The sequence below is a fragment of the Schistocerca nitens genome, unplaced genomic scaffold (assembly GCF_023898315.1).
Source record: "Schistocerca nitens isolate TAMUIC-IGC-003100 unplaced genomic scaffold, iqSchNite1.1 HiC_scaffold_519, whole genome shotgun sequence".
Lineage (NCBI taxonomy): Eukaryota > Metazoa > Arthropoda > Insecta > Orthoptera > Acrididae > Schistocerca > Schistocerca nitens.
The window spans coordinates 21,052-89,483 of NW_026046052.1; the positions used below are offsets into that span (position 1 = coordinate 21,052).

General features: G+C 59.0%; 4 protein-coding genes across 4 annotated transcripts; all 4 read right to left on the bottom strand.

Moving 5' to 3' along the window:
* Positions 1 to 6,378: 6,378 nt before the first annotated feature.
* LOC126232478 (uncharacterized) lies at positions 6,379 to 7,158 on the bottom strand. The gene has a single exon (XM_049942730.1). It carries the CDS (start codon positions 7,156 to 7,158, stop codon positions 6,379 to 6,381), a length of 780 nt encoding a protein of 259 aa, XP_049798687.1.
* Positions 7,159 to 23,377: 16,219 nt separating this feature from the next.
* LOC126232479 (uncharacterized) lies at positions 23,378 to 24,157 on the bottom strand. The gene has a single exon (XM_049942731.1). It carries the CDS (start codon positions 24,155 to 24,157, stop codon positions 23,378 to 23,380), a length of 780 nt encoding a protein of 259 aa, XP_049798688.1.
* A 12,303-nt stretch (positions 24,158 to 36,460) lies between these two features.
* LOC126232481 (uncharacterized) lies at positions 36,461 to 37,240 on the bottom strand. Its single transcript, XM_049942732.1, has one exon. The coding sequence runs from the start codon at positions 37,238 to 37,240 to the stop codon at positions 36,461 to 36,463; it is 780 nt and encodes a 259-aa protein (XP_049798689.1).
* Positions 37,241 to 52,216: 14,976 nt separating this feature from the next.
* LOC126232482 (uncharacterized) lies at positions 52,217 to 52,996 on the bottom strand. Its single transcript, XM_049942733.1, has one exon. The coding sequence runs from the start codon at positions 52,994 to 52,996 to the stop codon at positions 52,217 to 52,219; it is 780 nt and encodes a 259-aa protein (XP_049798690.1).
* Between the last annotated feature and the right edge of the window lie 15,436 nt (positions 52,997 to 68,432).

Here is a 68,432-nt window from a genome sequence, read left to right on the forward strand (position 1 = left end):
GCCAGCGAGCTTCCTGTATTGAGAACAGGATACAAGAGGCTCATTCTGGCGCTAGCTTTAAGTCTTAGGTCCTCAATGTGTGGTTTCCATGTGAGGCGTTTGTCAAGTGTCACTCCTAGGTATTTTGCCGTTTGCCTCCACGGTAGCTCCTGGCCATTTAGCCTGAGGTGTAGTGGTGGTCTTCTTTGTGGTCCGCGCTTGCCTAGTCGGCGCGTTATGAGCATCGCCTGTGTTTTCTCGCTATTGATGGTGATGCGCCACTTCTTTGCCCATTGTTCCGTGTCGTTTAGGACTGTCTGTAGTCGTCTGGTGACCAGATCCCTGTTGGCGTTGCGTGTGAAGAACGCTGTATCGTCCGCGTACTGCGCTGTGTGCACCAGGGGTGCGGTGGGCGTGTCTGCAGTGTATAGACTATACAGCACGGGCCCTAGCACCGAACCCTGGGGCACTCCAGCGCGCACGCGTCTTCTTGTCGAGAGTGAAGAGTCAACCCTAACGGAGAAAGTTCTGTTCGAGAGATAGCTTTTCAGTAGTTTGACTATCGTCCCGGGGAAGCCCTGTGTGTATAGTTTGTATAGTAACCCAGTGTGCCATACGGTGTCGAAGGCTTTGGCTACGTCAAGTAGCACTATCCCACAGTAGCCTCTTCGATTGAAAGCTTCGGTTGCTGCTTCGACCACTCTCATGATTTGTTGCGGGGCTGAATGTTTCTGCCTGAAACCGAACTGGAAATTTGGTAGAATTTGCTCTCTTGAAATATGTTGCTCGATGGGTATGAGCAGGAGGCGCTCGTAAATTTTACTGAGAGTGGGTAGGAGGCTAATCGGCCTGTGGTGCTGTGGGAATACTGGGTCTTTACCTGGTTTTGCTATCGCGACCACTTCCGCGTGTTTCCAGCAAGCTGGAAACTCGCGGGCACGAGATATCTCGTTGAAGACGTCCGCGATGTGTGTAATTGCCAGTGGCGGGAGATGTTTTATTAGTTGGTTCGTGAGCCGGTCGTGGCCTGGGGCCTTTTTGCTGGGGAGAGACTTGATTACTTTTGCCACGTCCTCTGGGGCGAAAAGTGGTGGGTCTTCATTTTCGTCGTCTTCAGCTGCAAGGAAGACTGCAAGCTGTCGACGGACTGTGTTTTCATGGTCTCTATCCTGTGCTTCCGCTGGTTTGAACTGCTGTTCAAATGCGTCGGCGAGCGCGTTGGCCTTGTCAGCTGCGCTGTAGACCATGCCACGCTCGCCGTGCAGCGGCGGCATTCTAGCGCGTCTTTTCGTAAATTGTTTCGTCGCTTGCCATAGGCTGTTGTCGTCTACTTTGAGGGCTGAGAGGCGTGCAGACCATTGCTGGTTGCGGTGCTCAGTGAGTGCGACTTTCAGCTCTCTCTGTAGTCTGTTGAGCAGCCTCCTAGTGTTTGGGTTTCTTGTTATTTTCCACTCCTTTGCGATCCTGTTTTTGTGCCGAATTTGCGCAAGCAGGTGCTCCGGGAGTCGTATTTGGGGAGGCGGGCCTTCCCGCTGTCGGGGTGTGGCCTCCTCAGCAGCCTGCAGGATCGTGTTTGTGAGGTCTTGTAGCGCCTGTTCTGCCGTATTTGCAGTTGGAGGCGGGGCGCGAGCAATTTCTGATGCAACGTTATCTTGAAATTGCTCCCAGTTTGTGCGTTTGTATGTCGCCTGGTGTTGTGGAAGAGCTACCCATTCTCCCACATCGACCTCTAGTAGAACTGGGTTGTGATCGGAGGACATTCTATTGACTGTTCTCGCAGTCACGAATCCCGTTATCCTTCTTGTGAGTGCTATGTCGAGGACGTCCGGCCTATTTCCGTTCTTTGGGAAGTGGGTCGGCTCCTCTGGGCCCCATACGTCGAATTGTAGGTTGCGCGCGAGTCGTTGCAGTTGACGACCTGCTCTGTTAGTGTTTCGCGAGTGCCAGTCTGCGTGCTTGGCGTTGAGGTCTCCTCCTATTAGGAGCTTGCCTCTAATTTGCCCTAATGCGGTTATGTCTTCCTCTACTATTACGCGGCGGGGTGGGGGTCCCTTTATGGGCTCGGGTGCGGCGGCCGGTTGCGCGCGCGCCCCATTGGTCGGCGGCCGCAACAGGGCGAGCTGGTAAAGGTGCGGTGTTGCGGTAGCGGCGGGTGCCACTGTGTGGGGAGACGCTGACTAGAGCGGAGCGCTTGCTGCCTGTTGTTGTACGTTCGAGATGCCGCCCAAGACTAGCGGGAAGGCCGCCAAGAAGGCCGGCAAGGCGCAGAACAACATTTCGAAGGGCGACAAGAAGAAGAAGCGCAAGAGGAAGGAGAGCTATGCCATCTACATCTACAAGGTGCTGAAGCAGGTGCACCCCGACACGGGCATCTCGTCGAAGGCGATGAGCATCATGAACAGCTTCGTGAACGACATTTTCGAGCGCATTGCGGCCGAGGCGTCTCGCCTGGCGCACTACAACAAGCGCTCGACCATCACGTCCCGCGAGATCCAGACGGCTGTGCGGCTCTTGCTGCCTGGCGAGCTGGCCAAGCACGCCGTGAGCGAGGGCACGAAGGCGGTGACCAAGTACACGAGCTCCAAGTAAGGAGGAGGTTGTTACTTCGGCTCTTGGAAGGAAGGAAGGAAGGAAGGAAGGAAGGAAGGAAGGAAGCTCCCTCCGTTGCGAGAGCGGCAAAACGGCCCTTTTCAGGGCCACCAAATTGCCTTTGCGGGAAGAGCGGAATTGTTTGTGTGTGTGTGAGTGAGTGAGTGAGTGAGTGAGTGAGAGGGGCGGCATAGCTACCCGGTTTGGTTGGTTGCGAGGCAGCTGGTGGTGCTGCTGTGCCGTGGTGGTGTGGTCTCGAATGTGGTTGTGGTTGTGGTTACTGGGGTACGGCCGCGAGGGTTTGGTTGCCGCCGGTGTGACGTGGAATGCGTGCACGAGTCTTGGCGTGGTTGTTTGTCGACACACAGATAGATCGATAGGAGGTGTTGGTGCTGTCTGTGGCGCTGATTCATGTCTTTGTCTCCGTCTGCCCGGTTAGTCACGTGACTGCAATTGAAAGTCCTCGCGATTGATTGATTGTTGGATGTCACCGTTACGGCCGTCTGTTGTCACATCATACATGATGGCGAGGGTGAAATGTTGTGTTGCCGTCGACTATTCCCTTTGCTGTACGGCGCGTTGGTGTGTGTGTGTTGGTGACGTTTTAAATGGACGTGTCGTACTATCATCCATTACGAAGTCGCCAAGAAATGTACGGGCGGGTGGGGTAGGCGACACGCACGGTGGTGTACCTATTTGGCCCTTGATTTGATGATAGCCGTTTCTGCAGTTTGACTGATGATTGATTGGACTGTTGTGCGCACGCACGTCATTCACGGTGCACGTGTGTTCGGTTGAGTACAGTAAGCGTGAGGCTAGACGACGACGGTCGTTGTTTGTTGTTATGGGCGTACACGCGTTTCGTTGGTCTGTGTCCCCCGGTGTGAAATGGCAGGTGTGTCGGTGATGTGATCCGATCCGGCGGCTCTGAGTAACTGTCAATATCGGCGCGGTACACCGGCGTCATGGCAACGTGTCGGTGTTCACACCAGTCGCACTGTGGCACCGTCGGCGCCGCGAACGGTGACGAAAGGCTGACCTTTGATCGGTCGAGTGTCGTGTCTGGGCAGAACGTGTGGAATGAGCAAAACTGTTGGGGACGGAAACAATGGTGGAGGAGGGGAACGGAAAGTAATAAAACAAACAAAATGGAGAAGCAATCACCGGAAAACGAAGCAGGGAAAAACGGAGAGGCGCTGTCTATAGCAACGGAACGTTCCCGTGCATTGCAGCCGCACTGAAAGGCGTTTACGGCGCGGCTGCAGGTGTCGGCCGTGGTGACGGCTGAATTGCATTGCCTTCCCGGATGAAACGTTCGCCGACATGGCTCGGAGGAGGAATCTATGAGAATGCGTTGCCCTTGCCTGCCGTTTCGTGTGCCCTCCTGTTGTGTACGCTGTTGTTGTCCGGTGTAGCGAAGGGTGTGTATGTAGGGGTGTGTGTGTGTTTAGTGGGGAATTGGAAGGTCGATAGCTGCCGTCACGGTCAAGATAACGCAGTCAAAGGTGTCGCGAAAAAGTGTGTTAGCCGTGGTTGGTTGGTTCGTGTGTTTTAAAGAGAATGGACGAGAGAGAGAAAGTAGGTGGAGAGTGCGTTGCGTGTTGCCTAACTGCGTCCGCGAATATGGCAGTAGTTGGTGGTGGGCGTGCCCTTGCATGTGGCCCGGAAGGCGTGTCCGTTTCGCGGTAGTGGCACCGCTGCTGGCATATTCGGGAGATGGGAGGGGCGCGAAAGGAGAAAGGAGACGCGGAGGCTTTTAAAGACGGGGAGGGCGCGTGTGGGTGGCTCGCGCTGCGCTCGGCGGTTGTGTTTGTGCAACAAATGTGTTGCCGGGAGGGGACCGTTGTTGTGGTGCGGTTGTAGCCTCAGACGCGGCCGGCAGTGAACGTGAGACGACGGATGCGGGCCGGGGCGGCGCATGTCGCCGGTGCCATGCCTTTTAAGAGCCGCGTGGTCGGGGGTGTGCGCACCGTGTGTCGTGTTGCGAGACAGCATCATTTGTGCTGCGTGGCGTGGCGTGGCGTGGGGGCGAGGAGAGCGAGCCGCGCGGTGTGCTTGTGCGCCGGAGAATGGCACACTGCGCCTGCCCGTTGAGGAGGCCGATGGCCGTGGTGTGGTGGAAATGGAGCGCGTCGGACGTGCACCAATGAGAAAGAGAAACAAAGCGGCGACAACGAACGAAAGGGGGAGGGAGGCCATTGTGTCACATGCGGCGGTGGGAGGAAAAAAAAAAAAACAAACAAACAAACAAACAAGAAACGAAGACGTAAGAAAGAGGAGAAACAACAAAGAGAATGAGTCGTGCGTTCGCGAGGGGGGGTGCGCGTGTAACTCCGGTACGCGCAGTGCCGGAGCCCAACGGCTGTGTCGTCGACGCCAGTGCTTGTCGGCCGAATGGGTGCGGGAATAGAGGCAGCGTCGGCACGGAGAAGCAAGCAAGAAGGAAGGACGCACGCGCGCTGCGGCGTTTGGCGCGGTTTGCGGCTGGCGCCTTTGGTGGCAACGGCCGGGACAAGCAGCGGTGTATGGTGGTGTGCGGGGCGGACAGGGGCGGCGGCGGTGGTGGACTGGGAGGAGGCGAGGCGGCGCCGACGGTGGCGTGTGGTACGGCGAAAACGGGACGGACGGACGGCGGATGTTGGAGAGGCGCCGCGCACGCAGACACATGGAAGGAAGGAAGGAACGAACGCAAGGGAACAAATGGAGGGGGCGAATGTGGAGATGCGGGCAGGCGGTGGTGTTTGTGGGCATGTGGTGGGGAGAAGGGCGGGGGCGGGAGGACAGAGGCGAGGCGACTGCGTGCTTGCTCGCTCGCTCGCGTGTCTTTTGTTTTTGTGTTTGTTTTTCCATCGTTTGGTCGCCTTGGAGCCTGTCGGTCCCGTCCGTGTGTGGCCACGCTTCGGGTGCGTGTATGTTTGTACGTTTCGTTTGTTCGTCTTCTGCAGCAGAGGCGGTGCGCGGCAGTGGGAACGCCTGCCTGGCGGCTGGGACGGCCAGCAAATGCGGTTGGATGGGCGGCCACAGCACCGCACCTGTGCCCAAGGAGGCGACGCTGGCGGCGGGGCCCCCTCGGATGCGGCCGGCTGGGGGCTGTGTGCGCTGCCGCTGCCGCTGCCGCCGCCGCCGCCGCCGCCGCCGCCGCCGCCGCCGCCGCCGCCGCCGCCGGTGCTGGTGCTGGTGCTGGTGCAGCAGCAACAACGACGAACAACGAGTAAGCAAGAAGAGGACGAAGCGGATGGCTGGTGGGTGAGTGCATTTATTTAGGCGGTCGACAAGGCAGTGCGTGATGTGGCGTTGTGACGGGGGTTTGCTCACGTGGCCTCGTTTGTGTTGATGCGCAGGAAGATGAGATGCGGGCAGACGCAGACGCGTACAGAGAGACGAGCCCGGTCTGCAGCAGGATGTGTGGCGCGGCGCGCCGAGTGCAGAGCAGCGCGCGCCGCCTGGGCCGGGCTGGGCCCGCCCGGCGGCGGGCCGCGCTGTTGTCGCGGACGTGAGCGCCCCCTGGCGGGTGGTCGGAGGCGGCGCGGTGGACGTGTGTCCGGTTGGCCAGTGCACATTGCGAGTGGCTGGCTGGCGGTCGGCGGCGAGACGGGAGAGGAGGTATGTGTCGCGGGCGCCTTTGCTGCGCTGCGTCGTTGCGTGCCTGGGCGTGCGCCTGTCGACTGTGTGTGACTGTGTTGGGCGTTGTGCCACGTACGTGTGTGCTCGGCCGAAGGCGTCGGAAGAAAAAGAGAGAGAGAGACGGGCGGGAAAGTGGGTCGGTGTGCGTGCGTCGCCCGTGATGCGATGATGTCGCGTCATGTCATGTCATGTCTTTGCGAAACGGCTGCCGAGAGGTGTGTGGTGGCGAGCGGGAATGTGCGTTTGGTGGTTGCCGGCCGGCCGGCAGTTGTTGGTGGTTCCTCCTGTGTGGTTGTTTGTGCTGCTTTGATGGCAACGTGGAAGGACGCCGGTTTTTCCGTGCCTTGCGTGTGGTTGTGTCGACGGTGACTGGTTGGGGGTGTGCGCCGATGCACGTGCCATGTTGTTATGTTTGGGTCGTGAGTGTGTTTTTGGCTGTGTTGTTGTGTACGGGAAGGGGGAGAGAGGAGGAGGCGGCGGCGGCGGCGGCGGCGGCGGGGGTGATAGTGCGTGCAGTAGTGCCGTTGCGACGGGCGTCGGGTGGAGCCGTGCGTAGTGGCGGAAAGGTGTAGGTTGCGGGAAGCGAGCCCGTCGCGTGTCGTCGTCGACGACGGGGTCGCGTGCGCTGTGAATCGAGAGTGGCGGGAAAGGGGCAGCGTGCCGCTGTGTCGTGGTCGTTAGCAGAGGCCTGTGTGCCTGTCCGTTTGTTTTCTGTCGGACGCTTGGTGCGAGGTGTTTGTTTTGTTTTGTTGCCGCCGCCGCGGTTGTTTTTGTTTGTCGGCTGTGCTGTGTCGGTGGGTCGGCGAGCTGTTTTGCGGTGCGTGAATGTGTTGGTGCAAAAGTGGCGGCGGCGTCATGGCTGCGACCGCGACGAGCCGCGGGCGCGCCATTGATGATGTTGAACACAGAGCGGCTGTGTGCAATGGGAGGCCTTGTGTACGGGTAGCGGTGTTGTCGTACGTGCATCCGGCCCGGTGCGGAAAGCGCCGTTGCGGTTGCGGGTTGCCTCTGGTCGCGACGTGTGGTGCTCGGCTTTGTGGGTTTTTTTGGTGCCCCTTTGGCCGGTGGGTGGTGTTTGTTGTTTTGTGTGTGTGTGTGTGTGTGTGTGTGTGGTCGGTCTCTTTGGCGCTCGGTATATATCTGCCTCCTGCTCGGTCTTGTTGTCGACGTCGTCTGTAGTTTTTTGCGGCTTGCCGACGACCGACCGACCGAACTACTACCTACCTGTGACAGCTACGTGTGGCGCCCGAAGGTGAACGTAACGTGACCTCGGCGCCCTTAGCCTAACCTAAGATGTCCGGCCGTAAGGTAGGTGCGGCCACCTGACGCCTCACGTCCGAACGCTTAACCTAACTTTGACGCCTAACCTAACTTTAACCCTTAACCTAACCCACGTCCACCTAACGTAACCTAACCTAACCCAAGCGACGCCAACCCTAACCTAAGGTGTTGTACACTGCGAATGTCGAAGGCATGTTATAGTCTTAGGTGGAGAGCACTACACGCAACAAGCGGCTACACGGGTAGCAGGGGTTGTGTGGCGTGGGCTGGGCGGTTTTGTTAGGTTAGATGGCCTTGGGCAAGTACAGAAAGGGGGCAACAGCAGCCTCAACGGGTGCGGGGACCAAGCAGCAATCGGTATCGTTTGTTAATTGTCAACTGTCGAAGCTGCGTTGGTACAGTACCGGAACCGCAAGCGCTGACAGAGAAAGCACCGAAGCTCTGCAATCGTGATAAGGTACAGAAAGCTGGCTGACGCCAGGGATAAATTCTGCCGAAATTGTCACAAAGGTACAGACGGTGTTTTAGAAAGGCTCGATTGCATGCAACCGGTGGTGGTGTGTTCGTCGCTGTTTGAGTAGTAGTTTTGATCCTGTAGTGAAGTAGAGGTGGATGGTTCCTGTGAAATATTGTGGGTGGAGGTTACACCCAACAACCGAGCTAGGTTTAATAATAATTGGCTCCTTTGACCGACCTCCCGACGCAGCAGCATTAGTGGCAGAACAACGGAGAGACGGATTTTGGAAACACATTTCACATACATTTTCCTCAGCATGTTAGGGTCTTAGGTGGAGATTTCAATTTACCCGATATAGACTGGGACACTCAGATGATGTTCAGGACGGGTGGTAGGGGGACAGAGAGCATCGAGTGACATTATACTGAGTGCACTGTCCGAAAATCACCTCGAGCAAAATGAACAGAGAACCGACTCGTGGAGATAACATCGTGGACCTACGGATGACAAACAGACCCGAACGTGTTTCGACTCTGTATGTGCAGAACAGGGACGCAGTGATCATAAGGCCGTTGCAGGGAGGACGGTGTATCTATCTGTTTTGGCTAGCAAGAGTAATAGAAGGCAGATTTGCAGACGACCCGACAGATGAAAAGGCAAATGCCTGTTCCGACACTGACAATGTTGAGTGTTCATGGAGAAAGTGCAAGGCAATGGTAAAAATGCGTTTTTAGACAGGTACGTGCCGAGTGTCGAACTGTGAGGGATGGGAAAAAAAACCCACCGTGGTATACTACAACAACAACGTTAGGAAACTGTTGCGAAAGCAAAGAGAGCTTCACCCAAAGTTTAAACGCAGCCAAAACCTCCGAGACAAACAGAAGCTAAACGATGTCCAAAGTGTGAGCGTAAGGAGGGCTATGCGTGAAGCGTTCAGTGAATTCGAAAGTAGAACAAACCCTATGTACCGACGTTGACAGAAAATGCTAGGACGTTCCGGTCTTGCGTTGAATCAGTAAGTGGCTCGAAACAGCATATCCAGACACTCCGGCATGGTGATGGCATTGAAACAGAGGATGACACGCGTAAAGCTGTGAAATACCTAAACACCTGTTTCCAAAGCTGTTTCACAGAGGACGGACCGCACTGCAGTTCCGTCTCTAAATGCTCGCACGAACGAGAAACCGGCTGACATCGAAATAAGTGTCCAAGGAGGAATGGGAAAGTCCGCCGGACCCGACGGGATTACCAATTCGCGATTCCTACACAGGGTACGCGAAACAACCTGCCCCCCTTCTAACAGCCGTGTACCGCAAGTCTCTGGAGAGGAAGGGAGGGTTCCAAATGATTGGAAAAGAGCACAGGTAGTCCCAGTCGTCGAGCAGATGCGCAAAAACCATAGACCCATATCTCTGACGTCGATGTGTTGTAGAACATGTTGTTTGCTCGAGTATCATGTCGTTTGTGGAAACTCCAGAGTCTACTATGTAGGAATCCATGTTGGATTCCGGAAACAGCGATCGTGTGTGAGACCCCCAGCTCGCTTTATTTGCGCATGAGACCCAGAAAATATGAGATACAGGCTCCCAGGTGGATGCCATTGTCGTTGACGTCCGGAAGGCGTTCGATACAGCTCCGCACCGTCGCCTGATAAACGACGTAAGAGTCTACAGAATATCAGACCAACTGTGTGGCTGGATTGACGAGATGTTAGCAGACGGAACACAGCATGTTGTTATCAATGGAGAGACAGACGTCTACAGACGTTAAAGTAACCCCTGGCGTGCCACGGGGGAGTGTTATGGGACCATTGCTTTTCACAATTCATATCATATAAATGAGCTAGTAGATAGTGCCGGACGTTCCATGCGTCGTTTCGCGGATGATGTGCTGTATGTAGTATACAGAGAGGTTGCAGGACGATCGGCAGCGGATAGGCACCCGGTGCAGGGAGTGGCAACTGTCCCCTTAACATAGACAAATGTGATGTATTGCGAATATACAGAAAGAAGGATCGTTTATTGTATGATTGATTATATGATAGCGGGACAAACACTGGTAGCTGTGACGTCTGTAAAATATGTATCTGGGAGTATGCGTGCGGAATGATTTGGAAGTGGAATGATGATCAGATAAAAGTAATTGTTGGTAAGGCGGGTACCAGGTTGAGATGCACTGGGAGAATGCTTAGCAAAAATGTAGTCCATCAACAAAGGAGGTGGCTTACAAAAACACGCGTTCGACCGACCCATACGTGAGTGTTGCCCACCAGTGTGGGATGCGTAGCAGGTCGGGTTGACGGAGGAGATAGAGAAAGGTCCAACGTTTCGTCACAGGGTTATGTGGTAACCGTGATAGTTAAGTGGCAGACTCTGCAAGGGAGGCGCTCTCTGCATCGCGGTGTAGCTTGCTCGCCAGGTTTTCGAGAGGGTGCGTTTCCGGATGAGGTATCGAATATATTGCTTCCCCGTACGTATATACCTCCCGAGGAGATCCCGAATGTAGTAAAAGTAGAGAGATTCGAGCGCGCACGGAGGCTTTCAGACAGTCGTTGTTCCCGCGAACCATACGCGACTGGAACGGCAAAGGGAGGCAATGACGACAGTGGCACGTAACGTAAAAAGTGCCCTCCGCCACACACCGTTGGGTGGCTTGCGGCGTATAAATGTAGGAGGTCGGCTGTCGTGTGTGCTTGGAGGCAGATTCGGTGTGTCTGTAGTTGCGGACGGCGGTCAGCCCCCCTCGCGTAAGCGGCGAGGGGCGGCGGCGCTCGGTTGGCCGGTGCCGATGTTGCGCAGGCGGCGCCCGTTTTGTTTGCGGCGGGCAATTTTGTGAGAAAGGGGCGCGAATGTTGGCGGGCGAGGTGGCCCGACGGCTGCGGGCCGATCGGGAAACGGTGGGAGGGCGATGGGGCGGCGGAGGTGCGTTTGCACGGCCGGCATCGCCGCACGCCTCCGCTTGTGTGGCTGTGGCGGCGGCCGCGCTGGCCGGGCTGGCGCGGCGACGGTGTGGCACTTTTGCCGAAGGTTTGGCCATTGTGGCGGGTCGTCGGCTGGGGCTGTGGGGGCGGCATGTGGGCGGGGGCGGCGATTCTCGGCGGGCCGAGCCAGGCTGTAGCGCGCGGTAGCTGCAGTTTGGCCGTGGTTTGCGGCGCTGCCGTGGCGACTGGTTGGCGACTGTGGTGTGGCCGTGTGTAGCCCCATCCTCGGTGGTTTGAACGGCGCGGGTGGTTGCGGCGCAGGTTTGGGGCTGGTCCGCACAGGCTGTCGGACGTTGGGCGGTAGCAAGCGCCGGTCCGCATCTTCAGAGTGTCGTCGACTTAGGAAATGTAGTTTTTACCAAAGAGGCATTTACTACTAACAGCAGATCACAAGAAGGAAAGAAGGTGCTTCATGTTTATTTATATGTCATCAGGCAGGCGGTGGGGAAAGTAGAATCACATTAAGAGAGCGATACTTCGCAAGCTAGCGAGTAAGTAGCGCGCTGGGCCGCTTGTAGCGGTCTCTGTCGTGAGGCGGAGCACCAAGGCCCCGGATAAGAGGGTTCGCAGAGTCCGCAGAGGAACGGTACAGAAGTCTTGCTTGACGTTGGAAACGGGCGATGACGTAGTCCTCTTGGGCCGCCTCGTGGAGATAGTGCGACGGAAACGTGGCAGGAACGTGAAAAATTCGGCGGAGGGCCTTGTTCTGCAGCTGCTGAAGGCGATGAATGTGCTTGTTGGCTGCGTTTCCCCAGACGGCGCTTGCGTAATCCATCACTGGGCGGATAAAGAGACGATAGACCAGAAGCCCGTTCCTCGCGGAAAGAGCAGAGCGCTCGTTGAGGAGGGGGTATAAAGCCCCCAGACGCTGGTGCACCTTAAGGCGGACAGCCGCTGCTTGCTGTTGCCACGTCAGTTGACGATCCATTATGACACCTAAGTAGGTGGCGGCGTCGCTCCACACAATGTCCACACCAAACAGACGAACCGGCGGGACTGGCGGCGAGTGTCTCCTAGTGAAGATGACGGCCTGGCTTTTTAGGGCATTAAAGGAGACACGCCATCTCGTCGCCCACGTCTCTAGGTCGGCGCAAGCATCCTGCAACCGACGGTGGAGAGCTGCTGGCCACCGGCTTCGGGTGTAGAGTAGAGTATCATCAGCGTAAAGGGCCCTCTCGATGCGTGGCGATCGAGGGAGGTCAGATGTATAGATTGAATAAAGCGTGGGGCCCAGGACAGAGCCCTGCGGAACGCCCGCCGTGATCAGCCGAGTCGAGGACAGGGCGTCGCCTATCCGCACCTGGAAGCGGCGTCCCCGCAAGTACGAGGCGAGGAGATGAACTATCTTCTTCGGGAAGCCCATGTGTCGTAGCTTGTACAACAGCCCACAGTGCCACACACTGTCAAACGCCTTCGAGACGTCTAGGAAGATGGCGCCGCAGAACTCCCTGTTGTTGAAGGCGAGGGTGATTTCCTCCACCACACGGATCAACTGGAGGCAGGTGGAATGCCCCTTCCGAAAGCCAAACTGCTCAGGCGGAAGTATACGTCGGTGGTCCAGGAAGTCCCGTAAGCGGTGAAGCAGGAGCCTCTCGAAGACTTTGCTCAGGTGCGGCAGCAGGCTGATAGGCCGGTAGTTGCGAGGATCCTGGCGGGGTTTACCCGGTTTTGGAACAGCCACGACAATCGCACGCCGCCAAGCTGCAGGATAGGTGCACGTCCGGACGATACTATTGAAAATGGTGGCCAGTATCACGAAAGCGACGGGCGGCAATTCCTTAAGGACCCGCACAGGGAGGTCATCAGCACCCGGCGCTTTGGCGGATGATAAGGCTGCAACGGTGGACTTGACTTCCGCCGGAGTAATGGGAGCTAGCAAATCGTCCTCTTCGCCAACGTCTTCCGCCAGGTACGTGGCCATGGTCCCCTCCACGAGGTGAACATGCTGCAGATCGACAGGGTCATCGATGGGGCGAAAGTTTGCTTCAAAGACGTCAGCCAACGCGTTGGCCTTGTCTAAAGGTGCATAAGCGACGCCGGCAGGAGCATCCAAAGGAGGAACAGAGGCCTTCCGCTTAGTGAAAAATCTCACAGCGTCCCAGGAGTGGGCGTCTGGGGTAAAGGAGGCCAGCTGCGACGCCCATTGACGATTCTTGTGCTCGATGATGGCGGACTTGACGGTGCGGCGGAGAAAGTTGACATGCCGCTTCAGGTGAGGGTCCCTCGTAAGCCGCCAGTCCTTGAAAAGTCGATTTCTCTCGCGGATTAGATCGAGGATGTCCGGCGGGAGACCAGGCCGCGGCGGTGGAGGGCGCCGAGGGCGCGGCGTGGAGGAATCCAACGCAGTCCCCACAGCGGCGGTAAATTCATCGATCGCCCAGTCCACGTCGCGAGCGTCGTCCTCAGGGTGAAGATGCGCGGAACGAGAAAGGCGGGCACGGAAACTGTCCCAGTCCGTCCTCTTGAGGTCCCGACGGGCAGGTTGCGACGACGGGGAGACAGCTAGCCGGAAGAGGACAGGGAGGTGGTCCGAATTTAGGGCGTGGATCGACTCCGCTGTGAGAAACTGCCGCAGCCCTTTGGTGATAGCAAGGTCCAAGACATCCGGAGCACCCCTGGATGGAAAACAGGTGGGAGTGTCCGGCCCACAGGCGTAGGCATCCACCTGGTCCAGCACGCGAAGAAGTCGGCGGCCATTGTGCGTGGTGGTGATGGAATTCCAAGCAGCGTGCTTCGCGTTAAGATCGCCAGCGACGAAGAGACGGCCACGAACTTGGAGAAGCGCACGAGCTTCATCCATGTTGAGAGGTCCACGAGGCGGCCGATAGGCCGCGACGAACGTCACGAGGCCGGCAGAAGTCTCGACCGCGACCGCCGTTGTCTCGAAGGTCTGGAGCGGCGGCGTCGGTGCAGCGTAGTGACGGATACTGGCTTTGACATAGATGGCGGTGCCGCCTCCGGCCGTCATCCGGTCGGTACGATAGCACCGATAATTGGCAATATTGGCTCGAAGCGCGGGCTTGAGATGAGTCTCCGTCACTAGGCAGAGATCCACGTCGTAGTCTAGAAGGAACTGCCGCAGGTCCATGAGGTCGTGATACAGTCCGTTGGCATTGTAAGTAACAATGCAGAGGTCCTCTAGGCGTCTAATCGCGGCCATGCTGGACAGAGGGTGCCTCGCTGGTGGCGCTGAGCGCTCCTCGGACGGTCGCCTCGACCGCGGCTGCAATGGACGCAGGGAGAGCCTGAATGGCTTTGGACATCTCTGCGAGAGCAGCGAGCATCGTTTGAAGAAGGGTCGTCACGTCGCAGTCAGCAGCAGGGGGTTGACTGCCGGAGGGAGGCTGCAGACCAGCACCCGGACGGCGTCGCGGTGGTAACGCCGGAAAAGAGGTCGTCGACAGGTCCAACCCAGGAGCAGGAGCGGGGGCCTGGACCCCACCCCTGACGACATCGGCAGCCGTTGGGCGCTGCAGGACGTAGGCACGGCGCCGCTCCAACAGGGTAGGCGGCTGTGAGCGAGAGGCTGCTGCAGTCGGCGTAGACGCTGCGGTGTTCCCAGTAGTGCCGCGGGGTGAGCGACGTTTGGCGTTCAATGGTGGCAGTCCTCGCTGGCGGCGACTGGCCTCCTTGTGCTTCGGACAGGCACGGTAATTTGCCGTGTGGTTGCCGCCACATAGGCCACACGTAGCGGGCTCCTGCCGGGGGTGAGTGCAGGTCTTACTCTCATGACCACCGCCGCAGCGAACACACATAGCCGGCATGGTGCAATGGCGAGCTACATGATTGAAACCCTGGCAGCGATAACACTGCAGGACTCCACGTGACTTCCGAAGCTTCTCCACCGTCACGGCCAGGGCACAGAGCCTGGTCAGTTGGAAAATTTCACGATGGCGGTCCGTGTCTGGCAGTACGACGACACGCAGACCCGACTTCTTGTTCGTACCAGGGATCTTGTGGTAGTCCACGACGGTGGCGACGAAGCCAAGCTCCTCCAGCGACTCCTTCACATAGTCATTTTGAAGGGAGTTCAAAATTCCACGGATGACAACAGTCAGAACTGGTGGCCGCACCATCGGGAACGTATAACACGCGATGCCCTGGGCGCCAACCATATCCATGACTCGCATGTAGTCGTCAGTGTGAGTCAGCGTCAGCTTGAGCTTGTCCCCTCCGGCCTGCTTGGCGGTGAACGGCTGCTGGCAGTGCTGGTAGCAAGCGCGGGAGGCGCGGCGCGGCGGCGCGCAGAGTGGCGGCCGCTCTCTCGGCCGTCCGCGCCCGCCCGCGACACTGGCTGGGCCTGGCGGCGCGGCGGCTATTCTCTGCCGCCGTGCTTGCCGCCTGCCGCTCTCGCTCTCGCTCTCGTGTGTGTACGCGCGTCGTCGAAATAATGGCAGATCAGGCGGCTACGAACGAGACTGCTGCGGCACCCGCCGCCACCGGCACGACGAAGAAGGCCAAGTCTGCGGCGTCTGCGAAGAAGCCGCGCGCCAAGCCTGCGCACCCGCGCACCTCTGAGATGGTGACGGCCGCCATCAAGAGTCTGAAGGAGCGCGGCGGCTCGTCGCTGCAGGCGATCAAGAAGTACATTGCCGCGCACTACAAGCTGGACGCGGAGAAGCTGGCGCCCTTTATCAAGAAGTACCTCAAGTCGGCCGTCGTGGCTGGCGAGCTGGTGCAGACGAAGGGGAAGGGCGCGTCCGGCTCTTTCAAGCTTGCCGGCGCCGGCGGCGGGGCGGCCGAGGGCGGCAAGGCCCGTGCCGGCGGTGCGAAGAAGAAGCGCGCCGCTCCGGCCAGCAAGGAGAAGAAGGGCGCCCGTGCGGCCGGCGCAAAGAAGGCTGGTGGCGTGAAGGCGGCGACCGGTCGGAAGGCGGGCGCCGCCAAGAAGGCGTCTGCGGCGTCGGCGGCTCCCGCGGGTGCGAAGAAGGCGGCTGCGGCCAAGCCGGCCAAGGCCAAGTCGCCGTCGAAGGCGAAGAAGGCCGCGAAGGTTCCGACGAAGAAGCCGAAGGCGCCGCGCCCGAAGAAGGCGACGACGCCGTCTAAGGCGAAGGCTTCGCCCAAGAAGAAGAAGTGAAGTTAAAGTAAAGAAAGGAAAGGGGAAGGAAGGGAAGGGCTGGCGCTTGACCCCGTCGTCCCCCACCCCCCTCCCCCGCGTCGTCTAGTGGCGCGCGATGGCACGGCTGCGCGCGGCCCAAAACGGCCCTTCTCAGGGCCATCAGAGGACGTCGGGAAGGCGTTGATTGTCGTGCTTGGCGCGTTGTGTTGTCTTGTTTGGGTGGCCGTGCGTGCATGCGCCGGGGTGTGTGTGTGTGTGTGTGTGTGTGGGGTTGGTTGGTGTTTGTGTGGCGTTTCTGTATGACCCTTGTGGGTACTGTGTGCGTGCCGTGGTGGTTGGATTGTGGGGCCGGTGGCGGTAGGCGGCGGCGCGCGGTAGCGGAGCGGTTGTGGCCGTTTTGTTTTGTGTTTTGTATTTTGTGCGGCGGCCGACGGTTGGTTTCTCATGTTTCTGGAGACTCTGTTTGTTTGCTTGCTTTGCGGATGGCGCGTCTTGTTTGTTATGTGTGTGTCCTCTCTGTGTGAAAGGGGGACGGGGACGTTGAGACGTGGAAGTGGCCGGCGGGAATTGGGAAGGCGCGGTGGCGCCTCGGAGACGGCGGCGGCCAGCCACCCGTGGTGACGTCGTCCGGCTGTTTGTTTGTGTGTATTTGAAGGGGTGGGGTGGGATGACGTCGATTGTGATTGTTGGCGAGAGCGGCTGTGTACGGGAGGGAGGGTGGGGAATTGTGGTGGTTGTTTTAACGGGGCTAGAGAGAGAGGCTGGGCGGCAAGACCGACAAAAGTTTTGCTCGCGACGGAGAGATGTTAGTGGCCCTGAAAAGGGCCGTTTTTTTTGTGTTGCGCGCGTGCGGTGCCGTGCCGCGGCTAAGCGGTTTAGGCGCGCTCGCCGCGGATGCGGCGCGCGAGCTGGATGTCCTTGGGCATGATGGTGACGCGCTTGGCGTGGATTGCGCACAGGTTGGTGTCTTCGAAGAGGCCGACGAGGTAGGCCTCGCTGGCCTCCTGCAGGGCCATGACTGCGGAGCTCTGGAAGCGCAGGTCGGTCTTGAAGTCCTGGGCGATCTCGCGCACTAGGCGCTGGAACGGCAGCTTGCGGATGAGCAGCTCTGTGCTCTTCTGGTAGCGCCTGATTTCTCGCAGGGCGACGGTGCCCGGCCTGTAGCGGTGGGGCTTCTTGACGCCGCCGGTGGCGGGCGCGCTCTTCCTCGCCGCCTTGGTGGCGAGCTGTTTGCGCGGCGCCTTTCCGCCGGTGGACTTGCGGGCCGTTTGCTTTGTGCGGGCCATAGCGGTTAGCGGTGCGTGCGGTAGCGAAGCGTCCGGTGCTGCCTTGACAACGGGCCCGCGCGGGCCCGTGCTGCGCTTATATGCCCTCGGTGCGCGTGGTGGGGGGAGGGCGGGCCAGAGTCTATATAGGGGGGCGGCGCGCGCTCACGGCGCACCGTAGCCGACTCGCTAGCGCCGGGTGAGGAGCTGCCGCTTGTGCTTTTTTTGTTGCTTGAGGAGGAGGAAGAATGACAGGCCGCGGCAAGGGAGGAAAGGGGCTGGGCAAGGGTGGCGCCAAGCGGCACCGCAAGGTGTTGCGCGACAACATCCAGGGCATCACGAAGCCCGCCATCCGCCGCCTGGCTCGCAGGGGCGGCGTGAAGCGCATCTCTGGTCTGATCTACGAGGAGACCCGCGGAGTGCTGAAGGTGTTCCTGGAGAACGTGATCCGCGACGCGGTGACGTACACTGAGCACGCCAAGCGCAAGACTGTGACGGCCATGGACGTGGTGTACGCCCTGAAGAGGCAGGGGCGCACCCTGTACGGTTTCGGCGGTTAGGCAGGCAGCCGGTGTGCTGTGCTGTGGCCTTCCCGCGGCCGTGCCGTTGCCCGTGCTTGGTGGGAGAGACGAAAAACGGCCCTTTTCAGGGCCACCACACTGTTCGGAAATTGAAAAGTGCGAAAGGGTCTGTGTTGCCTGCCTGCCTCTGTGTGTGTGTGTTTGTTGTTGTTGTTGTTGTTGTTGTGCGCCTCTGTTGCTTTGCGTGCGTGCGTTCCGTTTGGAGTTTCGACGTGACGTGTGTGATGATGGATGCGGGAGGGCGCGGCTGAGTCCGGTGTGTGCGTGGTTTGTTTGTGGCGCGGGCCGGATCATCGATCGGATCAGCTGTTTGGTTTGGTTTGGTTTGTCCTGTGCCTGTGTGTTTGGAGAGCGCGCGCGGCGGCCCGCGTGTCGTCCGTCGTCGGGCCGTTACGCGCTCTTTTAATTATGAACATATTAACAATGATCACATCACATTATTGGTGTATTGATGTCGTTGTCGTTGTTTGGAACGCGACTGTGCGTGCGTGGAGGGGTGCAGAAAAAATGTGTGTGTGTTCGGCCACACGGGCTGTGGACAAGATGGCGGACGTGCGCCGGCGCTGTGGACGTTGTTGTAAAGTGCGGCGAGGACGACGGAAACTTTGCTTTGGACGTAGGTTTGTGTGGTGGCCCTGAAAAGGGCCGATTGTTGTGAGGCGAGCCGGCAAGGCAAAGGCGCGTTTGCGTTTGCGTGCAGGGAGCACGCAAGCGCAGCGCCGCGGTCCCTGTTTAGGCCTTCTTCTCGGTCTTCTTTGGCAGCAGGACGGCCTGGATGTTGGGCAGGACACCACCCTGTGCGATGGTGACGCCCGACAAGAGCTTGTTGAGCTCCTCGTCGTTGCGGATGGCGAGCTGCAGGTGGCGCGGGATGATGCGCGTCTTCTTGTTGTCGCGGGCCGCGTTTCCGGCCAGCTCGAGCACCTCAGCCGCGAGGTACTCCATGACGGCGGCGAGGTAGACGGGCGCCCCGGCGCCGACGCGCTCGGCGTAGTTTCCCTTGCGCAGGAGGCGGTGGATTCTGCCGACCGGGAACTGGAGCCCAGCCCTGCTTGAGCGGGACTTTGACTTGCCCTTGACTTTGCCTCCCTTTCCGCGTCCGGACATGGCGTTTGGCTAGTGGCGTAAGCGCTAAACACGTAACCGTAACGGTGCGAGCCGCAGCGAGTCGAGCAGCGGAGTGCGTGCGTGTGCCGGCGGCGGCGGGGTGGGGGTCCCTTTATGGGCTCGGGTGCGGCGGCCGGTTGCGCGCGCGCCCCATTGGTCGGCGGCCGCAACAGGGCGAGCTGGTAAAGGTGCGGTGTTGCGGTAGCGGCGGGTGCCACTGTGTGGGGAGACGCTGACTAGAGCGGAGCGCTTGCTGCCTGTTGTTGTACGTTCGAGATGCCGCCCAAGACTAGCGGGAAGGCCGCCAAGAAGGCCGGCAAGGCGCAGAAGAACATTTCGAAGGGCGACAAGAAGAAGAAGCGCAAGAGGAAGGAGAGCTATGCCATCTACATCTACAAGGTGCTGAAGCAGGTGCACCCCGACACGGGCATCTCGTCGAAGGCGATGAGCATCATGAACAGCTTCGTGAACGACATTTTCGAGCGCATTGCGGCCGAGGCGTCTCGCCTGGCGCACTACAACAAGCGCTCGACCATCACGTCCCGCGAGATCCAGACGGCTGTGCGGCTCTTGCTGCCTGGCGAGCTGGCCAAGCACGCCGTGAGCGAGGGCACGAAGGCGGTGACCAAGTACACGAGCTCCAAGTAAGGAGGAGGTTGTTACTTCGGCTCTTGGAAGGAAGGAAGGAAGGAAGGAAGGAAGGAAGGAAGGAAGCTCCCTCCGTTGCGAGAGCGGCAAAACGGCCCTTTTCAGGGCCACCAAATTGCCTTTGCGGGAAGAGCGGAATTGTTTGTGTGTGTGTGAGTGAGTGAGTGAGTGAGTGAGTGAGAGGGGCGGCATAGCTACCCGGTTTGGTTGGTTGCGAGGCAGCTGGTGGTGCTGCTGTGCCGTGGTGGTGTGGTCTCGAATGTGGTTGTGGTTGTGGTTACTGGGGTACGGCCGCGAGGGTTTGGTTGCCGCCGGTGTGACGTGGAATGCGTGCACGAGTCTTGGCGTGGTTGTTTGTCGACACACAGATAGATCGATAGGAGGTGTTGGTGCTGTCTGTGGCGCTGATTCATGTCTTTGTCTCCGTCTGCCCGGTTAGTCACGTGACTGCAATTGAAAGTCCTCGCGATTGATTGATTGTTGGATGTCACCGTTACGGCCGTCTGTTGTCACATCATACATGATGGCGAGGGTGAAATGTTGTGTTGCCGTCGACTATTCCCTTTGCTGTACGGCGCGTTGGTGTGTGTGTGTTGGTGACGTTTTAAATGGACGTGTCGTACTATCATCCATTACGAAGTCGCCAAGAAATGTACGGGCGGGTGGGGTAGGCGACACGCACGGTGGTGTACCTATTTGGCCCTTGATTTGATGATAGCCGTTTCTGCAGTTTGACTGATGATTGATTGGACTGTTGTGCGCACGCACGTCATTCACGGTGCACGTGTGTTCGGTTGAGTACAGTAAGCGTGAGGCTAGACGACGACGGTCGTTGTTTGTTGTTATGGGCGTACACGCGTTTCGTTGGTCTGTGTCCCCCGGTGTGAAATGGCAGGTGTGTCGGTGATGTGATCCGATCCGGCGGCTCTGAGTAACTGTCAATATCGGCGCGGTACACCGGCGTCATGGCAACGTGTCGGTGTTCACACCAGTCGCACTGTGGCACCGTCGGCGCCGCGAACGGTGACGAAAGGCTGACCTTTGATCGGTCGAGTGTCGTGTCTGGGCAGAACGTGTGGAATGAGCAAAACTGTTGGGGACGGAAACAATGGTGGAGGAGGGGAACGGAAAGTAATAAAACAAACAAAATGGAGAAGCAATCACCGGAAAACGAAGCAGGGAAAAACGGAGAGGCGCTGTCTATAGCAACGGAACGTTCCCGTGCATTGCAGCCGCACTGAAAGGCGTTTACGGCGCGGCTGCAGGTGTCGGCCGTGGTGACGGCTGAATTGCATTGCCTTCCCGGATGAAACGTTCGCCGACATGGCTCGGAGGAGGAATCTATGAGAATGCGTTGCCCTTGCCTGCCGTTTCGTGTGCCCTCCTGTTGTGTACGCTGTTGTTGTCCGGTGTAGCGAAGGGTGTGTATGTAGGGGTGTGTGTGTGTTTAGTGGGGAATTGGAAGGTCGATAGCTGCCGTCACGGTCAAGATAACGCAGTCAAAGGTGTCGCGAAAAAGTGTGTTAGCCGTGGTTGGTTGGTTCGTGTGTTTTAAAGAGAATGGACGAGAGAGAGAAAGTAGGTGGAGAGTGCGTTGCGTGTTGCCTAACTGCGTCCGCGAATATGGCAGTAGTTGGTGGTGGGCGTGCCCTTGCATGTGGCCCGGAAGGCGTGTCCGTTTCGCGGTAGTGGCACCGCTGCTGGCATATTCGGGAGATGGGAGGGGCGCGAAAGGAGAAAGGAGACGCGGAGGCTTTTAAAGACGGGGAGGGCGCGTGTGGGTGGCTCGCGCTGCGCTCGGCGGTTGTGTTTGTGCAACAAATGTGTTGCCGGGAGGGGACCGTTGTTGTGGTGCGGTTGTAGCCTCAGACGCGGCCGGCAGTGAACGTGAGACGACGGATGCGGGCCGGGGCGGCGCATGTCGCCGGTGCCATGCCTTTTAAGAGCCGCGTGGTCGGGGGTGTGCGCACCGTGTGTCGTGTTGCGAGACAGCATCATTTGTGCTGCGTGGCGTGGCGTGGCGTGGGGGCGAGGAGAGCGAGCCGCGCGGTGTGCTTGTGCGCCGGAGAATGGCACACTGCGCCTGCCCGTTGAGGAGGCCGATGGCCGTGGTGTGGTGGAAATGGAGCGCGTCGGACGTGCACCAATGAGAAAGAGAAACAAAGCGGCGACAACGAACGAAAGGGGGAGGGAGGCCATTGTGTCACATGCGGCGGTGGGAGGAAAAAAAAAAAAACAAACAAACAAACAAACAAGAAACGAAGACGTAAGAAAGAGGAGAAACAACAAAGAGAATGAGTCGTGCGTTCGCGAGGGGGGGTGCGCGTGTAACTCCGGTACGCGCAGTGCCGGAGCCCAACGGCTGTGTCGTCGACGCCAGTGCTTGTCGGCCGAATGGGTGCGGGAATAGAGGCAGCGTCGGCACGGAGAAGCAAGCAAGAAGGAAGGACGCACGCGCGCTGCGGCGTTTGGCGCGGTTTGCGGCTGGCGCCTTTGGTGGCAACGGCCGGGACAAGCAGCGGTGTATGGTGGTGTGCGGGGCGGACAGGGGCGGCGGCGGTGGTGGACTGGGAGGAGGCGAGGCGGCGCCGACGGTGGCGTGTGGTACGGCGAAAACGGGACGGACGGACGGCGGATGTTGGAGAGGCGCCGCGCACGCAGACACATGGAAGGAAGGAAGGAACGAACGCAAGGGAACAAATGGAGGGGGCGAATGTGGAGATGCGGGCAGGCGGTGGTGTTTGTGGGCATGTGGTGGGGAGAAGGGCGGGGGCGGGAGGACAGAGGCGAGGCGACTGCGTGCTTGCTCGCTCGCTCGCGTGTCTTTTGTTTTTGTGTTTGTTTTTCCATCGTTTGGTCGCCTTGGAGCCTGTCGGTCCCGTCCGTGTGTGGCCACGCTTCGGGTGCGTGTATGTTTGTACGTTTCGTTTGTTCGTCTTCTGCAGCAGAGGCGGTGCGCGGCAGTGGGAACGCCTGCCTGGCGGCTGGGACGGCCAGCAAATGCGGTTGGATGGGCGGCCACAGCACCGCACCTGTGCCCAAGGAGGCGACGCTGGCGGCGGGGCCCCCTCGGATGCGGCCGGCTGGGGGCTGTGTGCGCTGCCGCTGCCGCTGCCGCCGCCGCCGCCGCCGCCGCCGCCGCCGCCGCCGCCGCCGCCGCCGCCGGTGCTGGTGCTGGTGCTGGTGCAGCAGCAACAACGACGAACAACGAGTAAGCAAGAAGAGGACGAAGCGGATGGCTGGTGGGTGAGTGCATTTATTTAGGCGGTCGACAAGGCAGTGCGTGATGTGGCGTTGTGACGGGGGTTTGCTCACGTGGCCTCGTTTGTGTTGATGCGCAGGAAGATGAGATGCGGGCAGACGCAGACGCGTACAGAGAGACGAGCCCGGTCTGCAGCAGGATGTGTGGCGCGGCGCGCCGAGTGCAGAGCAGCGCGCGCCGCCTGGGCCGGGCTGGGCCCGCCCGGCGGCGGGCCGCGCTGTTGTCGCGGACGTGAGCGCCCCCTGGCGGGTGGTCGGAGGCGGCGCGGTGGACGTGTGTCCGGTTGGCCAGTGCACATTGCGAGTGGCTGGCTGGCGGTCGGCGGCGAGACGGGAGAGGAGGTATGTGTCGCGGGCGCCTTTGCTGCGCTGCGTCGTTGCGTGCCTGGGCGTGCGCCTGTCGACTGTGTGTGACTGTGTTGGGCGTTGTGCCACGTACGTGTGTGCTCGGCCGAAGGCGTCGGAAGAAAAAGAGAGAGAGAGACGGGCGGGAAAGTGGGTCGGTGTGCGTGCGTCGCCCGTGATGCGATGATGTCGCGTCATGTCATGTCATGTCTTTGCGAAACGGCTGCCGAGAGGTGTGTGGTGGCGAGCGGGAATGTGCGTTTGGTGGTTGCCGGCCGGCCGGCAGTTGTTGGTGGTTCCTCCTGTGTGGTTGTTTGTGCTGCTTTGATGGCAACGTGGAAGGACGCCGGTTTTTCCGTGCCTTGCGTGTGGTTGTGTCGACGGTGACTGGTTGGGGGTGTGCGCCGATGCACGTGCCATGTTGTTATGTTTGGGTCGTGAGTGTGTTTTTGGCTGTGTTGTTGTGTACGGGAAGGGGGAGAGAGGAGGAGGCGGCGGCGGCGGCGGCGGCGGCGGGGGTGATAGTGCGTGCAGTAGTGCCGTTGCGACGGGCGTCGGGTGGAGCCGTGCGTAGTGGCGGAAAGGTGTAGGTTGCGGGAAGCGAGCCCGTCGCGTGTCGTCGTCGACGACGGGGTCGCGTGCGCTGTGAATCGAGAGTGGCGGGAAAGGGGCAGCGTGCCGCTGTGTCGTGGTCGTTAGCAGAGGCCTGTGTGCCTGTCCGTTTGTTTTCTGTCGGACGCTTGGTGCGAGGTGTTTGTTTTGTTTTGTTGCCGCCGCCGCGGTTGTTTTTGTTTGTCGGCTGTGCTGTGTCGGTGGGTCGGCGAGCTGTTTTGCGGTGCGTGAATGTGTTGGTGCAAAAGTGGCGGCGGCGTCATGGCTGCGACCGCGACGAGCCGCGGGCGCGCCATTGATGATGTTGAACACAGAGCGGCTGTGTGCAATGGGAGGCCTTGTGTACGGGTAGCGGTGTTGTCGTACGTGCATCCGGCCCGGTGCGGAAAGCGCCGTTGCGGTTGCGGGTTGCCTCTGGTCGCGACGTGTGGTGCTCGGCTTTGTGGGTTTTTTTGGTGCCCCTTTGGCCGGTGGGTGGTGTTTGTTGTTTTGTGTGTGTGTGTGTGTGTGTGTGTGTGGTCGGTCTCTTTGGCGCTCGGTATATATCTGCCTCCTGCTCGGTCTTGTTGTCGACGTCGTCTGTAGTTTTTTGCGGCTTGCCGACGACCGACCGACCGAACTACTACCTACCTGTGACAGCTACGTGTGGCGCCCGAAGGTGAACGTAACGTGACCTCGGCGCCCTTAGCCTAACCTAAGATGTCCGGCCGTAAGGTAGGTGCGGCCACCTGACGCCTCACGTCCGAACGCTTAACCTAACTTTGACGCCTAACCTAACTTTAACCCTTAACCTAACCCACGTCCACCTAACGTAACCTAACCTAACCCAAGCGACGCCAACCCTAACCTAAGGTGTTGTACACTGCGAATGTCGAAGGCATGTTATAGTCTTAGGTGGAGAGCACTACACGCAACAAGCGGCTACACGGGTAGCAGGGGTTGTGTGGCGTGGGCTGGGCGGTTTTGTTAGGTTAGATGGCCTTGGGCAAGTACAGAAAGGGGGCAACAGCAGCCTCAACGGGTGCGGGGACCAAGCAGCAATCGGTATCGTTTGTTAATTGTCAACTGTCGAAGCTGCGTTGGTACAGTACCGGAACCGCAAGCGCTGACAGAGAAAGCACCGAAGCTCTGCAATCGTGATAAGGTACAGAAAGCTGGCTGACGCCAGGGATAAATTCTGCCGAAATTGTCACAAAGGTACAGACGGTGTTTTAGAAAGGCTCGATTGCATGCAACCGGTGGTGGTGTGTTCGTCGCTGTTTGAGTAGTAGTTTTGATCCTGTAGTGAAGTAGAGGTGGATGGTTCCTGTGAAATATTGTGGGTGGAGGTTACACCCAACAACCGAGCTAGGTTTAATAATAATTGGCTCCTTTGACCGACCTCCCGACGCAGCAGCATTAGTGGCAGAACAACGGAGAGACGGATTTTGGAAACACATTTCACATACATTTTCCTCAGCATGTTAGGGTCTTAGGTGGAGATTTCAATTTACCCGATATAGACTGGGACACTCAGATGATGTTCAGGACGGGTGGTAGGGGGACAGAGAGCATCGAGTGACATTATACTGAGTGCACTGTCCGAAAATCACCTCGAGCAAAATGAACAGAGAACCCGACTCGTGGAGATAACATCGTGGACCTACGGATGACAAACAGACCCGAACGTGTTTCGACTCTGTATGTGCAGAACAGGGACGCAGTGATCATAAGGCCGTTGCAGGGAGGACGGTGTATCTATCTGTTTTGGCTAGCAAGAGTAATAGAAGGCAGATTTGCAGACGACCCGACAGATGAAAAGGCAAATGCCTGTTCCGACACTGACAATGTTGAGTGTTCATGGAGAAAGTGCAAGGCAATGGTAAAAATGCGTTTTTAGACAGGTACGTGCCGAGTGTCGAACTGTGAGGGATGGGAAAAAAAACCCACCGTGGTATACTACAACAACAACGTTAGGAAACTGTTGCGAAAGCAAAGAGAGCTTCACCCAAAGTTTAAACGCAGCCAAAACCTCCGAGACAAACAGAAGCTAAACGATGTCCAAAGTGTGAGCGTAAGGAGGGCTATGCGTGAAGCGTTCAGTGAATTCGAAAGTAGAACAAACCCTATGTACCGACGTTGACAGAAAATGCTAGGACGTTCCGGTCTTGCGTTGAATCAGTAAGTGGCTCGAAACAGCATATCCAGACACTCCGGCATGGTGATGGCATTGAAACAGAGGATGACACGCGTAAAGCTGTGAAATACCTAAACACCTGTTTCCAAAGCTGTTTCACAGAGGACGGACCGCACTGCAGTTCCGTCTCTAAATGCTCGCACGAACGAGAAACCGGCTGACATCGAAATAAGTGTCCAAGGAGGAATGGGAAAGTCCGCCGGACCCGACGGGATTACCAATTCGCGATTCCTACACAGGGTACGCGAAACAACCTGCCCCCCTTCTAACAGCCGTGTACCGCAAGTCTCTGGAGAGGAAGGGAGGGTTCCAAATGATTGGAAAAGAGCACAGGTAGTCCCAGTCGTCGAGCAGATGCGCAAAAACCATAGACCCATATCTCTGACGTCGATGTGTTGTAGAACATGTTGTTTGCTCGAGTATCATGTCGTTTGTGGAAACTCCAGAGTCTACTATGTAGGAATCCATGTTGGATTCCGGAAACAGCGATCGTGTGTGAGACCCCCAGCTCGCTTTATTTGCGCATGAGACCCAGAAAATATGAGATACAGGCTCCCAGGTGGATGCCATTGTCGTTGACGTCCGGAAGGCGTTCGATACAGCTCCGCACCGTCGCCTGATAAACGACGTAAGAGTCTACAGAATATCAGACCAACTGTGTGGCTGGATTGACGAGATGTTAGCAGACGGAACACAGCATGTTGTTATCAATGGAGAGACAGACGTCTACAGACGTTAAAGTAACCCCTGGCGTGCCACGGGGGAGTGTTATGGGACCATTGCTTTTCACAATTCATATCATATAAATGAGCTAGTAGATAGTGCCGGACGTTCCATGCGTCGTTTCGCGGATGATGTGCTGTATGTAGTATACAGAGAGGTTGCAGGACGATCGGCAGCGGATAGGCACCCGGTGCAGGGAGTGGCAACTGTCCCCTTAACATAGACAAATGTGATGTATTGCGAATATACAGAAAGAAGGATCGTTTATTGTATGATTGATTATATGATAGCGGGACAAACACTGGTAGCTGTGACGTCTGTAAAATATGTATCTGGGAGTATGCGTGCGGAATGATTTGGAAGTGGAATGATGATCAGATAAAAGTAATTGTTGGTAAGGCGGGTACCAGGTTGAGATGCACTGGGAGAATGCTTAGCAAAAATGTAGTCCATCAACAAAGGAGGTGGCTTACAAAAACACGCGTTCGACCGACCCATACGTGAGTGTTGCCCACCAGTGTGGGATGCGTAGCAGGTCGGGTTGACGGAGGAGATAGAGAAAGGTCCAACGTTTCGTCACAGGGTTATGTGGTAACCGTGATAGTTAAGTGGCAGACTCTGCAAGGGAGGCGCTCTCTGCATCGCGGTGTAGCTTGCTCGCCAGGTTTTCGAGAGGGTGCGTTTCCGGATGAGGTATCGAATATATTGCTTCCCCGTACGTATATACCTCCCGAGGAGATCCCGAATGTAGTAAAAGTAGAGAGATTCGAGCGCGCACGGAGGCTTTCAGACAGTCGTTGTTCCCGCGAACCATACGCGACTGGAACGGCAAAGGGAGGCAATGACGACAGTGGCACGTAACGTAAAAAGTGCCCTCCGCCACACACCGTTGGGTGGCTTGCGGCGTATAAATGTAGGAGGTCGGCTGTCGTGTGTGCTTGGAGGCAGATTCGGTGTGTCTGTAGTTGCGGACGGCGGTCAGCCCCCCTCGCGTAAGCGGCGAGGGGCGGCGGCGCTCGGTTGGCCGGTGCCGATGTTGCGCAGGCGGCGCCCGTTTTGTTTGCGGCGGGCAATTTTGTGAGAAAGGGGCGCGAATGTTGGCGGGCGAGGTGGCCCGACGGCTGCGGGCCGATCGGGAAACGGTGGGAGGGCGATGGGGCGGCGGAGGTGCGTTTGCACGGCCGGCATCGCCGCACGCCTCCGCTTGTGTGGCTGTGGCGGCGGCCGCGCTGGCCGGGCTGGCGCGGCGACGGTGTGGCACTTTTGCCGAAGGTTTGGCCATTGTGGCGGGTCGTCGGCTGGGGCTGTGGGGGCGGCATGTGGGCGGGGGCGGCGATTCTCGGCGGGCCGAGCCAGGCTGTAGCGCGCGGTAGCTGCAGTTTGGCCGTGGTTTGCGGCGCTGCCGTGGCGACTGGTTGGCGACTGTGGTGTGGCCGTGTGTAGCCCCATCCTCGGTGGTTTGAACGGCGCGGGTGGTTGCGGCGCAGGTTTGGGGCTGGTCCGCACAGGCTGTCGGACGTTGGGCGGTAGCAAGCGCGGGAGGCGCGGCGCGGCGGCGCGCAGAGTGGCGGCCGCTCTCTCGGCCGTCCGCGCCCGCCCGCGACACTGGCTGGGCCTGGCGGCGCGGCGGCTATTCTCTGCCGCCGTGCTTGCCGCCTGCCGCTCTCGCTCTCGCTCTCGTGTGTGTACGCGCGTCGTCGAAATAATGGCAGATCAGGCGGCTACGAACGAGACTGCTGCGGCACCCGCCGCCACCGGCACGACGAAGAAGGCCAAGTCTGCGGCGTCTGCGAAGAAGCCGCGCGCCAAGCCTGCGCACCCGCGCACCTCTGAGATGGTGACGGCCGCCATCAAGAGTCTGAAGGAGCGCGGCGGCTCGTCGCTGCAGGCGATCAAGAAGTACATTGCCGCGCACTACAAGCTGGACGCGGAGAAGCTGGCGCCCTTTATCAAGAAGTACCTCAAGTCGGCCGTCGTGGCTGGCGAGCTGGTGCAGACGAAGGGGAAGGGCGCGTCCGGCTCTTTCAAGCTTGCCGGCGCCGGCGGCGGGGCGGCCGAGGGCGGCAAGGCCCGTGCCGGCGGTGCGAAGAAGAAGCGCGCCGCTCCGGCCAGCAAGGAGAAGAAGGGCGCCCGTGCGGCCGGCGCAAAGAAGGCTGGTGGCGTGAAGGCGGCGACCGGTCGGAAGGCGGGCGCCGCCAAGAAGGCGTCTGCGGCGTCGGCGGCTCCCGCGGGTGCGAAGAAGGCGGCTGCGGCCAAGCCGGCCAAGGCCAAGTCGCCGTCGAAGGCGAAGAAGGCCGCGAAGGTTCCGACGAAGAAGCCGAAGGCGCCGCGCCCGAAGAAGGCGACGACGCCGTCTAAGGCGAAGGCTTCGCCCAAGAAGAAGAAGTGAAGTTAAAGTAAAGAAAGGAAAGGGGAAGGAAGGGAAGGGCTGGCGCTTGACCCCGTCGTCCCCCACCCCCCTCCCCCGCGTCGTCTAGTGGCGCGCGATGGCACGGCTGCGCGCGGCCCAAAACGGCCCTTCTCAGGGCCATCAGAGGACGTCGGGAAGGCGTTGATTGTCGTGCTTGGCGCGTTGTGTTGTCTTGTTTGGGTGGCCGTGCGTGCATGCGCCGGGGTGTGTGTGTGTGTGTGTGTGTGTGTGGGGTTGGTTGGTGTTTGTGTGGCGTTTCTGTATGACCCTTGTGGGTACTGTGTGCGTGCCGTGGTGGTTGGATTGTGGGGCCGGTGGCGGTAGGCGGCGGCGCGCGGTAGCGGAGCGGTTGTGGCCGTTTTGTTTTGTGTTTTGTATTTTGTGCGGCGGCCGACGGTTGGTTTCTCATGTTTCTGGAGACTCTGTTTGTTTGCTTGCTTTGCGGATGGCGCGTCTTGTTTGTTATGTGTGTGTCCTCTCTGTGTGAAAGGGGGACGGGGACGTTGAGACGTGGAAGTGGCCGGCGGGAATTGGGAAGGCGCGGTGGCGCCTCGGAGACGGCGGCGGCCAGCCACCCGTGGTGACGTCGTCCGGCTGTTTGTTTGTGTGTATTTGAAGGGGTGGGGTGGGATGACGTCGATTGTGATTGTTGGCGAGAGCGGCTGTGTACGGGAGGGAGGGTGGGGAATTGTGGTGGTTGTTTTAACGGGGCTAGAGAGAGAGGCTGGGCGGCAAGACCGACAAAAGTTTTGCTCGCGACGGAGAGATGTTAGTGGCCCTGAAAAGGGCCGTTTTTTTTGTGTTGCGCGCGTGCGGTGCCGTGCCGCGGCTAAGCGGTTTAGGCGCGCTCGCCGCGGATGCGGCGCGCGAGCTGGATGTCCTTGGGCATGATGGTGACGCGCTTGGCGTGGATTGCGCACAGGTTGGTGTCTTCGAAGAGGCCGACGAGGTAGGCCTCGCTGGCCTCCTGCAGGGCCATGACTGCGGAGCTCTGGAAGCGCAGGTCGGTCTTGAAGTCCTGGGCGATCTCGCGCACTAGGCGCTGGAACGGCAGCTTGCGGATGAGCAGCTCTGTGCTCTTCTGGTAGCGCCTGATTTCTCGCAGGGCGACGGTGCCCGGCCTGTAGCGGTGGGGCTTCTTGACGCCGCCGGTGGCGGGCGCGCTCTTCCTCGCCGCCTTGGTGGCGAGCTGTTTGCGCGGCGCCTTTCCGCCGGTGGACTTGCGGGCCGTTTGCTTTGTGCGGGCCATAGCGGTTAGCGGTGCGTGCGGTAGCGAAGCGTCCGGTGCTGCCTTGACAACGGGCCCGCGCGGGCCCGTGCTGCGCTTATATGCCCTCGGTGCGCGTGGTGGGGGGAGGGCGGGCCAGAGTCTATATAGGGGGGCGGCGCGCGCTCACGGCGCACCGTAGCCGACTCGCTAGCGCCGGGTGAGGAGCTGCCGCTTGTGCTTTTTTTGTTGCTTGAGGAGGAGGAAGAATGACAGGCCGCGGCAAGGGAGGAAAGGGGCTGGGCAAGGGTGGCGCCAAGCGGCACCGCAAGGTGTTGCGCGACAACATCCAGGGCATCACGAAGCCCGCCATCCGCCGCCTGGCTCGCAGGGGCGGCGTGAAGCGCATCTCTGGTCTGATCTACGAGGAGACCCGCGGAGTGCTGAAGGTGTTCCTGGAGAACGTGATCCGCGACGCGGTGACGTACACTGAGCACGCCAAGCGCAAGACTGTGACGGCCATGGACGTGGTGTACGCCCTGAAGAGGCAGGGGCGCACCCTGTACGGTTTCGGCGGTTAGGCAGGCAGCCGGTGTGCTGTGCTGTGGCCTTCCCGCGGCCGTGCCGTTGCCCGTGCTTGGTGGGAGAGACGAAAAACGGCCCTTTTCAGGGCCACCACACTGTTCGGAAATTGAAAAGTGCGAAAGGGTCTGTGTTGCCTGCCTGCCTCTGTGTGTGTGTGTTTGTTGTTGTTGTTGTTGTTGTTGTGCGCCTCTGTTGCTTTGCGTGCGTGCGTTCCGTTTGGAGTTTCGACGTGACGTGTGTGATGATGGATGCGGGAGGGCGCGGCTGAGTCCGGTGTGTGCGTGGTTTGTTTGTGGCGCGGGCCGGATCATCGATCGGATCAGCTGTTTGGTTTGGTTTGGTTTGTCCTGTGCCTGTGTGTTTGGAGAGCGCGCGCGGCGGCCCGCGTGTCGTCCGTCGTCGGGCCGTTACGCGCTCTTTTAATTATGAACATATTAACAATGATCACATCACATTATTGGTGTATTGATGTCGTTGTCGTTGTTTGGAACGCGACTGTGCGTGCGTGGAGGGGTGCAGAAAAAATGTGTGTGTGTTCGGCCACACGGGCTGTGGACAAGATGGCGGACGTGCGCCGGCGCTGTGGACGTTGTTGTAAAGTGCGGCGAGGACGACGGAAACTTTGCTTTGGACGTAGGTTTGTGTGGTGGCCCTGAAAAGGGCCGATTGTTGTGAGGCGAGCCGGCAAGGCAAAGGCGCGTTTGCGTTTGCGTGCAGGGAGCACGCAAGCGCAGCGCCGCGGTCCCTGTTTAGGCCTTCTTCTCGGTCTTCTTTGGCAGCAGGACGGCCTGGATGTTGGGCAGGACACCACCCTGTGCGATGGTGACGCCCGACAAGAGCTTGTTGAGCTCCTCGTCGTTGCGGATGGCGAGCTGCAGGTGGCGCGGGATGATGCGCGTCTTCTTGTTGTCGCGGGCCGCGTTTCCGGCCAGCTCGAGCACCTCAGCCGCGAGGTACTCCATGACGGCGGCGAGGTAGACGGGCGCCCCGGCGCCGACGCGCTCGGCGTAGTTTCCCTTGCGCAGGAGGCGGTGGATTCTGCCGACCGGGAACTGGAGCCCAGCCCTGCTTGAGCGGGACTTTGACTTGCCCTTGACTTTGCCTCCCTTTCCGCGTCCGGACATGGCGTTTGGCTAGTGGCGTAAGCGCTAAACACGTAACCGTAACGGTGCGAGCCGCAGCGAGTCGAGCAGCGGAGTGCGTGCGTGTGCCGGCGGCGGCGGGGTGGGGGTCCCTTTATGGGCTCGGGTGCGGCGGCCGGTTGCGCGCGCGCCCCATTGGTCGGCGGCCGCAACAGGGCGAGCTGGTAAAGGTGCGGTGTTGCGGTAGCGGCGGGTGCCACTGTGTGGGGAGACGCTGACTAGAGCGGAGCGCTTGCTGCCTGTTGTTGTACGTTCGAGATGCCGCCCAAGACTAGCGGGAAGGCCGCCAAGAAGGCCGGCAAGGCGCAGAAGAACATTTCGAAGGGCGACAAGAAGAAGAAGCGCAAGAGGAAGGAGAGCTATGCCATCTACATCTACAAGGTGCTGAAGCAGGTGCACCCCGACACGGGCATCTCGTCGAAGGCGATGAGCATCATGAACAGCTTCGTGAACGACATTTTCGAGCGCATTGCGGCCGAGGCGTCTCGCCTGGCGCACTACAACAAGCGCTCGACCATCACGTCCCGCGAGATCCAGACGGCTGTGCGGCTCTTGCTGCCTGGCGAGCTGGCCAAGCACGCCGTGAGCGAGGGCACGAAGGCGGTGACCAAGTACACGAGCTCCAAGTAAGGAGGAGGTTGTTACTTCGGCTCTTGGAAGGAAGGAAGGAAGGAAGGAAGGAAGGAAGGAAGCTCCCTCCGTTGCGAGAGCGGCAAAACGGCCCTTTTCAGGGCCACCAAATTGCCTTTGCGGGAAGAGCGGAATTGTTTGTGTGTGTGTGAGTGAGTGAGTGAGTGAGTGAGAGGGGCGGCATAGCTACCCGGTTTGGTTGGTTGCGAGGCAGCTGGTGGTGCTGCTGTGCCGTGGTGGTGTGGTCTCGAATGTGGTTGTGGTTGTGGTTACTGGGGTACGGCCGCGAGGGTTTGGTTGCCGCCGGTGTGACGTGGAATGCGTGCACGAGTCTTGGCGTGGTTGTTTGTCGACACACAGATAGATCGATAGGAGGTGTTGGTGCTGTCTGTGGCGCTGATTCATGTCTTTGTCTCCGTCTGCCCGGTTAGTCACGTGACTGCAATTGAAAGTCCTCGCGATTGATTGATTGTTGGATGTCACCGTTACGGCCGTCTGTTGTCACATCATACATGATGGCGAGGGTGAAATGTTGTGTTGCCGTCGACTATTCCCTTTGCTGTACGGCGCGTTGGTGTGTGTGTGTTGGTGACGTTTTAAATGGACGTGTCGTACTATCATCCATTACGAAGTCGCCAAGAAATGTACGGGCGGGTGGGGTAGGCGACACGCACGGTGGTGTACCTATTTGGCCCTTGATTTGATGATAGCCGTTTCTGCAGTTTGACTGATGATTGATTGGACTGTTGTGCGCACGCACGTCATTCACGGTGCACGTGTGTTCGGTTGAGTACAGTAAGCGTGAGGCTAGACGACGACGGTCGTTGTTTGTTGTTATGGGCGTACACGCGTTTCGTTGGTCTGTGTCCCCCGGTGTGAAATGGCAGGTGTGTCGGTGATGTGATCCGATCCGGCGGCTCTGAGTAACTGTCAATATCGGCGCGGTACACCGGCGTCATGGCAACGTGTCGGTGTTCACACCAGTCGCACTGTGGCACCGTCGGCGCCGCGAACGGTGACGAAAGGCTGACCTTTGATCGGTCGAGTGTCGTGTCTGGGCAGAACGTGTGGAATGAGCAAAACTGTTGGGGACGGAAACAATGGTGGAGGAGGGGAACGGAAAGTAATAAAACAAACAAAATGGAGAAGCAATCACCGGAAAACGAAGCAGGGAAAAACGGAGAGGCGCTGTCTATAGCAACGGAACGTTCCCGTGCATTGCAGCCGCACTGAAAGGCGTTTACGGCGCGGCTGCAGGTGTCGGCCGTGGTGACGGCTGAATTGCATTGCCTTCCCGGATGAAACGTTCGCCGACATGGCTCGGAGGAGGAATCTATGAGAATGCGTTGCCCTTGCCTGCCGTTTCGTGTGCCCTCCTGTTGTGTACGCTGTTGTTGTCCGGTGTAGCGAAGGGTGTGTATGTAGGGGTGTGTGTGTGTTTAGTGGGGAATTGGAAGGTCGATAGCTGCCGTCACGGTCAAGATAACGCAGTCAAAGGTGTCGCGAAAAAGTGTGTTAGCCGTGGTTGGTTGGTTCGTGTGTTTTAAAGAGAATGGACGAGAGAGAGAAAGTAGGTGGAGAGTGCGTTGCGTGTTGCCTAACTGCGTCCGCGAATATGGCAGTAGTTGGTGGTGGGCGTGCCCTTGCATGTGGCCCGGAAGGCGTGTCCGTTTCGCGGTAGTGGCACCGCTGCTGGCATATTCGGGAGATGGGAGGGGCGCGAAAGGAGAAAGGAGACGCGGAGGCTTTTAAAGACGGGGAGGGCGCGTGTGGGTGGCTCGCGCTGCGCTCGGCGGTTGTGTTTGTGCAACAAATGTGTTGCCGGGAGGGGACCGTTGTTGTGGTGCGGTTGTAGCCTCAGACGCGGCCGGCAGTGAACGTGAGACGACGGATGCGGGCCGGGGCGGCGCATGTCGCCGGTGCCATGCCTTTTAAGAGCCGCGTGGTCGGGGGTGTGCGCACCGTGTGTCGTGTTGCGAGACAGCATCATTTGTGCTGCGTGGCGTGGCGTGGCGTGGGGGCGAGGAGAGCGAGCCGCGCGGTGTGCTTGTGCGCCGGAGAATGGCACACTGCGCCTGCCCGTTGAGGAGGCCGATGGCCGTGGTGTGGTGGAAATGGAGCGCGTCGGACGTGCACCAATGAGAAAGAGAAACAAAGCGGCGACAACGAACGAAAGGGGGAGGGAGGCCATTGTGTCACATGCGGCGGTGGGAGGAAAAAAAAAAAAACAAACAAACAAACAAACAAGAAACGAAGACGTAAGAAAGAGGAGAAACAACAAAGAGAATGAGTCGTGCGTTCGCGAGGGGGGGTGCGCGTGTAACTCCGGTACGCGCAGTGCCGGAGCCCAACGGCTGTGTCGTCGACGCCAGTGCTTGTCGGCCGAATGGGTGCGGGAATAGAGGCAGCGTCGGCACGGAGAAGCAAGCAAGAAGGAAGGACGCACGCGCGCTGCGGCGTTTGGCGCGGTTTGCGGCTGGCGCCTTTGGTGGCAACGGCCGGGACAAGCAGCGGTGTATGGTGGTGTGCGGGGCGGACAGGGGCGGCGGCGGTGGTGGACTGGGAGGAGGCGAGGCGGCGCCGACGGTGGCGTGTGGTACGGCGAAAACGGGACGGACGGACGGCGGATGTTGGAGAGGCGCCGCGCACGCAGACACATGGAAGGAAGGAAGGAACGAACGCAAGGGAACAAATGGAGGGGGCGAATGTGGAGATGCGGGCAGGCGGTGGTGTTTGTGGGCATGTGGTGGGGAGAAGGGCGGGGGCGGGAGGACAGAGGCGAGGCGACTGCGTGCTTGCTCGCTCGCTCGCGTGTCTTTTGTTTTTGTGTTTGTTTTTCCATCGTTTGGTCGCCTTGGAGCCTGTCGGTCCCGTCCGTGTGTGGCCACGCTTCGGGTGCGTGTATGTTTGTACGTTTCGTTTGTTCGTCTTCTGCAGCAGAGGCGGTGCGCGGCAGTGGGAACGCCTGCCTGGCGGCTGGGACGGCCAGCAAATGCGGTTGGATGGGCGGCCACAGCACCGCACCTGTGCCCAAGGAGGCGACGCTGGCGGCGGGGCCCCCTCGGATGCGGCCGGCTGGGGGCTGTGTGCGCTGCCGCTGCCGCTGCCGCCGCCGCCGCCGCCGCCGCCGCCGCCGCCGCCGCCGCCGCCGCCGCCGGTGCTGGTGCTGGTGCTGGTGCAGCAGCAACAACGACGAACAACGAGTAAGCAAGAAGAGGACGAAGCGGATGGCTGGTGGGTGAGTGCATTTATTTAGGCGGTCGACAAGGCAGTGCGTGATGTGGCGTTGTGACGGGGGTTTGCTCACGTGGCCTCGTTTGTGTTGATGCGCAGGAAGATGAGATGCGGGCAGACGCAGACGCGTACAGAGAGACGAGCCCGGTCTGCAGCAGGATGTGTGGCGCGGCGCGCCGAGTGCAGAGCAGCGCGCGCCGCCTGGGCCGGGCTGGGCCCGCCCGGCGGCGGGCCGCGCTGTTGTCGCGGACGTGAGCGCCCCCTGGCGGGTGGTCGGAGGCGGCGCGGTGGACGTGTGTCCGGTTGGCCAGTGCACATTGCGAGTGGCTGGCTGGCGGTCGGCGGCGAGACGGGAGAGGAGGTATGTGTCGCGGGCGCCTTTGCTGCGCTGCGTCGTTGCGTGCCTGGGCGTGCGCCTGTCGACTGTGTGTGACTGTGTTGGGCGTTGTGCCACGTACGTGTGTGCTCGGCCGAAGGCGTCGGAAGAAAAAGAGAGAGAGAGACGGGCGGGAAAGTGGGTCGGTGTGCGTGCGTCGCCCGTGATGCGATGATGTCGCGTCATGTCATGTCATGTCTTTGCGAAACGGCTGCCGAGAGGTGTGTGGTGGCGAGCGGGAATGTGCGTTTGGTGGTTGCCGGCCGGCCGGCAGTTGTTGGTGGTTCCTCCTGTGTGGTTGTTTGTGCTGCTTTGATGGCAACGTGGAAGGACGCCGGTTTTTCCGTGCCTTGCGTGTGGTTGTGTCGACGGTGACTGGTTGGGGGTGTGCGCCGATGCACGTGCCATGTTGTTATGTTTGGGTCGTGAGTGTGTTTTTGGCTGTGTTGTTGTGTACGGGAAGGGGGAGAGAGGAGGAGGCGGCGGCGGCGGCGGCGGCGGCGGGGGTGATAGTGCGTGCAGTAGTGCCGTTGCGACGGGCGTCGGGTGGAGCCGTGCGTAGTGGCGGAAAGGTGTAGGTTGCGGGAAGCGAGCCCGTCGCGTGTCGTCGTCGACGACGGGGTCGCGTGCGCTGTGAATCGAGAGTGGCGGGAAAGGGGCAGCGTGCCGCTGTGTCGTGGTCGTTAGCAGAGGCCTGTGTGCCTGTCCGTTTGTTTTCTGTCGGACGCTTGGTGCGAGGTGTTTGTTTTGTTTTGTTGCCGCCGCCGCGGTTGTTTTTGTTTGTCGGCTGTGCTGTGTCGGTGGGTCGGCGAGCTGTTTTGCGGTGCGTGAATGTGTTGGTGCAAAAGTGGCGGCGGCGTCATGGCTGCGACCGCGACGAGCCGCGGGCGCGCCATTGATGATGTTGAACACAGAGCGGCTGTGTGCAATGGGAGGCCTTGTGTACGGGTAGCGGTGTTGTCGTACGTGCATCCGGCCCGGTGCGGAAAGCGCCGTTGCGGTTGCGGGTTGCCTCTGGTCGCGACGTGTGGTGCTCGGCTTTGTGGGTTTTTTTGGTGCCCCTTTGGCCGGTGGGTGGTGTTTGTTGTTTTGTGTGTGTGTGTGTGTGTGTGTGTGTGGTCGGTCTCTTTGGCGCTCGGTATATATCTGCCTCCTGCTCGGTCTTGTTGTCGACGTCGTCTGTAGTTTTTTGCGGCTTGCCGACGACCGACCGACCGAACTACTACCTACCTGTGACAGCTACGTGTGGCGCCCGAAGGTGAACGTAACGTGACCTCGGCGCCCTTAGCCTAACCTAAGATGTCCGGCCGTAAGGTAGGTGCGGCCACCTGACGCCTCACGTCCGAACGCTTAACCTAACTTTGACGCCTAACCTAACTTTAACCCTTAACCTAACCCACGTCCACCTAACGTAACCTAACCTAACCCAAGCGACGCCAACCCTAACCTAAGGTGTTGTACACTGCGAATGTCGAAGGCATGTTATAGTCTTAGGTGGAGAGCACTACACGCAACAAGCGGCTACACGGGTAGCAGGGGTTGTGTGGCGTGGGCTGGGCGGTTTTGTTAGGTTAGATGGCCTTGGGCAAGTACAGAAAGGGGGCAACAGCAGCCTCAACGGGTGCGGGGACCAAGCAGCAATCGGTATCGTTTGTTAATTGTCAACTGTCGAAGCTGCGTTGGTACAGTACCGGAACCGCAAGCGCTGACAGAGAAAGCACCGAAGCTCTGCAATCGTGATAAGGTACAGAAAGCTGGCTGACGCCAGGGATAAATTCTGCCGAAATTGTCACAAAGGTACAGACGGTGTTTTAGAAAGGCTCGATTGCATGCAACCGGTGGTGGTGTGTTCGTCGCTGTTTGAGTAGTAGTTTTGATCCTGTAGTGAAGTAGAGGTGGATGGTTCCTGTGAAATATTGTGGGTGGAGGTTACACCCAACAACCGAGCTAGGTTTAATAATAATTGGCTCCTTTGACCGACCTCCCGACGCAGCAGCATTAGTGGCAGAACAACGGAGAGACGGATTTTGGAAACACATTTCACATACATTTTCCTCAGCATGTTAGGGTCTTAGGTGGAGATTTCAATTTACCCGATATAGACTGGGACACTCAGATGATGTTCAGGACGGGTGGTAGGGGGACAGAGAGCATCGAGTGACATTATACTGAGTGCACTGTCCGAAAATCACCTCGAGCAAAATGAACAGAGAACCGACTCGTGGAGATAACATCGTGGACCTACGGATGACAAACAGACCCGAACGTGTTTCGACTCTGTATGTGCAGAACAGGGACGCAGTGATCATAAGGCCGTTGCAGGGAGGACGGTGTATCTATCTGTTTTGGCTAGCAAGAGTAATAGAAGGCAGATTTGCAGACGACCCGACAGATGAAAAGGCAAATGCCTGTTCCGACACTGACAATGTTGAGTGTTCATGGAGAAAGTGCAAGGCAATGGTAAAAATGCGTTTTTAGACAGGTACGTGCCGAGTGTCGAACTGTGAGGGATGGGAAAAAAAACCCACCGTGGTATACTACAACAACAACGTTAGGAAACTGTTGCGAAAGCAAAGAGAGCTTCACCCAAAGTTTAAACGCAGCCAAAACCTCCGAGACAAACAGAAGCTAAACGATGTCCAAAGTGTGAGCGTAAGGAGGGCTATGCGTGAAGCGTTCAGTGAATTCGAAAGTAGAACAAACCCTATGTACCGACGTTGACAGAAAATGCTAGGACGTTCCGGTCTTGCGTTGAATCAGTAAGTGGCTCGAAACAGCATATCCAGACACTCCGGCATGGTGATGGCATTGAAACAGAGGATGACACGCGTAAAGCTGTGAAATACCTAAACACCTGTTTCCAAAGCTGTTTCACAGAGGACGGACCGCACTGCAGTTCCGTCTCTAAATGCTCGCACGAACGAGAAACCGGCTGACATCGAAATAAGTGTCCAAGGAGGAATGGGAAAGTCCGCCGGACCCGACGGGATTACCAATTCGCGATTCCTACACAGGGTACGCGAAACAACCTGCCCCCCTTCTAACAGCCGTGTACCGCAAGTCTCTGGAGAGGAAGGGAGGGTTCCAAATGATTGGAAAAGAGCACAGGTAGTCCCAGTCGTCGAGCAGATGCGCAAAAACCATAGACCCATATCTCTGACGTCGATGTGTTGTAGAACATGTTGTTTGCTCGAGTATCATGTCGTTTGTGGAAACTCCAGAGTCTACTATGTAGGAATCCATGTTGGATTCCGGAAACAGCGATCGTGTGTGAGACCCCCAGCTCGCTTTATTTGCGCATGAGACCCAGAAAATATGAGATACAGGCTCCCAGGTGGATGCCATTGTCGTTGACGTCCGGAAGGCGTTCGATACAGCTCCGCACCGTCGCCTGATAAACGACGTAAGAGTCTACAGAATATCAGACCAACTGTGTGGCTGGATTGACGAGATGTTAGCAGACGGAACACAGCATGTTGTTATCAATGGAGAGACAGACGTCTACAGACGTTAAAGTAACCCCTGGCGTGCCACGGGGGAGTGTTATGGGACCATTGCTTTTCACAATTCATATCATATAAATGAGCTAGTAGATAGTGCCGGACGTTCCATGCGTCGTTTCGCGGATGATGTGCTGTATGTAGTATACAGAGAGGTTGCAGGACGATCGGCAGCGGATAGGCACCCGGTGCAGGGAGTGGCAACTGTCCCCTTAACATAGACAAATGTGATGTATTGCGAATATACAGAAAGAAGGATCGTTTATTGTATGATTGATTATATGATAGCGGGACAAACACTGGTAGCTGTGACGTCTGTAAAATATGTATCTGGGAGTATGCGTGCGGAATGATTTGGAAGTGGAATGATGATCAGATAAAAGTAATTGTTGGTAAGGCGGGTACCAGGTTGAGATGCACTGGGAGAATGCTTAGCAAAAATGTAGTCCATCAACAAAGGAGGTGGCTTACAAAAACACGCGTTCGACCGACCCATACGTGAGTGTTGCCCACCAGTGTGGGATGCGTAGCAGGTCGGGTTGACGGAGGAGATAGAGAAAGGTCCAACGTTTCGTCACAGGGTTATGTGGTAACCGTGATAGTTAAGTGGCAGACTCTGCAAGGGAGGCGCTCTCTGCATCGCGGTGTAGCTTGCTCGCCAGGTTTTCGAGAGGGTGCGTTTCCGGATGAGGTATCGAATATATTGCTTCCCCGTACGTATATACCTCCCGAGGAGATCCCGAATGTAGTAAAAGTAGAGAGATTCGAGCGCGCACGGAGGCTTTCAGACAGTCGTTGTTCCCGCGAACCATACGCGACTGGAACGGCAAAGGGAGGCAATGACGACAGTGGCACGTAACGTAAAAAGTGCCCTCCGCCACACACCGTTGGGTGGCTTGCGGCGTATAAATGTAGGAGGTCGGCTGTCGTGTGTGCTTGGAGGCAGATTCGGTGTGTCTGTAGTTGCGGACGGCGGTCAGCCCCCCTCGCGTAAGCGGCGAGGGGCGGCGGCGCTCGGTTGGCCGGTGCCGATGTTGCGCAGGCGGCGCCCGTTTTGTTTGCGGCGGGCAATTTTGTGAGAAAGGGGCGCGAATGTTGGCGGGCGAGGTGGCCCGACGGCTGCGGGCCGATCGGGAAACGGTGGGAGGGCGATGGGGCGGCGGAGGTGCGTTTGCACGGCCGGCATCGCCGCACGCCTCCGCTTGTGTGGCTGTGGCGGCGGCCGCGCTGGCCGGGCTGGCGCGGCGACGGTGTGGCACTTTTGCCGAAGGTTTGGCCATTGTGGCGGGTCGTCGGCTGGGGCTGTGGGGGCGGCATGTGGGCGGGGGCGGCGATTCTCGGCGGGCCGAGCCAGGCTGTAGCGCGCGGTAGCTGCAGTTTGGCCGTGGTTTGCGGCGCTGCCGTGGCGACTGGTTGGCGACTGTGGTGTGGCCGTGTGTAGCCCCATCCTCGGTGGTTTGAACGGCGCGGGTGGTTGCGGCGCAGGTTTGGGGCTGGTCCGCACAGGCTGTCGGACGTTGGGCGGTAGCAAGCGCGGGAGGCGCGGCGCGGCGGCGCGCAGAGTGGCGGCCGCTCTCTCGGCCGTCCGCGCCCGCCCGCGACACTGGCTGGGCCTGGCGGCGCGGCGGCTATTCTCTGCCGCCGTGCTTGCCGCCTGCCGCTCTCGCTCTCGCTCTCGTGTGTGTACGCGCGTCGTCGAAATAATGGCAGATCAGGCGGCTACGAACGAGACTGCTGCGGCACCCGCCGCCACCGGCACGACGAAGAAGGCCAAGTCTGCGGCGTCTGCGAAGAAGCCGCGCGCCAAGCCTGCGCACCCGCGCACCTCTGAGATGGTGACGGCCGCCATCAAGAGTCTGAAGGAGCGCGGCGGCTCGTCGCTGCAGGCGATCAAGAAGTACATTGCCGCGCACTACAAGCTGGACGCGGAGAAGCTGGCGCCCTTTATCAAGAAGTACCTCAAGTCGGCCGTCGTGGCTGGCGAGCTGGTGCAGACGAAGGGGAAGGGCGCGTCCGGCTCTTTCAAGCTTGCCGGCGCCGGCGGCGGGGCGGCCGAGGGCGGCAAGGCCCGTGCCGGCGGTGCGAAGAAGAAGCGCGCCGCTCCGGCCAGCAAGGAGAAGAAGGGCGCCCGTGCGGCCGGCGCAAAGAAGGCTGGTGGCGTGAAGGCGGCGACCGGTCGGAAGGCGGGCGCCGCCAAGAAGGCGTCTGCGGCGTCGGCGGCTCCCGCGGGTGCGAAGAAGGCGGCTGCGGCCAAGCCGGCCAAGGCCAAGTCGCCGTCGAAGGCGAAGAAGGCCGCGAAGGTTCCGACGAAGAAGCCGAAGGCGCCGCGCCCGAAGAAGGCGACGACGCCGTCTAAGGCGAAGGCTTCGCCCAAGAAGAAGAAGTGAAGTTAAAGTAAAGAAAGGAAAGGGGAAGGAAGGGAAGGGCTGGCGCTTGACCCCGTCGTCCCCCACCCCCCTCCCCCGCGTCGTCTAGTGGCGCGCGATGGCACGGCTGCGCGCGGCCCAAAACGGCCCTTCTCAGGGCCATCAGAGGACGTCGGGAAGGCGTTGATTGTCGTGCTTGGCGCGTTGTGTTGTCTTGTTTGGGTGGCCGTGCGTGCATGCGCCGGGGTGTGTGTGTGTGTGTGTGTGTGGGGGGTTGGTTGGTGTTTGTGTGGCGTTTCTGTATGACCCTTGTGGGTACTGTGTGCGTGCCGTGGTGGTTGGATTGTGGGGCCGGTGGCGGTAGGCGGCGGCGCGCGGTAGCGGAGCGGTTGTGGCCGTTTTGTTTTGTGTTTTGTATTTTGTGCGGCGGCCGACGGTTGGTTTCTCATGTTTCTGGAGACTCTGTTTGTTTGCTTGCTTTGCGGATGGCGCGTCTTGTTTGTTATGTGTGTGTCCTCTCTGTGTGAAAGGGGGACGGGGACGTTGAGACGTGGAAGTGGCCGGCGGGAATTGGGAAGGCGCGGTGGCGCCTCGGAGACGGCGGCGGCCAGCCACCCGTGGTGACGTCGTCCGGCTGTTTGTTTGTGTGTATTTGAAGGGGTGGGGTGGGATGACGTCGATTGTGATTGTTGGCGAGAGCGGCTGTGTACGGGAGGGAGGGTGGGGAATTGTGGTGGTTGTTTTAACGGGGCTAGAGAGAGAGGCTGGGCGGCAAGACCGACAAAAGTTTTGCTCGCGACGGAGAGATGTTAGTGGCCCTGAAAAGGGCCGTTTTTTTTGTGTTGCGCGCGTGCGGTGCCGTGCCGCGGCTAAGCGGTTTAGGCGCGCTCGCCGCGGATGCGGCGCGCGAGCTGGATGTCCTTGGGCATGATGGTGACGCGCTTGGCGTGGATTGCGCACAGGTTGGTGTCTTCGAAGAGGCCGACGAGGTAGGCCTCGCTGGCCTCCTGCAGGGCCATGACTGCGGAGCTCTGGAAGCGCAGGTCGGTCTTGAAGTCCTGGGCGATCTCGCGCACTAGGCGCTGGAACGGCAGCTTGCGGATGAGCAGCTCTGTGCTCTTCTGGTAGCGCCTGATTTCTCGCAGGGCGACGGTGCCCGGCCTGTAGCGGTGGGGCTTCTTGACGCCGCCGGTGGCGGGCGCGCTCTTCCTCGCCGCCTTGGTGGCGAGCTGTTTGCGCGGCGCCTTTCCGCCGGTGGACTTGCGGGCCGTTTGCTTTGTGCGGGCCATAGCGGTTAGCGGTGCGTGCGGTAGCGAAGCGTCCGGTGCTGCCTTGACAACGGGCCCGCGCGGGTACCTGCACAATTAAAGGAGGAGAAAGATCCTCGTCCGGTAGCGAAGTTCTAGCGCACGAAGCGCTTCACCTTCAGACATGACGGTTGGGGTCAAAATTGCATGGTTGTTTCGTGCTGCTTGGCTCTTCTGTGCATTTCCATTTTTTTTTTTTTTTTTTTTTTTTTTTTTTTAAATAAAAGAAAGATTAAAGGACAGTAAGAGAGACAGTCAGAGAAAGGGAAAACGAAACGGCCTAAGTGACTGGCCGGTGGGGCGTATCATGGGTCTCCGCTACGGCGCTGACGGCCTCGCACGGCGTACATTACTGGCACTGCCGTTGTTTACGTGCTATTTCTTCCATGGCTTCCATAGCTTCGCGGGTCATCTTCCTCCTACCAGACCGGTATTCTTCCCTCACAACTACGTCTAAAACGTATACTAATTCTTTCCATTGAGAAGGCGTGAAGATGGGATGTGAATTGAGCAGGGCTAATTCTTTTTTCGTGAGCACCTCCAGTAACGCGTCACGGTAGATAAACGTGCGCATAGGAATCGGTCGATGGGGAAGGGGAGGTAGAGGCTGGTCTGGCGGGGCGAAGGGGTATGGTTGGTCAGAATAAGGGTAGGACCCGTCCTTCAGTGCCGCGACAATGTTCTTCAGCATGACCTGTACGTTGTGCACGTCGGGGAATGGTAGGCTAATCCTCCTCTTCTGCATCGGCTTCTCGACGTGCGAGGAGACAGGAGGCGCCTGAGTGCCCTGGCGTGCGGCTGCCACCGGAGAGGGGGGCAGCCGAGACGGTACATCCTCCGTTTCCATGGGCGCCACCTCCTGCATTGCTGCGGGAGGGGGAGCGGCGGATGGCGGCGGGGTCGCGGCGACCCCCTCCGGACGACGCACGGGGGGGGCGGCGGCGGGAACCGCCGACGTCTGCGTGGGGTGCTGCAACCTCGTGACGAGCGACTGCTCCACAGGGGAGGAGTCGGCCGTTGCCACAGCACGGTGGCTCGCAGACGGCGTAATTGACTGGGACGTCCGTGGCGGCACATCGTCGGTGTCCATGGGCGCAACCATTTGCGTCGCGACAGGGGACGGAGCGACGGATGTCTGCGTGGCCGCATCGACCCCAACCGGCCGCGGCACGGGCGGGGCGGCGGCGGGAACCGCCGACGTCTTCTTGATGGCGCGCAGCTCATCGCCCAGCCGCTGGAGCTGGCGATGCACGGCCGCGAGCTCCGCCTTCAGCGCGGCCCGTTCGGCCGCAAAGGCGGCTTGGAAGCCGGCCATAGCGTGGTCGGTGGCGGCTTCAAGACGGCGCGGCTCGCACCCCTCGCCGGAGCGGGAGGGCGGGGCGGCCGGCGTGGCGCTGGACGCCGCCGCAGGACGTGGTGCGGCGGACAGACGGCGTGACGCTCGAAGGTAGCCGCAGCTACGCGAATTGGCGGCGTGGGACCCGCCGCAGTTCGCGCATCTGCCGGCAACTCCACGAGGCTTCGTACAACAGCGGGTGTCGTGAGCCGCCGCGCACTTCAAGCACGCGACGGCATTCGCGCACTCCCGCGCGGTATGCCCCAGTTGCTGGCAATTGTAGCACTGGAGGCCCTTCCTGGTCCGCTGCGGTCGCCTGCGCTGTAGCTGACGTTGGCGGCGGCCGGAGAACCCCATCGCTTGGAGGAGAGCTTCTAGTGCGGCGGCAAACTGTTCCACAGCCATAGCGTTACGTGCGCGGTGACAGGAGCAAGTGTGTCGCAGCGAGTCGAGCAGCGGAATACTAACTCGGTATGGGCCCGCGCGGGCCCGTGCTGCGCTTATATGCCCTCGGTGCGCGTGGTGGGGGGAGGGCGGGCCAGAGTCTATATAGGGGGGCGGCGCGCGCTCACGGCGCACCGTAGCCGACTCGCTAGCGCCGGGTGAGGAGCTGCCGCTTGTGCTTTTTTTGTTGCTTGAGGAGGAGGAAGAATGACAGGCCGCGGCAAGGGAGGAAAGGGGCTGGGCAAGGGTGGCGCCAAGCGGCACCGCAAGGTGTTGCGCGACAACATCCAGGGCATCACGAAGCCCGCCATCCGCCGCCTGGCTCGCAGGGGCGGCGTGAAGCGCATCTCTGGTCTGATCTACGAGGAGACCCGCGGAGTGCTGAAGGTGTTCCTGGAGAACGTGATCCGCGACGCGGTGACGTACACTGAGCACGCCAAGCGCAAGACTGTGACGGCCATGGACGTGGTGTACGCCCTGAAGAGGCAGGGGCGCACCCTGTACGGTTTCGGCGGTTAGGCAGGCAGCCGGTGTGCTGTGCTGTGGCCTTCCCGCGGCCGTGCCGTTGCCCGTGCTTGGTGGGAGAGACGAAAAACGGCCCTTTTCAGGGCCACCACACTGTTCGGAAATTGAAAAGTGCGAAAGGGTCTGTGTTGCCTGCCTGCCTCTGTGTGTGTGTGTTTGTTGTTGTTGTTGTTGTTGTTGTGCGCCTCTGTTGCTTTGCGTGCGTGCGTTCCGTTTGGAGTTTCGACGTGACGTGTGTGATGATGGATGCGGGAGGGCGCGGCTGAGTCCGGTGTGTGCGTGGTTTGTTTGTGGCGCGGGCCGGATCATCGATCGGATCAGCTGTTTGGTTTGGTTTGGTTTGTCCTGTGCCTGTGTGTTTGGAGAGCGCGCGCGGCGGCCCGCGTGTCGTCCGTCGTCGGGCCGTTACGCGCTCTTTTAATTATGAACATATTAACAATGATCACATCACATTATTGGTGTATTGATGTCGTTGTCGTTGTTTGGAACGCGACTGTGCGTGCGTGGAGGGGTGCAGAAAAAATGTGTGTGTGTTCGGCCACACGGGCTGTGGACAAGATGGCGGACGTGCGCCGGCGCTGTGGACGTTGTTGTAAAGTGCGGCGAGGACGACGGAAACTTTGCTTTGGACGTAGGTTTGTGTGGTGGCCCTGAAAAGGGCCGATTGTTGTGAGGCGAGCCGGCAAGGCAAAGGCGCGTTTGCGTTTGCGTGCAGGGAGCACGCAAGCGCAGCGCCGCGGTCCCTGTTTAGGCCTTCTTCTCGGTCTTCTTTGGCAGCAGGACGGCCTGGATGTTGGGCAGGACACCACCCTGTGCGATGGTGACGCCCGACAAGAGCTTGTTGAGCTCCTCGTCGTTGCGGATGGCGAGCTGCAGGTGGCGCGGGATGATGCGCGTCTTCTTGTTGTCGCGGGCCGCGTTTCCGGCCAGCTCGAGCACCTCAGCCGCGAGGTACTCCATGACGGCGGCGAGGTAGACGGGCGCCCCGGCGCCGACGCGCTCGGCGTAGTTTCCCTTGCGCAGGAGGCGGTGGATTCTGCCGACCGGGAACTGGAGCCCAGCCCTGCTTGAGCGGGACTTTGACTTGCCCTTGACTTTGCCTCCCTTTCCGCGTCCGGACATGGCGTTTGGCTAGTGGCGTAAGCGCTAAACACGTAACCGTAACGGTGCGAGCCGCAGCGAGTCGAGCAGCGGAGTGCGTGCGTGTGCCGGCGGCGGCTCGTCTCGTGTTGCATATTTGACGTACTCGGACGTTGAGTAGTCTTGTGGTGGAGGTTCTTTGTCCTTTGACATTTCCTCCAAGTTTGTATGTTAAATTTTGCATGTGAATGCACCTAACTTTTTGTTTTACCCTTGCTTTATATGCTGATTTTTGTGAACCGCTGTTTTGTGTTTATGGTAATCTTTTTTATTAATTTAGGATGCATTTTGGCCTCCTGTATTTTAGGTTGTCGGTGTTGTAATTCCCTATGTTGTTTATCAGTTGGTTTTCAGAGTGGCTCGCGTTTTGGTAGAATGCTACCGCGAGTTCTCTGAACCTATCTTTCAACATCTTTACTTCCGTTGCCTCGTGGGTGTCGGCAGTGGGGAAGCGTGTCCTGACGTGAATTGCCCGTCTGAGTGCTCGATTTTGGACCCGCTGCAGCCTTTGCAGGTGAGTTTTGGCTGCGTAGCCCCAGACTGGGCAGGCATATTCAATGATAGGGCGGACAAGCGTACAGTACAGCCTCACTCCTGTAGTTGCCGCCAAGCTGCTTTCGGTGTTTAGAAGGGGGTAAATGGCGTTGAGTCTGGCGCTGGCCTTCCTTCTGATGTCGTCGATATGTGCGCGCCATGTCAGTCTTTTGTCAAGGGTGACACCCAGGTATTTGGCCGTGGCCCTCCATGGGATGTCGCGTCTGTGTAGTCGTAGTTGTCTGTTTTGTCGTGCGCGATGGGCAGGGTTGCGTTTGCCTCTCCTTTTGGTGAGCATTATCGCTTGGGTCTTCTCCCCATTTATTGTGATTCGCCATTTCCTGGCCCAGGCTTCCGTCTGGTGTAGTAGGTTTTGGAGTCTTGTCGTCACTATCCTCCTGTTTGTACTAACGGCGAAGAATGCCGTATCATCGGCGTATTGGGCTCGGGGTGGGGGTCCCTTTATGGGCTCGGGTGCGGCGGCCGGTTGCGCGCGCGCCCCATTGGTCGGCGGCCGCAACAGGGCGAGCTGGTAAAGGTGCGGTGTTGCGGTAGCGGCGGGTGCCACTGTGTGGGGAGACGCTGACTAGAGCGGAGCGCTTGCTGCCTGTTGTTGTACGTTCGAGATGCCGCCCAAGACTAGCGGGAAGGCCGCCAAGAAGGCCGGCAAGGCGCAGAAGAACATTTCGAAGGGCGACAAGAAGAAGAAGCGCAAGAGGAAGGAGAGCTATGCCATCTACATCTACAAGGTGCTGAAGCAGGTGCACCCCGACACGGGCATCTCGTCGAAGGCGATGAGCATCATGAACAGCTTCGTGAACGACATTTTCGAGCGCATTGCGGCCGAGGCGTCTCGCCTGGCGCACTACAACAAGCGCTCGACCATCACGTCCCGCGAGATCCAGACGGCTGTGCGGCTCTTGCTGCCTGGCGAGCTGGCCAAGCACGCCGTGAGCGAGGGCACGAAGGCGGTGACCAAGTACACGAGCTCCAAGTAAGGAGGAGGTTGTTACTTCGGCTCTTGGAAGGAAGGAAGGAAGGAAGGAAGGAAGGAAGCTCCCTCCGTTGCGAGAGCGGCAAAACGGCCCTTTTCAGGGCCACCAAATTGCCTTTGCGGGAAGAGCGGAATTGTTTGTGTGTGTGTGAGTGAGTGAGTGAGTGAGTGAGAGGGGCGGCATAGCTACCCGGTTTGGTTGGTTGCGAGGCAGCTGGTGGTGCTGCTGTGCCGTGGTGGTGTGGTCTCGAATGTGGTTGTGGTTGTGGTTACTGGGGTACGGCCGCGAGGGTTTGGTTGCCGCCGGTGTGACGTGGAATGCGTGCACGAGTCTTGGCGTGGTTGTTTGTCGACACACAGATAGATCGATAGGAGGTGTTGGTGCTGTCTGTGGCGCTGATTCATGTCTTTGTCTCCGTCTGCCCGGTTAGTCACGTGACTGCAATTGAAAGTCCTCGCGATTGATTGATTGTTGGATGTCACCGTTACGGCCGTCTGTTGTCACATCATACATGATGGCGAGGGTGAAATGTTGTGTTGCCGTCGACTATTCCCTTTGCTGTACGGCGCGTTGGTGTGTGTGTGTTGGTGACGTTTTAAATGGACGTGTCGTACTATCATCCATTACGAAGTCGCCAAGAAATGTACGGGCGGGTGGGGTAGGCGACACGCACGGTGGTGTACCTATTTGGCCCTTGATTTGATGATAGCCGTTTCTGCAGTTTGACTGATGATTGATTGGACTGTTGTGCGCACGCACGTCATTCACGGTGCACGTGTGTTCGGTTGAGTACAGTAAGCGTGAGGCTAGACGACGACGGTCGTTGTTTGTTGTTATGGGCGTACACGCGTTTCGTTGGTCTGTGTCCCCCGGTGTGAAATGGCAGGTGTGTCGGTGATGTGATCCGATCCGGCGGCTCTGAGTAACTGTCAATATCGGCGCGGTACACCGGCGTCATGGCAACGTGTCGGTGTTCACACCAGTCGCACTGTGGCACCGTCGGCGCCGCGAACGGTGACGAAAGGCTGACCTTTGATCGGTCGAGTGTCGTGTCTGGGCAGAACGTGTGGAATGAGCAAAACTGTTGGGGACGGAAACAATGGTGGAGGAGGGGAACGGAAAGTAATAAAACAAACAAAATGGAGAAGCAATCACCGGAAAACGAAGCAGGGAAAAACGGAGAGGCGCTGTCTATAGCAACGGAACGTTCCCGTGCATTGCAGCCGCACTGAAAGGCGTTTACGGCGCGGCTGCAGGTGTCGGCCGTGGTGACGGCTGAATTGCATTGCCTTCCCGGATGAAACGTTCGCCGACATGGCTCGGAGGAGGAATCTATGAGAATGCGTTGCCCTTGCCTGCCGTTTCGTGTGCCCTCCTGTTGTGTACGCTGTTGTTGTCCGGTGTAGCGAAGGGTGTGTATGTAGGGGTGTGTGTGTGTTTAGTGGGGAATTGGAAGGTCGATAGCTGCCGTCACGGTCAAGATAACGCAGTCAAAGGTGTCGCGAAAAAGTGTGTTAGCCGTGGTTGGTTGGTTCGTGTGTTTTAAAGAGAATGGACGAGAGAGAGAAAGTAGGTGGAGAGTGCGTTGCGTGTTGCCTAACTGCGTCCGCGAATATGGCAGTAGTTGGTGGTGGGCGTGCCCTTGCATGTGGCCCGGAAGGCGTGTCCGTTTCGCGGTAGTGGCACCGCTGCTGGCATATTCGGGAGATGGGAGGGGCGCGAAAGGAGAAAGGAGACGCGGAGGCTTTTAAAGACGGGGAGGGCGCGTGTGGGTGGCTCGCGCTGCGCTCGGCGGTTGTGTTTGTGCAACAAATGTGTTGCCGGGAGGGGACCGTTGTTGTGGTGCGGTTGTAGCCTCAGACGCGGCCGGCAGTGAACGTGAGACGACGGATGCGGGCCGGGGCGGCGCATGTCGCCGGTGCCATGCCTTTTAAGAGCCGCGTGGTCGGGGGTGTGCGCACCGTGTGTCGTGTTGCGAGACAGCATCATTTGTGCTGCGTGGCGTGGCGTGGCGTGGGGGCGAGGAGAGCGAGCCGCGCGGTGTGCTTGTGCGCCGGAGAATGGCACACTGCGCCTGCCCGTTGAGGAGGCCGATGGCCGTGGTGTGGTGGAAATGGAGCGCGTCGGACGTGCACCAATGAGAAAGAGAAACAAAGCGGCGACAACGAACGAAAGGGGGAGGGAGGCCATTGTGTCACATGCGGCGGTGGGAGGAAAAAAAAAAAAACAAACAAACAAACAAACAAGAAACGAAGACGTAAGAAAGAGGAGAAACAACAAAGAGAATGAGTCGTGCGTTCGCGAGGGGGGGTGCGCGTGTAACTCCGGTACGCGCAGTGCCGGAGCCCAACGGCTGTGTCGTCGACGCCAGTGCTTGTCGGCCGAATGGGTGCGGGAATAGAGGCAGCGTCGGCACGGAGAAGCAAGCAAGAAGGAAGGACGCACGCGCGCTGCGGCGTTTGGCGCGGTTTGCGGCTGGCGCCTTTGGTGGCAACGGCCGGGACAAGCAGCGGTGTATGGTGGTGTGCGGGGCGGACAGGGGCGGCGGCGGTGGTGGACTGGGAGGAGGCGAGGCGGCGCCGACGGTGGCGTGTGGTACGGCGAAAACGGGACGGACGGACGGCGGATGTTGGAGAGGCGCCGCGCACGCAGACACATGGAAGGAAGGAAGGAACGAACGCAAGGGAACAAATGGAGGGGGCGAATGTGGAGATGCGGGCAGGCGGTGGTGTTTGTGGGCATGTGGTGGGGAGAAGGGCGGGGGCGGGAGGACAGAGGCGAGGCGACTGCGTGCTTGCTCGCTCGCTCGCGTGTCTTTTGTTTTTGTGTTTGTTTTTCCATCGTTTGGTCGCCTTGGAGCCTGTCGGTCCCGTCCGTGTGTGGCCACGCTTCGGGTGCGTGTATGTTTGTACGTTTCGTTTGTTCGTCTTCTGCAGCAGAGGCGGTGCGCGGCAGTGGGAACGCCTGCCTGGCGGCTGGGACGGCCAGCAAATGCGGTTGGATGGGCGGCCACAGCACCGCACCTGTGCCCAAGGAGGCGACGCTGGCGGCGGGGCCCCCTCGGATGCGGCCGGCTGGGGGCTGTGTGCGCTGCCGCTGCCGCTGCCGCCGCCGCCGCCGCCGCCGCCGCCGCCGCCGCCGCCGCCGCCGCCGCCGGTGCTGGTGCTGGTGCTGGTGCAGCAGCAACAACGACGAACAACGAGTAAGCAAGAAGAGGACGAAGCGGATGGCTGGTGGGTGAGTGCATTTATTTAGGCGGTCGACAAGGCAGTGCGTGATGTGGCGTTGTGACGGGGGTTTGCTCACGTGGCCTCGTTTGTGTTGATGCGCAGGAAGATGAGATGCGGGCAGACGCAGACGCGTACAGAGAGACGAGCCCGGTCTGCAGCAGGATGTGTGGCGCGGCGCGCCGAGTGCAGAGCAGCGCGCGCCGCCTGGGCCGGGCTGGGCCCGCCCGGCGGCGGGCCGCGCTGTTGTCGCGGACGTGAGCGCCCCCTGGCGGGTGGTCGGAGGCGGCGCGGTGGACGTGTGTCCGGTTGGCCAGTGCACATTGCGAGTGGCTGGCTGGCGGTCGGCGGCGAGACGGGAGAGGAGGTATGTGTCGCGGGCGCCTTTGCTGCGCTGCGTCGTTGCGTGCCTGGGCGTGCGCCTGTCGACTGTGTGTGACTGTGTTGGGCGTTGTGCCACGTACGTGTGTGCTCGGCCGAAGGCGTCGGAAGAAAAAGAGAGAGAGAGACGGGCGGGAAAGTGGGTCGGTGTGCGTGCGTCGCCCGTGATGCGATGATGTCGCGTCATGTCATGTCATGTCTTTGCGAAACGGCTGCCGAGAGGTGTGTGGTGGCGAGCGGGAATGTGCGTTTGGTGGTTGCCGGCCGGCCGGCAGTTGTTGGTGGTTCCTCCTGTGTGGTTGTTTGTGCTGCTTTGATGGCAACGTGGAAGGACGCCGGTTTTTCCGTGCCTTGCGTGTGGTTGTGTCGACGGTGACTGGTTGGGGGTGTGCGCCGATGCACGTGCCATGTTGTTATGTTTGGGTCGTGAGTGTGTTTTTGGCTGTGTTGTTGTGTACGGGAAGGGGGAGAGAGGAGGAGGCGGCGGCGGCGGCGGCGGCGGCGGGGGTGATAGTGCGTGCAGTAGTGCCGTTGCGACGGGCGTCGGGTGGAGCCGTGCGTAGTGGCGGAAAGGTGTAGGTTGCGGGAAGCGAGCCCGTCGCGTGTCGTCGTCGACGACGGGGTCGCGTGCGCTGTGAATCGAGAGTGGCGGGAAAGGGGCAGCGTGCCGCTGTGTCGTGGTCGTTAGCAGAGGCCTGTGTGCCTGTCCGTTTGTTTTCTGTCGGACGCTTGGTGCGAGGTGTTTGTTTTGTTTTGTTGCCGCCGCCGCGGTTGTTTTTGTTTGTCGGCTGTGCTGTGTCGGTGGGTCGGCGAGCTGTTTTGCGGTGCGTGAATGTGTTGGTGCAAAAGTGGCGGCGGCGTCATGGCTGCGACCGCGACGAGCCGCGGGCGCGCCATTGATGATGTTGAACACAGAGCGGCTGTGTGCAATGGGAGGCCTTGTGTACGGGTAGCGGTGTTGTCGTACGTGCATCCGGCCCGGTGCGGAAAGCGCCGTTGCGGTTGCGGGTTGCCTCTGGTCGCGACGTGTGGTGCTCGGCTTTGTGGGTTTTTTTGGTGCCCCTTTGGCCGGTGGGTGGTGTTTGTTGTTTTGTGTGTGTGTGTGTGTGTGTGTGTGTGGTCGGTCTCTTTGGCGCTCGGTATATATCTGCCTCCTGCTCGGTCTTGTTGTCGACGTCGTCTGTAGTTTTTTGCGGCTTGCCGACGACCGACCGACCGAACTACTACCTACCTGTGACAGCTACGTGTGGCGCCCGAAGGTGAACGTAACGTGACCTCGGCGCCCTTAGCCTAACCTAAGATGTCCGGCCGTAAGGTAGGTGCGGCCACCTGACGCCTCACGTCCGAACGCTTAACCTAACTTTGACGCCTAACCTAACTTTAACCCTTAACCTAACCCACGTCCACCTAACGTAACCTAACCTAACCCAAGCGACGCCAACCCTAACCTAAGGTGTTGTACACTGCGAATGTCGAAGGCATGTTATAGTCTTAGGTGGAGAGCACTACACGCAACAAGCGGCTACACGGGTAGCAGGGGTTGTGTGGCGTGGGCTGGGCGGTTTTGTTAGGTTAGATGGCCTTGGGCAAGTACAGAAAGGGGGCAACAGCAGCCTCAACGGGTGCGGGGACCAAGCAGCAATCGGTATCGTTTGTTAATTGTCAACTGTCGAAGCTGCGTTGGTACAGTACCGGAACCGCAAGCGCTGACAGAGAAAGCACCGAAGCTCTGCAATCGTGATAAGGTACAGAAAGCTGGCTGACGCCAGGGATAAATTCTGCCGAAATTGTCACAAAGGTACAGACGGTGTTTTAGAAAGGCTCGATTGCATGCAACCGGTGGTGGTGTGTTCGTCGCTGTTTGAGTAGTAGTTTTGATCCTGTAGTGAAGTAGAGGTGGATGGTTCCTGTGAAATATTGTGGGTGGAGGTTACACCCAACAACCGAGCTAGGTTTAATAATAATTGGCTCCTTTGACCGACCTCCCGACGCAGCAGCATTAGTGGCAGAACAACGGAGAGACGGATTTTGGAAACACATTTCACATACATTTTCCTCAGCATGTTAGGGTCTTAGGTGGAGATTTCAATTTACCCGATATAGACTGGGACACTCAGATGATGTTCAGGACGGGTGGTAGGGGGACAGAGAGCATCGAGTGACATTATACTGAGTGCACTGTCCGAAAATCACCTCGAGCAAAATGAACAGAGAACCGACTCGTGGAGATAACATCGTGGACCTACGGATGACAAACAGACCCGAACGTGTTTCGACTCTGTATGTGCAGAACAGGGACGCAGTGATCATAAGGCCGTTGCAGGGAGGACGGTGTATCTATCTGTTTTGGCTAGCAAGAGTAATAGAAGGCAGATTTGCAGACGACCCGACAGATGAAAAGGCAAATGCCTGTTCCGACACTGACAATGTTGAGTGTTCATGGAGAAAGTGCAAGGCAATGGTAAAAATGCGTTTTTAGACAGGTACGTGCCGAGTGTCGAACTGTGAGGGATGGGAAAAAAAACCCACCGTGGTATACTACAACAACAACGTTAGGAAACTGTTGCGAAAGCAAAGAGAGCTTCACCCAAAGTTTAAACGCAGCCAAAACCTCCGAGACAAACAGAAGCTAAACGATGTCCAAAGTGTGAGCGTAAGGAGGGCTATGCGTGAAGCGTTCAGTGAATTCGAAAGTAGAACAAACCCTATGTACCGACGTTGACAGAAAATGCTAGGACGTTCCGGTCTTGCGTTGAATCAGTAAGTGGCTCGAAACAGCATATCCAGACACTCCGGCATGGTGATGGCATTGAAACAGAGGATGACACGCGTAAAGCTGTGAAATACCTAAACACCTGTTTCCAAAGCTGTTTCACAGAGGACGGACCGCACTGCAGTTCCGTCTCTAAATGCTCGCACGAACGAGAAACCGGCTGACATCGAAATAAGTGTCCAAGGAGGAATGGGAAAGTCCGCCGGACCCGACGGGATTACCAATTCGCGATTCCTACACAGGGTACGCGAAACAACCTGCCCCCCTTCTAACAGCCGTGTACCGCAAGTCTCTGGAGAGGAAGGGAGGGTTCCAAATGATTGGAAAAGAGCACAGGTAGTCCCAGTCGTCGAGCAGATGCGCAAAAACCATAGACCCATATCTCTGACGTCGATGTGTTGTAGAACATGTTGTTTGCTCGAGTATCATGTCGTTTGTGGAAACTCCAGAGTCTACTATGTAGGAATCCATGTTGGATTCCGGAAACAGCGATCGTGTGTGAGACCCCCAGCTCGCTTTATTTGCGCATGAGACCCAGAAAATATGAGATACAGGCTCCCAGGTGGATGCCATTGTCGTTGACGTCCGGAAGGCGTTCGATACAGCTCCGCACCGTCGCCTGATAAACGACGTAAGAGTCTACAGAATATCAGACCAACTGTGTGGCTGGATTGACGAGATGTTAGCAGACGGAACACAGCATGTTGTTATCAATGGAGAGACAGACGTCTACAGACGTTAAAGTAACCCCTGGCGTGCCACGGGGGAGTGTTATGGGACCATTGCTTTTCACAATTCATATCATATAAATGAGCTAGTAGATAGTGCCGGACGTTCCATGCGTCGTTTCGCGGATGATGTGCTGTATGTAGTATACAGAGAGGTTGCAGGACGATCGGCAGCGGATAGGCACCCGGTGCAGGGAGTGGCAACTGTCCCCTTAACATAGACAAATGTGATGTATTGCGAATATACAGAAAGAAGGATCGTTTATTGTATGATTGATTATATGATAGCGGGACAAACACTGGTAGCTGTGACGTCTGTAAAATATGTATCTGGGAGTATGCGTGCGGAATGATTTGGAAGTGGAATGATGATCAGATAAAAGTAATTGTTGGTAAGGCGGGTACCAGGTTGAGATGCACTGGGAGAATGCTTAGCAAAAATGTAGTCCATCAACAAAGGAGGTGGCTTACAAAAACACGCGTTCGACCGACCCATACGTGAGTGTTGCCCACCAGTGTGGGATGCGTAGCAGGTCGGGTTGACGGAGGAGATAGAGAAAGGTCCAACGTTTCGTCACAGGGTTATGTGGTAACCGTGATAGTTAAGTGGCAGACTCTGCAAGGGAGGCGCTCTCTGCATCGCGGTGTAGCTTGCTCGCCAGGTTTTCGAGAGGGTGCGTTTCCGGATGAGGTATCGAATATATTGCTTCCCCGTACGTATATACCTCCCGAGGAGATCCCGAATGTAGTAAAAGTAGAGAGATTCGAGCGCGCACGGAGGCTTTCAGACAGTCGTTGTTCCCGCGAACCATACGCGACTGGAACGGCAAAGGGAGGCAATGACGACAGTGGCACGTAACGTAAAAAGTGCCCTCCGCCACACACCGTTGGGTGGCTTGCGGCGTATAAATGTAGGAGGTCGGCTGTCGTGTGTGCTTGGAGGCAGATTCGGTGTGTCTGTAGTTGCGGACGGCGGTCAGCCCCCCTCGCGTAAGCGGCGAGGGGCGGCGGCGCTCGGTTGGCCGGTGCCGATGTTGCGCAGGCGGCGCCCGTTTTGTTTGCGGCGGGCAATTTTGTGAGAAAGGGGCGCGAATGTTGGCGGGCGAGGTGGCCCGACGGCTGCGGGCCGATCGGGAAACGGTGGGAGGGCGATGGGGCGGCGGAGGTGCGTTTGCACGGCCGGCATCGCCGCACGCCTCCGCTTGTGTGGCTGTGGCGGCGGCCGCGCTGGCCGGGCTGGCGCGGCGACGGTGTGGCACTTTTGCCGAAGGTTTGGCCATTGTGGCGGGTCGTCGGCTGGGGCTGTGGGGGCGGCATGTGGGCGGGGGCGGCGATTCTCGGCGGGCCGAGCCAGGCTGTAGCGCGCGGTAGCTGCAGTTTGGCCGTGGTTTGCGGCGCTGCCGTGGCGACTGGTTGGCGACTGTGGTGTGGCCGTGTGTAGCCCCATCCTCGGTGGTTTGAACGGCGCGGGTGGTTGCGGCGCAGGTTTGGGGCTGGTCCGCACAGGCTGTCGGACGTTGGGCGGTAGCAAGCGCGGGAGGCGCGGCGCGGCGGCGCGCAGAGTGGCGGCCGCTCTCTCGGCCGTCCGCGCCCGCCCGCGACACTGGCTGGGCCTGGCGGCGCGGCGGCTATTCTCTGCCGCCGTGCTTGCCGCCTGCCGCTCTCGCTCTCGCTCTCGTGTGTGTACGCGCGTCGTCGAAATAATGGCAGATCAGGCGGCTACGAACGAGACTGCTGCGGCACCCGCCGCCACCGGCACGACGAAGAAGGCCAAGTCTGCGGCGTCTGCGAAGAAGCCGCGCGCCAAGCCTGCGCACCCGCGCACCTCTGAGATGGTGACGGCCGCCATCAAGAGTCTGAAGGAGCGCGGCGGCTCGTCGCTGCAGGCGATCAAGAAGTACATTGCCGCGCACTACAAGCTGGACGCGGAGAAGCTGGCGCCCTTTATCAAGAAGTACCTCAAGTCGGCCGTCGTGGCTGGCGAGCTGGTGCAGACGAAGGGGAAGGGCGCGTCCGGCTCTTTCAAGCTTGCCGGCGCCGGCGGCGGGGCGGCCGAGGGCGGCAAGGCCCGTGCCGGCGGTGCGAAGAAGAAGCGCGCCGCTCCGGCCAGCAAGGAGAAGAAGGGCGCCCGTGCGGCCGGCGCAAAGAAGGCTGGTGGCGTGAAGGCGGCGACCGGTCGGAAGGCGGGCGCCGCCAAGAAGGCGTCTGCGGCGTCGGCGGCTCCCGCGGGTGCGAAGAAGGCGGCTGCGGCCAAGCCGGCCAAGGCCAAGTCGCCGTCGAAGGCGAAGAAGGCCGCGAAGGTTCCGACGAAGAAGCCGAAGGCGCCGCGCCCGAAGAAGGCGACGACGCCGTCTAAGGCGAAGGCTTCGCCCAAGAAGAAGAAGTGAAGTTAAAGTAAAGAAAGGAAAGGGGAAGGAAGGGAAGGGCTGGCGCTTGACCCCGTCGTCCCCCACCCCCCTCCCCCGCGTCGTCTAGTGGCGCGCGATGGCACGGCTGCGCGCGGCCCAAAACGGCCCTTCTCAGGGCCATCAGAGGACGTCGGGAAGGCGTTGATTGTCGTGCTTGGCGCGTTGTGTTGTCTTGTTTGGGTGGCCGTGCGTGCATGCGCCGGGGTGTGTGTGTGTGTGTGTGTGTGTGTGTGTGGGGTTGGTTGGTGTTTGTGTGGCGTTTCTGTATGACCCTTGTGGGTACTGTGTGCGTGCCGTGGTGGTTGGATTGTGGGGCCGGTGGCGGTAGGCGGCGGCGCGCGGTAGCGGAGCGGTTGTGGCCGTTTTGTTTTGTGTTTTGTATTTTGTGCGGCGGCCGACGGTTGGTTTCTCATGTTTCTGGAGACTCTGTTTGTTTGCTTGCTTTGCGGATGGCGCGTCTTGTTTGTTATGTGTGTGTCCTCTCTGTGTGAAAGGGGGACGGGGACGTTGAGACGTGGAAGTGGCCGGCGGGAATTGGGAAGGCGCGGTGGCGCCTCGGAGACGGCGGCGGCCAGCCACCCGTGGTGACGTCGTCCGGCTGTTTGTTTGTGTGTATTTGAAGGGGTGGGGTGGGATGACGTCGATTGTGATTGTTGGCGAGAGCGGCTGTGTACGGGAGGGAGGGTGGGGAGGGGGACGACCGGTCGAGTGCGGACGCGCTGCTACTGCACGCTACCGGACGATACTTCGAGCGCGCTACGCTTGCCGTAGCCTGGCAAAATTGTTGTGTGCGTTGCGCATGCGTAACGCAAGCAAAATTGTCGTGTGTGTGGGTGCGCACGCTTTGCGATTGCGCCGCATTATTGTCGTGTGGTGACGTGGGCCTGGTCCCTTTGTCGTGCAGCTGCTGCCGGTCTACTGGCGGCGCGGTGGCGGCGAGGGCCGTGGTTTTCTTGTTCAATCGTCGTCTGATCTGCCTCCGTAGTGATTCGTTCAGACACTGCCGCAGGGCATCCTCCCTGCTCCCCCGAGAGTAGGGAAATTCCTACGTCAGGGCCCGTGGTGCTACCCGGATACCCGCGCGTAGTCAATGTTAGGGCTGGCACTGCTCAGGGAAACCTAACGGTGCCAACGAGCGAGCAACCAGTGCCCCTTGGCAGTGCATGTCAGGCTTCTAGGACCGCTAGATCAGACATATTGGGTAAGCCCAAAGCCCCAGCCCGCTGCGGCACCCAGTCCCTGGGTACCCGCGGCCAACCCGCAACAAGCATAACCAAGGCAAAAACACGATTACAAGAAACGGACGTAATGCCAGCACCTAAGCGTCCGGCCCCAAGCCGGCTCGCTGAGGAACACGAGAACCCTGACAGTGACAACATGGAAGTAGGAGGGGAAACCGTTGTAGCCAACATCCCCACATCAAACAGCTTCGCGCCGATCGCTTCCGACGGCGCGGAAGCGGTCGTAGCGACGCCTGCCCGTCCCTCGACCTCTGGCGCGCAAGCGCAACAAAAACAGAGACGGGAGAAAGTGCCTCCCGTCATTGCTACCATCCAAAATGGTACAATGAAAATCATAAAAGAGGTCGCCCCACACCTAAAAGGGGGACTTAACACATCATGTAAAGGGTCGTCGGTGAAGTTTCAACCATCGACACCCCCTGACTACAGGTTTTTAGTTGAGTACTTTTCGCAAAAAAAAATCCCTTTTCACACGTACCCAATAACAGAAAAACACACATATAAGGCGGTGATTAAGGGACTCCCGCGAGACACCGATCCCGCCGAAATAAAAGAGCTGCTCATTGAGCGCAAGTACAAAGTTATTGAGGTGAAGCAAGAAACGCGCGCCTCTGACCCCAACAACCCCGGTGAGGGACGTAGAAAGCGCGCACAATTCAAGGTGATCCTTCACCCAGATGAAAAGAATAGAGAGCTCCTGAGGACCGAGCTCTTCATGAATTGTAAAGTCACCATTGAAAGATACCAACAGCCTGAAGGCCCTGTACAGTGCCACCAATGCCAACAGCTGTTCCACACTGCGGAACAATGCCACCACCCCCCAAAATGCGTCAAATGCGCCGGACCGCACTTGACGAACGCATGTAAGAAGAGTCGTAAAACTCCGGCAAAATGCGCGCTGTGTGAGGGCGATCACCCGGCGAACTACAGCCGCTGTCCAATGCGCATACAGTTAATGTCTACCCGTCCACCCCGGTCGGCAAACGGCGCGGCGCTGCCGCGAGGCGCTCCCGCTCCTGCGGCCAAGGCGCCGGCAGCTAGTTCTGCCGCCGCCAGCAGCCGCGGAGCGACTGCGCCGGGGCGAGAGGCCTTTCCCTCGCTTCCCCCACCCCGCGCCCCGACGGCTGCCGCCGCCTGGCCCCCACCACGCCACCAGCGCACTGAGGCGCCTGCAGCTGCCGCGCTGCCTCAGTCGGCTGCTGGCCAGCAGCCAGGGACGCCGCTCGGCGTCTTTGACGAGCTGCGCCAACTGTTTGCGGGCTTCAGCCTAGCAAATGTTATGTTAACAATTAGGGACACCATGGTGCGCGTGCGGGCGGCGCCTGATGGCCTCAGCAAATTCATGGCCCTCGCTGAGGGTGCAATGTCATTATTTGAATCTTTTAATGGATCCCCCTAGATCCAGAAAAATGTCAATATTAAACTTTAACGCAAATGGCGTAAAACCCCAAAAACAGATGCTAGAAGAGTTTCTCGACCGGCATGACATCGATGTTGTGTGCCTGACGGAGACCCACCTTAAGCCTGAGGACCGCTTCTCCGTCCGTAACTATGCCATACATAGAGCCGACCGCGTAGGCCGCGCACGTGGCGGAGTGGCGATCCTCGTAAAAGGCAGACGGTGTTTTCGCACCGTGGACTTACCTCAGACACCCAGCATCGAGGCGGCCGGTATAGAGATCAAAATTAAAAACTCAACATATATAGTAATTTCCGCATACCACTCCCCAGCCACCACTATACTGCAACAGGACCTTCAGGCTCTGCTAGGTACTGGAGCTCGTGTAATTGTGGGAGGGGACCTCAACTCGAAGCATAGGGCCTTTGGCTGCCGCGCCGAGAACAGAAGTGGCGTGAGGTTGCATAGACTCGTCGAGCGGCGTGCTGCCCTCAGCGTCATCGCACCCGACGAGCCTACGCACATCCCCGCAGACCCGACAAGCAATCCAGACGTCCTGGATATTTTTGTTGTAAAAAACTTCGCTCTCGACGCGACGGTCACTGTGCACCACGAGCTAGACTCCGATCATAATCCGGTCGTTCTGGACATAGCCAGTGTCGAAGACGATGCCGGGAGGATGGCAAAAACAGAAGTGATAACAAACTGGGACCGATATAAATACCTGGTGGGTGAGCACGTGGAGGAAATCCCGCAGATGGAAACAACAGGAGATATAGACGACGCTATAGCGAACTTCACAGACGTCCTCCACGCCTGTGCTCGCGCTACAAGCGTCAGGCACACCACAGAGCCAGGCGCCAGGGACCTGCCCCCTGACATCTGGGACCTCATAGTCGCCAAACGCAGGCTGCGGAAGCAGTGGCAGCGTCACCGCGACCCTGCTGACCGCCGCCAGCTGCGGAGGCTTGAGGACCAGGTGAAACTCCGACTGCAGGAGCACAGGAGCCGCTGCTGGGAGGAGATGTTACAAACTGCCGAAACAGAAAACAGCAAACGCAAGATCTGGCAAGTAGCCCGGCAGCGGAAAGCCCCCACCAGAGAGAACAGGCCACTCCACGGCGAGAACGGTCTAGCTTATGAAGACCAAGAAAAAGCGGAAATAATGGCAAAATCACTAGAGTCACAATTCCGAACTCACGTCATCGATGATGACGAGAGTGAGAGGCAGGAAAGAATAGTCATCGGACGAGTGACTCAGATAAGAAATTCGCGCCCAAACACAGAATTCGTGCCCGTTAACGAGCCGACAATAAGTGCACTCATCAAGCGACAGGGAAACCACAAGGCTCCTGGCCCTGACCGTATCCGCACCCCACTCCTAAAGCACCTTCCACCTCCCGCCATAACATTTCTGGCAAGCGTCTTCAACGCTTGCCTAAAACTCACCTACTTCCCCTCAGCGTGGAAAACTGCTAAGGTAATCACCCTCCCCAAACCTAACAAAAACCTTCTCCTACCCGAAAGTTACAGACCAATTTCCTTACTCACTGGCATGAGTAAAATCCTTGAGCTGCTAATACTCACAACCCTCCAGAAATTCCTTACTGACAACAACATCCTGTTGCCTGAACAGTTTGGATTCCGCGCTGAGCACTCCACAGTCCAACAATGCCTGCGCTTGGTAGAACACGCTTGTCTGGCCAGGGCAAAGAGAGAATCCACAGGAGCAGTATTCCTGGACATAGAGAAAGCATTCGACCGCGTCTGGCACGATGGCCTAATATTCAAACTAGATCACATAGGGTGCCCAGAACATATCATAAAGATCATTGACTCATTTCTTGCGGAGCGTCACTTCTTCGTAAGAAATGGGACAGTATCGAGCCAGATACGACCGATTGCGGCCGGAGTCCCGCAAGGTTCGGTTTTAGGTCCCGTCCTATACTCCATTTACACGAACGACATACCGAAGCAGGTCGGCGGAGAGATCGCTCTCTACGCCGATGACACTGCCATTTACAGGAGCTGCCGCAGCCTTGATTTCATACGACGAAAGCTTCAAGCCCACCTCGACTCCATAACGCAGTGGTGCAATTTATGGAAAATTAAAATCAATCCTAGTAAAACCCAGGCCATATTTTTCACAACCAGGCTAAAACTCCCAGACCAACAACTGACAATTGGTGGTCGGGACCTAGCCTGGCGAAATTGCATCACCTACCTCGGGATGGAGATCGACAACCGTCTCACATGGAGACAACACATAAAGAAAGCGGCAAACAAGGGGTGCGCGCTCCTGGGCCAATTATACCCTCTTTTGAAGGGTGAAGGACTCACCTTGAAATGCAAAATGCTTCTCTGGCGCCAACTCATGCTTCCGGTCATCTTGTATGGTTCGGAAGTGTGGTCAATGGCGTCAGACACCTCACTCTCAAGACTACAACGGCTACAAAATAAAACCTTTCGGGTAATCACAGGTGCTGACAGATACGTCCGCAACACACAAATCAGAGACTTTTTAGAACACCCCACCATCTATTCCCTCATAAAGGAAAAATCTTCCAAACTTTATGAGAGGACACAAACATCGCCCCATCACCTCATTCGAAATTTAGGCTGCGAACATCCAGACCTTCAACATAAGAGACCTAAACTAACCCTTACGCGCCGCTTTAGGGACATTTAAAACACACAAACAAACACCCAAAACAAACATTTACTCAAAAACACGCACACAAACCAAACCACCATCTTCATGAACCCCCTAGCGCAATCCTAGAAGTCAGACGGGCACAGCCCAGTGGTACTTCATTACAAGAGTGCAAACAGAATGCCTGTCCGCGGCGGCTATTCTCTGCCGCCGTGCTTGCCGCCTGCCGCTCTCGCTCTCGCTCTCGTGTGTGTACGCGCGTCGTCGAAATAATGGCAGATCAGGCGGCTACGAACGAGACTGCTGCGGCACCCGCCGCCACCGGCACGACGAAGAAGGCCAAGTCTGCGGCGTCTGCGAAGAAGCCGCGCGCCAAGCCTGCGCACCCGCGCACCTCTGAGATGGTGACGGCCGCCATCAAGAGTCTGAAGGAGCGCGGCGGCTCGTCGCTGCAGGCGATCAAGAAGTACATTGCCGCGCACTACAAGCTGGACGCGGAGAAGCTGGCGCCCTTTATCAAGAAGTACCTCAAGTCGGCCGTCGTGGCTGGCGAGCTGGTGCAGACGAAGGGGAAGGGCGCGTCCGGCTCTTTCAAGCTTGCCGGCGCCGGCGGCGGGGCGGCCGAGGGCGGCAAGGCCCGTGCCGGCGGTGCGAAGAAGAAGCGCGCCGCTCCGGCCAGCAAGGAGAAGAAGGGCGCCCGTGCGGCCGGCGCAAAGAAGGCTGGTGGCGTGAAGGCGGCGACCGGTCGGAAGGCGGGCGCCGCCAAGAAGGCGTCTGCGGCGTCGGCGGCTCCCGCGGGTGCGAAGAAGGCGGCTGCGGCCAAGCCGGCCAAGGCCAAGTCGCCGTCGAAGGCGAAGAAGGCCGCGAAGGTTCCGACGAAGAAGCCGAAGGCGCCGCGCCCGAAGAAGGCGACGACGCCGTCTAAGGCGAAGGCTTCGCCCAAGAAGAAGAAGTGAAGTTAAAGTAAAGAAAGGAAAGGGGAAGGAAGGGAAGGGCTGGCGCTTGACCCCGTCGTCCCCCACCCCCCTCCCCCGCGTCGTCTAGTGGCGCGCGATGGCACGGCTGCGCGCGGCCCAAAACGGCCCTTCTCAGGGCCATCAGAGGACGTCGGGAAGGCGTTGATTGTCGTGCTTGGCGCGTTGTGTTGTCTTGTTTGGGTGGCCGTGCGTGCATGCGCCGGGGTGTGTGTGTGTGTGTGTGTGTGTGTGTGTGGGGTTGGTTGGTGTTTGTGTGGCGTTTCTGTATGACCCTTGTGGGTACTGTGTGCGTGCCGTGGTGGTTGGATTGTGGGGCCGGTGGCGGTAGGCGGCGGCGCGCGGTAGCGGAGCGGTTGTGGCCGTTTTGTTTTGTGTTTTGTATTTTGTGCGGCGGCCGACGGTTGGTTTCTCATGTTTCTGGAGACTCTGTTTGTTTGCTTGCTTTGCGGATGGCGCGTCTTGTTTGTTATGTGTGTGTCCTCTCTGTGTGAAAGGGGGACGGGGACGTTGAGACGTGGAAGTGGCCGGCGGGAATTGGGAAGGCGCGGTGGCGCCTCGGAGACGGCGGCGGCCAGCCACCCGTGGTGACGTCGTCCGGCTGTTTGTTTGTGTGTATTTGAAGGGGTGGGGTGGGATGACGTCGATTGTGATTGTTGGCGAGAGCGGCTGTGTACGGGAGGGAGGGTGGGGAATTGTGGTGGTTGTTTTAACGGGGCTAGAGAGAGAGGCTGGGCGGCAAGACCGACAAAAGTTTTGCTCGCGACGGAGAGATGTTAGTGGCCCTGAAAAGGGCCGTTTTTTTTGTGTTGCGCGCGTGCGGTGCCGTGCCGCGGCTAAGCGGTTTAGGCGCGCTCGCCGCGGATGCGGCGCGCGAGCTGGATGTCCTTGGGCATGATGGTGACGCGCTTGGCGTGGATTGCGCACAGGTTGGTGTCTTCGAAGAGGCCGACGAGGTAGGCCTCGCTGGCCTCCTGCAGGGCCATGACTGCGGAGCTCTGGAAGCGCAGGTCGGTCTTGAAGTCCTGGGCGATCTCGCGCACTAGGCGCTGGAACGGCAGCTTGCGGATGAGCAGCTCTGTGCTCTTCTGGTAGCGCCTGATTTCTCGCAGGGCGACGGTGCCCGGCCTGTAGCGGTGGGGCTTCTTGACGCCGCCGGTGGCGGGCGCGCTCTTCCTCGCCGCCTTGGTGGCGAGCTGTTTGCGCGGCGCCTTTCCGCCGGTGGACTTGCGGGCCGTTTGCTTTGTGCGGGCCATAGCGGTTAGCGGTGCGTGCGGTAGCGAAGCGTCCGGTGCTGCCTTGACAACGGGCCCGCGCGGGCCCGTGCTGCGCTTATATGCCCTCGGTGCGCGTGGTGGGGGGAGGGCGGGCCAGAGTCTATATAGGGGGGCGGCGCGCGCTCACGGCGCACCGTAGCCGACTCGCTAGCGCCGGGTGAGGAGCTGCCGCTTGTGCTTTTTTTGTTGCTTGAGGAGGAGGAAGAATGACAGGCCGCGGCAAGGGAGGAAAGGGGCTGGGCAAGGGTGGCGCCAAGCGGCACCGCAAGGTGTTGCGCGACAACATCCAGGGCATCACGAAGCCCGCCATCCGCCGCCTGGCTCGCAGGGGCGGCGTGAAGCGCATCTCTGGTCTGATCTACGAGGAGACCCGCGGAGTGCTGAAGGTGTTCCTGGAGAACGTGATCCGCGACGCGGTGACGTACACTGAGCACGCCAAGCGCAAGACTGTGACGGCCATGGACGTGGTGTACGCCCTGAAGAGGCAGGGGCGCACCCTGTACGGTTTCGGCGGTTAGGCAGGCAGCCGGTGTGCTGTGCTGTGGCCTTCCCGCGGCCGTGCCGTTGCCCGTGCTTGGTGGGAGAGACGAAAAACGGCCCTTTTCAGGGCCACCACACTGTTCGGAAATTGAAAAGTGCGAAAGGGTCTGTGTTGCCTGCCTGCCTCTGTGTGTGTGTGTTTGTTGTTGTTGTTGTTGTTGTTGTGCGCCTCTGTTGCTTTGCGTGCGTGCGTTCCGTTTGGAGTTTCGACGTGACGTGTGTGATGATGGATGCGGGAGGGCGCGGCTGAGTCCGGTGTGTGCGTGGTTTGTTTGTGGCGCGGGCCGGATCATCGATCGGATCAGCTGTTTGGTTTGGTTTGGTTTGTCCTGTGCCTGTGTGTTTGGAGAGCGCGCGCGGCGGCCCGCGTGTCGTCCGTCGTCGGGCCGTTACGCGCTCTTTTAATTATGAACATATTAACAATGATCACATCACATTATTGGTGTATTGATGTCGTTGTCGTTGTTTGGAACGCGACTGTGCGTGCGTGGAGGGGTGCAGAAAAAATGTGTGTGTGTTCGGCCACACGGGCTGTGGACAAGATGGCGGACGTGCGCCGGCGCTGTGGACGTTGTTGTAAAGTGCGGCGAGGACGACGGAAACTTTGCTTTGGACGTAGGTTTGTGTGGTGGCCCTGAAAAGGGCCGATTGTTGTGAGGCGAGCCGGCAAGGCAAAGGCGCGTTTGCGTTTGCGTGCAGGGAGCACGCAAGCGCAGCGCCGCGGTCCCTGTTTAGGCCTTCTTCTCGGTCTTCTTTGGCAGCAGGACGGCCTGGATGTTGGGCAGGACACCACCCTGTGCGATGGTGACGCCCGACAAGAGCTTGTTGAGCTCCTCGTCGTTGCGGATGGCGAGCTGCAGGTGGCGCGGGATGATGCGCGTCTTCTTGTTGTCGCGGGCCGCGTTTCCGGCCAGCTCGAGCACCTCAGCCGCGAGGTACTCCATGACGGCGGCGAGGTAGACGGGCGCCCCGGCGCCGACGCGCTCGGCGTAGTTTCCCTTGCGCAGGAGGCGGTGGATTCTGCCGACCGGGAACTGGAGCCCAGCCCTGCTTGAGCGGGACTTTGACTTGCCCTTGACTTTGCCTCCCTTTCCGCGTCCGGACATGGCGTTTGGCTAGTGGCGTAAGCGCTAAACACGTAACCGTAACGGTGCGAGCCGCAGCGAGTCGAGCAGCGGAGTGCGTGCGTGTGCCGGCGGCGGCGGGGTGGGGGTCCCTTTATGGGCTCGGGTGCGGCGGCCGGTTGCGCGCGCGCCCCATTGGTCGGCGGCCGCAACAGGGCGAGCTGGTAAAGGTGCGGTGTTGCGGTAGCGGCGGGTGCCACTGTGTGGGGAGACGCTGACTAGAGCGGAGCGCTTGCTGCCTGTTGTTGTACGTTCGAGATGCCGCCCAAGACTAGCGGGAAGGCCGCCAAGAAGGCCGGCAAGGCGCAGAAGAACATTTCGAAGGGCGACAAGAAGAAGAAGCGCAAGAGGAAGGAGAGCTATGCCATCTACATCTACAAGGTGCTGAAGCAGGTGCACCCCGACACGGGCATCTCGTCGAAGGCGATGAGCATCATGAACAGCTTCGTGAACGACATTTTCGAGCGCATTGCGGCCGAGGCGTCTCGCCTGGCGCACTACAACAAGCGCTCGACCATCACGTCCCGCGAGATCCAGACGGCTGTGCGGCTCTTGCTGCCTGGCGAGCTGGCCAAGCACGCCGTGAGCGAGGGCACGAAGGCGGTGACCAAGTACACGAGCTCCAAGTAAGGAGGAGGTTGTTACTTCGGCTCTTGGAAGGAAGGAAGGAAGGAAGGAAGGAAGGAAGGAAGGAAGCTCCCTCCGTTGCGAGAGCGGCAAAACGGCCCTTTTCAGGGCCACCAAATTGCCTTTGCGGGAAGAGCGGAATTGTTTGTGTGTGTGTGAGTGAGTGAGTGAGTGAGTGAGTGAGTGAGAGGGGCGGCATAGCTACCCGGTTTGGTTGGTTGCGAGGCAGCTGGTGGTGCTGCTGTGCCGTGGTGGTGTGGTCTCGAATGTGGTTGTGGTTGTGGTTACTGGGGTACGGCCGCGAGGGTTTGGTTGCCGCCGGTGTGACGTGGAATGCGTGCACGAGTCTTGGCGTGGTTGTTTGTCGACACACAGATAGATCGATAGGAGGTGTTGGTGCTGTCTGTGGCGCTGATTCATGTCTTTGTCTCCGTCTGCCCGGTTAGTCACGTGACTGCAATTGAAAGTCCTCGCGATTGATTGATTGTTGGATGTCACCGTTACGGCCGTCTGTTGTCACATCATACATGATGGCGAGGGTGAAATGTTGTGTTGCCGTCGACTATTCCCTTTGCTGTACGGCGCGTTGGTGTGTGTGTGTTGGTGACGTTTTAAATGGACGTGTCGTACTATCATCCATTACGAAGTCGCCAAGAAATGTACGG

Coding starts and splice junctions, on each gene's coding strand:
- LOC126232481 (XM_049942732.1), bottom strand. CDS start 37,240: ATGCACGTACGACAACACCGCTACCCGTACACAAGGCCTCCCATTGCA.
- LOC126232482 (XM_049942733.1), bottom strand. CDS start 52,996: ATGCACGTACGACAACACCGCTACCCGTACACAAGGCCTCCCATTGCA.
- LOC126232479 (XM_049942731.1), bottom strand. CDS start 24,157: ATGCACGTACGACAACACCGCTACCCGTACACAAGGCCTCCCATTGCA.
- LOC126232478 (XM_049942730.1), bottom strand. CDS start 7,158: ATGCACGTACGACAACACCGCTACCCGTACACAAGGCCTCCCATTGCA.